This window comes from Heteronotia binoei, chromosome 16, assembly GCF_032191835.1.
Source record: "Heteronotia binoei isolate CCM8104 ecotype False Entrance Well chromosome 16, APGP_CSIRO_Hbin_v1, whole genome shotgun sequence".
NCBI lineage: Eukaryota > Metazoa > Chordata > Lepidosauria > Squamata > Gekkonidae > Heteronotia > Heteronotia binoei.
This window is the reverse complement of record NC_083238.1, coordinates 55085139-55140739: the sequence shown is the minus strand read 5'-3', so window position 1 is coordinate 55140739 and position 55601 is coordinate 55085139. Positions and strand designations below refer to the sequence as shown.

Genomic DNA, 55601 nt, shown 5'->3' with positions numbered 1-55601 from the left:
GCCAGCCCACTTCCTGGCTCACATGGTGCAGAGAGGGGGCAGCTCCAGCTGGTGGTCTGCGGAAGAATTTCCCTTGTCTGAACCGGCCTCATCCTCTGGAGCTGTTGATCCGCACGGAGCCCACATTCAGCATTAGATGTGGGATGCAATTTCTGTCTAGGAGGTCTGCCACTCTGTGTCACACAGTGGCCAAACCCAGGTGCTGTCAGGAGGTCCACCAGTCAAGAGGAGATGGAGCAGAGGTCCATCACTGGCTATTAGTCAAAAGGTATAGATGGTATACTCTGTCTGGGGCAAGTGATGCTCTGTATTCTTGGTGCTGGGGGGGGCAACAGTGTGAGCGCTTCTGTTCCCACTGGTGGACCTCCTGACGGCACCTGGGTTATGGCCTGATTCAATGTGGATTCTCTTATGTTCTTAGGTTTGGGGCAGGGATGCTCTGTATTCTTGGTGCTTGGGTGGCAACAGTGGGAGGGCTTCTGGAGTTCTGGTCCCACTGGTGAACCTCCTGATGGCACCTGGTTTTTTGGCCACTGTGTGACACAGAGTGTTGGACTGGATGGACCATTGGCCTGATCCAACATGGCTTCTCTTATGTTCTTATGTGACCCAGAGTGTTAGACTGGATGGGCTATTGACCTGATCCAACATGGCTTTTCTCATGTTCTTATGTCTGGGGCAGTGATGCTGAATCTTCTTGGTGTATGGGGGGGAACTGTGGGAGTTGTGGCCCCACAGGTGGACCTCCTGATGGCCCCTGGGTTTTGGCCACTGTGTGACACAGGGTGTTGGATTGGATGGGCCTGATCCAACATGGCTTCTGTTTCGTTCCCTCCTGGAGTGCCCATTGCTTGGCTTAAAGCTGCATCCCTTCGCAAAGAAATAATTTTTTTAAAAAAATCTGAAATGCAGATGACCGACCAGGATGTCAAATACCTGGAAGATTTGCAAGAGGAGTTTGACTTCCGCTACAAAACAATGCAGGGCATGGGTAAGCTTTTTCCCTAAAATATTTTTGAGGAAGAATGTTGAGGTGAGTAATGTGAAGCTGAAGCAAGTGTTTGCCAGACGGCTGTGGGCAACGAGTCAGGTGATCCATCCTTTTCCAGAGGGGGGGAATGCAAGTTCCTCCTTCTTCTGGCAAGAGATGTTTCAGAGGTGGCTTGCCATCGTCTGCCTCTGCAGAGCCTTCCTTGGTGGTCTCCCATTCAAGTACCAACTGTGCTTAGCTCCCAAGATCTGAGAAGCAGAGGTGGTTGGCTGTTGCCTTCCTCTGCACAGCCTACCTTGGTGGTCCCTCATCCAAGTGCCTAGCCTGTTTAGCTTCCAAGATCTGAGAATCAGAGGTGGTTGGCCACTGCCTTCCTCTGCAGAGTCTTCCTTGGTGGTCCCTCATCCAAGGACCTATCCTGCTTAGCTTCCATGATCTGAGAATCAGAGGTGGTTGGCCATTGCCTTCCTCTGCACAGTCTTCCTTGGTGGTCCCTCATCCAAGGACCTATCCTGTTTAGCTTCCAAGATCTGAGAAGCAGAGGTGGTTGGCCATTGCCTTCCTCTGCAGAGTCTTCCTTGGTGGTCCCTCATCCAAGGACCTATCCTGCTTAGCTCCCAAGATCTGAGAAGCAGAGGTGGTTGGCTGTTGCCTTCCTCTGCACAGCCTACCTTGGTGGTCCCTCATCCAAGTGCCTAGCCTGTTTAGCTTCCAAGATCTGAGAATCAGAGGTGGTTGGCCATTGCCTTCCTCTGCAGAGCCTTCCTTGGTGGTCTCCCATCCAAGGACCTATCCTGCTTAGCTTCCAAGATCTGAGAATCAGAGGTGGTTTTCCATTGCCTTCCTCTGCAGAGTCTTCCTTGGTGGTCCCTTATCCAGGCACCAGCCCTGCTTAGCTTGTGAGACATGTCAATATGCGGCTGTACCATTCCAGCTTCCCTCCCGCTGAAGGTTTTTGCTGAGGCCTAAAGAAATCTGCGCATTCAGCACAGTAGCCACAGAATGATCTTGCAGAATTTCCCTCCCAGATAAGTTACAGTGCAACAGTGTGCTTTTGATCCGTTTGGGTTTTCCCCCCACCTGCTTTATTGACGCAGGCTTGTTTTGCTCCTCTTTCTAGAACAGAATGACAAAAACAACGTTGCTGTAAAGCAGGAGATGCTGATGTTGCAGGAAATGCTCAATACCGTAGACTTCAGGAGAAAGGTGGGTTAAGATGCTTGCCGTTCCTCCCCCTGCTGTCTCCTGTGCTGAATTAGAGGGGCACCAAGAGGCCCGGTGCTAGGGGTGCCTGCACGCCCTGTGGTCATCCCACCCCCCCCACCCCACGCGCGCCGGTGACATCACAATGACGTCACTGTCAACACCCCCCCCAACTTTGCTGAGGACTGCAGGAGAGCCAGGCGAGAGAAGTTTTGGTTTAGCTGGAACAGGGTGGCCAGATTGTGGCTCGGGAACCACACGTGGCTCTTTCACTCCATCAGCCGGCTTAGTGAAGGCATTTGTCTCTCTAAATCACTTCTCCAAATGAAGCCAGCTGGCGGAGTGAAGAATGTTTTTAAAGTTAAAGTTGCTTTCTTTTCACTTCTCCCTCACCCGTCTATTTGCCTGCCTGCCTGCCTTCCTTCCTTCCATCTTGCAGCTCTTAACCATCTGACGTTTATTCTGTGTGGCTCTTACGTTAAGCAAGTTTGGCTACCCCTGAGCTGGAAGTTCCAAAGAGCTAATAATAGCTGCACCCTGCAAAGGGGTGAAAAAGGCCCCATATTCTCCTCCTCCTGCATATGTGTTACTCGAGGCTTCCAATTTTATTCTTTGAAGCTCGGAGCCGACGTACAGCTTCATCCCAGCCTTGTGCTGTGGGTCACTCCGAGCTTTGGTCTATAAAGATCAGTTCCTCTAGACCAGGGGTGGCCAAACTTGCATAGTGTAAGAGCCGCATAGAATAAATCTCAGATGTTTGAGAGCCACAAGGCATGAACATCAGATGCTGGAGAGCCACAAGAAGGAAGGAAGGAAGCTTAGGCTTAGGGGCCATCCTTCCTGAGCGAAGACAAAAATGTGTGAGCCGGAGGCAAAAAATCTGTGAGCTAGCTCACGCTAACTCAGCTTCAAGGGCACACTAGTCATAGGGCAGCTTCCTACGTGAGATGGAAAGAGACATCCCATTCGAGGAGAGAACACTTATATCCCCTTAACAGGGATGGAATTCTAGCAGGACCTCCTTTGCCTATTAGGCCATACCCCTCTGATGTAGCCAATCCTCCACCAGCTTTCAAGGCTCTTTTTTGTAAGCTCTCAGAGGATCGGCTACATCAGGGGTGTGTAGTCTAATATGCAAAGGAGCTCCTGCTAGAATTCCACCCCTGACCCTTAGAGCGATGTAGTGTCCTCTTTCTGCCCCAAGTCCAGGCCTGCTGAGTCGCTCATTCCAATACCTAGTTTCAGGAAGCTAAATCCAGTAATATATCTCCAGAGCAGTGTTCCCTCTAAGCTGAGTTGGTGTGAGCTAGCTCACAGTTTTTCAGCCTCCAGCTCACAAATTTTTGTCTCAGCTCAGGAGAAATGGCCCCAGAGCAAACTAATTGATGCAGGAGCTCATCGCTTTAATGCCAGGAGCTCACAAAGTAGAATTTTTGCTCACAAAACGGCAGCTTAGAAGGAGCATTGGATGGAACCAAGAGAATGCATTGATGGACTTCCTTCCTTGCTAAGGAGAGCCAGTTTGGTGTAGTGGTTAAGTGTGCAGACTCTTATCTGGGAGAACCGGGTTTGATTCCCCACTCCTCCACTTGCACCTGCTAGCATGGCCTTGGGTCAGCCATAGCTCTGGCAGAGGTTGTCCTTGAAAGGGCAGCTGCTGTGAGAGCCTTCTCCAGCCCCACCCACCTCACAGGGTGTCTGTTGTGGGGGAGGGAGGGAAAGGAGATTGTGAGCCGCTCTGAGACTCTTCGGAGTGGAGGGCGGGATATAAATCCAATATCTTCATCTACCTCACAGGGTGTCTGTTGTGGGGGAGGGAGGGAAAGGAGATTGTGAGCCGCTCTGAGACTCTTCGGAGTGGAGGGCGGGATATAAATCCAATATCTTCATCTACCTCACAGGGTGTCTGTTGTGGGGGAGGAAGGTAAAGGAGATTGTGAGCTGCTCTGAGACTCTTCGGAGTGGAGGGCGGGATATAAATCCAATATCTTCTTCTATCTTCTTCTTGTCAGGCAACATACGATCGCTGGTCTGTTGTGTGATATTTTTAGGGAGGTGGTGAGCAGTGTTTCCTCTAAGCTGAGTTAGCGTGAGCCAGCTCACAGTGTTTCAGCCTCCAGCTCACACATTTTTGTCTCAGCTCCGGAAAAATCGCCCTAGAGCAAACTCATTCATGCAGGCGCTTGCCGCTTTAATGCCAGGAGCTCACAAAAATAGAATTTTAGCTCACGAGACTCCACAACTTAGAGGGAACGTTGCTCCAGAGGGGGCAAAGAAAATTAGACCACCCGTATCTCAAAGTGTTTTCGTTTCTCTTACGCGCTTCTCTCTTTTGGGGGAGGCTAGGAAGTGCTCAGTAAACTGGCCCAGGTCATCAAGGAAATGGAAGATTTGATGAAGAACACACTGGTGGAGGAATTGCTGGAATGGAAGAGGCGCCAGCAGATCGCCTGCATCGGGGGTCCTCTCCATGGTGGGCTCGACCAGCTTCAAAACTGGTAAACATTTAAAATCCCAAATGTCTTTGTTCCCTCAGACTTTTTTTTTTTTTAAAAAAACACATGAACATATGAAGATGCCTTCTACTGAATGAGATCCTGGGTCCATCAATGTCAGTCTTGTCTACTCAGACAAGGTCCCAGGCAGAGGTCTTACCCCTCACCTCCAGTCTAATCCTTTGAACTGGAGATGCTGGGGATTGAACCTGGGACCTTCTGCATGCCAAGCAGAGGCTCTACCATTGAGTCATGGCCCCTCTAAAGGTTCTTCAGGGTCTCAGGTAGAGGTCTTTCCCATCACCTCCTTGCTGGACCTTTCAACTGAAAATGCCGGGGACTGAACCTGGGACCTTCTGCATACCAAGCAGAGGCTCTAACACTGTGCCACGACTCCTCTAAAGGTTCTTCAGGGTCTCAGGTAGAGGTCTTCCCCATCACCTCCTGCCTGGACCTTTCAACTGGAGATGCTGGGGATTGAACCTGGGACCTTCTGCATGCCAAGCAGAGGCTCTACCATTGAGTCATGGCCCCTCTGCTACTGAGCCACACTATTCTACTCTGAGTTGTATTCATGGAGGATAAGTCTATCAGTAGCCAAGAAGACTGAGGGGAACCTCCCCATCCAGAGGCACTAATTGTCCGAATCCCAGAGCCAGGAGGCAACGTCGGGGAAGGCGTTGGCCCCTATGCCTGTTGTTTGCCTACCAAAGGAACTGGTTGGCCACTGTGTGAGAGAAGATGTTGGGCTAGATGGACCACTGGTCTGATCCAGCAGGGCTTTCTTATGTTCTTAGGAAGGCTTCAGCCTCTATGCCCTGTATATTTTACCCTCCAGAAAAGCTGGTTGGCCACTGTGTGAGACCAGATGCTGGTCTGATCCAGCAGGGCCCTTCTGATGTTCTTAGGAAGGCCTTGACCTCTCTGCCCTGTTGTTGGCCGCCCAGAGGAACTGGTTGGCCACTGTGTGAGACAGGATGCTGGACTAGATGGATCCTCACTGGTCTGATCCAGCAGGGCTCTTCTGAGATTCTTCTCAGGGGAAGGTCTCAGCCTCTCTGCCCTGTTGTTGGCCCTCCAGAGGAACTGGTTGGCCACTCTGTGAGACAGGAGGCTGGACCAGATGGACCCTCCCTGGTCTGATCCAGCAGGGCTCTTCTGAGGTTCTTCTCAGGAGAAGGCCCTCACCCTTTGTGCCCTGTTGTTGGTCCTCCAGAGGAACTGGTTGGCCACTGTGTGAGGCAGGATGCTGGACTAGATGGATCCTCACTGGTCTGATCCAGCAGGTCTCTTCTGATGTTCTTAGGAAGGCCTCAGCTTTTATATCCTGTTGTTGGCCCCCCAGAGGAACTGGTTGGCCACTGTGAGGCAGGATGCTGGACTAGATGGATCCTCACTGGTCTGATCCAGCAGGTCTCTTCTGATGTTCTTAGGAAGGCCTCAGCTTTTATATCCTGTTGTTGGCCCCCCAGAGGAACTGGTTGGCCACTGTGAGGCAGGATGCTGGACTACATGGACCCTCCCTGGTCTGATCCAGCAGGGATCTTCTGAGGTTCTTCTCAGGAGAAGGCCTTGGCCTTTGTGCCCTGTTGTTGGCCCTCCAGAGGAACTGGTTGGCCACTCTGTGAGACAGGATGCTGGACTAGATGGACCACTGGTCTGATCCAACAGTTCTCTTTTGACTTTCTTATACTGCTCCTTTTAACCTTTCAGAGGTTTGTCTTCCTAGCCTTTCTTTTTGTACTGGACAGGGTTTTAAATGCTAGGTTTTAGTTGATAGTTTTTATTGGTAAGCATCTCAGGCAGGTTCCTGGAGAGACAGCTTAAAATTGTTCTAAGTAAATGCAGGTAGTGGCGGGCATTAACCAGTGCTGATGGTCGGCAGAGTGATATAACCACATCTGGTTTTCTTTCTGAATTGCGTGAAACAGAGAGCTAAGGCAGATTTCTTTCGCAGTGAGAGTCCAAAACAAATTGATTGATTGATTTTTTTTTTTGCCGTTTATCTTGCAACGCATGCGCTTCCGGATTTTTATTCCAGTCCGTACGTTTGTGAGTGCACGAGAGGGAGACAGAGACTCCTGTAACCTAATCTTTCCTTTTTTATTTTCTTAGTTTCACACTGTTGGCAGAGAGCCTCTTTCAAATCAGACGGCAGCTGGAAAAGCTCGATGAGTTCTTGGTCAAACTGACTTACGAGGGGGACTCCATCCCCTTGCAAAGGCCCCACTTGCTAGAAAGAGTCAACTTTTTGCTTTACAGCCTCTTCCAAAGGTACACGAGCTATCCTGTGACGTATAATCTGACTAAACATGGCCATTTCTATTGTTCCCATCCAATGAGCTACTTAATGCAGGGGTCCATGAACCTTTTTGAGCCTGCAGGCATCTTTGGTTGTTGGCACTGCCCCAAAATGGCTTCCATGGGAGGTGGAGCCAAATGAAATACCTCCCTCCAGGGAAGAAAGAAAAACTGAAAAGGGAATGGAACCAGGGAAGAAAGAAAAACTGAAAAGGGAATGGAACCACGTACAAACTAAAGAACACCCAGTTGTTTACTAGTCATTCTGAACCTCCAATGGAAAACCCTTTCATTTGAATGAGGCTGGCCAATAACAAACCTTGCTATACTGTGACCCCGCCCTTTTTCTGAAAAGCTGGTGGGCATCAAGTACTAGTGGGCGCCGTGGTGCCTTTGAGTGCCACGCTGGGGAACTGGCTTATATCTTTCCTGTCTGAAATTTGAATTGTATATATACTTTGCCGTGCCATGACCCAGAAATCTGTTTCAGTGAGACAGAAGCCCGCTGCATATCTATCAGTGTTCCACAAAGCTGGCTTGTAGTTGGTTTTAACAACGGTGTCAGTTTGGTGTAGTGGTTAAGTGAGCGGACTCTTATCTGGGAGAACCGGGTTCGATTCCCCACTCCTCCATTTGTACCTGCTGGAATGGCCTTGGGTTAACCATAGCTATCACAGGAGTTGTCCTTGAAAGGGCAGCTGCTGTGAGAGCCCTCTCAGCCCCGCCGACCTCACAGGGTGTCTGTTGTGGGGCAGGAAGGGAAAGGCGATTGTGAGCCGCTCTGAGACTCTTCGGAGTGGAGGGCGGGATATAAATCCAAAACCTTCTTCATCTTCTTCTTCTTTCCCCTTTCACGTCAGTTCCCTTGTCGTTGAGAAACAGCCATGCATGCCCACACATCCTCAGAGGCCTTTGGTCCTTAAAACCTTGATACAGTTCACTGTTAAGCTTAGGTGAGTAAAAGATCTCTCTTGCCGTTCATGTTACCAAATGTGAGTAGAATCCTAGAAGGTGTTTCCTCGGTCGGGGGAAGCCAACGTCTTCTGTGAAGCTGTTGGTGTCCCAACAAACGAAATGGGGAGAGGGAAAGACAACGACTTGCAGGAGGTGTCTAACTTTCCCCTGTATCCTCCTCTCCATGCTATTTCTTCTTTCCCTCTTCCTGACATACCCCGTATCCTCTGCCCTTTCCTTGCCTCTTTCACTCAGCCATCCACCCAATATTTATTGTTAAAGGAAGTCCTTATTCACCCAAAGGGTGATTAACACATGGAATTCACTGCCACAGGAGGTGGCCGCGGCTGCAAGCATAGACAGCTTCAAGAGGGGATTGGATCACCATATGGAGCAGAGGTCCATCAGTAGCTATTAGCCACAGCGTATCATTGGAACTCTCTGTCTGGGGCAGTGATGCTCTGTATTCTTGGTGCTTGGGGGGGCAACAAAGGGAGGGCTTCCAGTGTCCTGGCTCCACTGATGGATCTCCTGATGGCACCTGGGTATTTTTGGCCACTGTGTAACACAGAGTGTTGGACTGGCTGAGCCGTTGCCTGATTCAGCATGGCTTCTCTTATGTTCTTATGCCTGGGGCAGTGATGCTCTGTCTTCTTGATGCTTGGGGTGGGGAGCAGTGGGAGGGCTTCTAGTGTCCTGGCCCCGCTGGTGGACCTCCTGATGGCACTTGAGGGTTTTTTTGCCACTGTGTGACACAGAATGTTGGACTGGATGGGCCATTGGTGTGATCCAACATGGCTTCTCTTATGTATGGGGCAATGATGCTCTGTATTCTTGGTGCTTGTGGGGGGGCAGCAGTGGGAAGACTTCTAGTGTGCTGGCCCCACTGATGAACCTCCTGATGGCCCCTGGGTTTTTGGCCACTGTGTGACACAGAGTGTTGGACTGGATGGGCCATTGTCCTGATCCAACATGGCTTCTCTTATGGTCTTATGTTTGGGGCAGTGATGCTCTGTATTTTTGGTGCTTGGTGGGGGGAGCAGTGGGGGGACTTCTAGTGTCCTGGCCCCACTGATGGATCTCCTGATGGCGCCTGTGTATTTTTGGCCACTGTGTAACACAGAGTGTTGGACTGGCCTGATCCAACATGGCTTTTCTTATGTTCTTATTTATTTATTTTTTATTTATTCATTTGGTCGATGTATATTTTACGATCACAGTCATATTATGATCACAGTCGTAATAAAACAATCAAAACACAGTATAACTCAATAATATACCAATAATATACAAGAAATATACATAGGTGGGCAGGCACATATTTCAGATAAAACAGATATTCCGGCTCGTTGTAATTTCATAGCCCATTGTGGGGGAGGGTAACAGATGGTATAAGCAGTAGAATGAAGGGACGTCTGCCTGCCTCAACCGAAGGCCTGGCGAAACAGCACCGTCTTGCAGGCCCTACGAAATGGAAGTAAATCCGGTAGGGCCCGGATCTCCACAGGGAGCTGATTCTACCAGGCCGGGGCCAGGGCTGAAAAAGCCCTGTCCCTGGTTGAGGCAAGCCAGACGTCCCTAGGGCCGGGGATGGCCAGAAGGTATTGGTTGGCCGATCGCAACTAGTCTTCGGGGCTCGTATGGGGACAGGCAGTCCCACAAGTGTGTTGGCCCCAGGCTGCGTAAGGCTTTAAAGGTCAATACCAAAACCTTGAAGTGGATTTGGTACTCAGTCGGTAACCAGTGCAATGTGCACAGCATTGGCCAACTGCCTGCCCGTAAAGGCAGTCCAGTTACTAGCCGTGAAGCCGCATTTTGCACCAGTTGGAGTTTCCGAATCAGCCCCAAAGGCAAGCCTGCGTAAAGCGAGTTACAGTAGTCCAATCTGGAAGAGACCATTGCATGGATCGCTGTAGCTAAGTCATGGGGGATCAGATAGGACGCTAGCTGTTTGACCTGCTGAAGATGATGAAATGCAGATCACGCAACTGCTGTGACCTGGGCCTCCATGGAAAGGAAGACATCCAGTGTCATGCCCAGACTCCTCACTTTCTTGGATGGCACAAGAGGAGCACCATCCAGGGTGGGGAGACGAATGTACAGGACCTCCGTCTTAGCTGGATTAAGCTTCAGCCAGCTTAACTGCAACCATCCAGCCACAGCTTCTAGCGCCCTGGTCAGATGTTCCGGCTCAGGTACAGGACCTCTGTCTTAGCTGAATTAAGCTTCAGCCAGCTTAACTGCAACCATCCAGTCACAGCTTCTAACGCCCTGGTCAGATGTTCCGGGGTGGTGTCTGCTTGGCCGTCCATCAGCAGATGGAGCTGGGTGTTATCTGCATACTGGTGACAACCCAGCCCAAAACCTCGGGCAGTCTGGGCAAGGGGGCGCATATAGATGTTAAACATCATTGGCGAGAGAATAGCTCCCTGCGGCACACCACATTCGAGTGAGTGCCGCAGAGAGATCTGCTCACCAATTGCCACCCTTTGTCCCCGATCACGGAGAAAAGAGGAGAATCACTGTAAGGCTTCCCCCTGAACTCCTATATCGGCAAGGCAGTGGGTCATTAGATCGTAATCGACCGTGTCAAATGCTGCCGAAAGATCTAACAGTAATAACAGCGCTGACCCGCCTTGATCCAGATGCCTTCTTAGGTCATCAGTGAGGGCAACCAAAGCAGTCTCCGTCCCATGGCCAGGACGAAAGCCAGACTGGAAGGGATCAAGGGTAGAGGTATCCTCCAGGTAAGCTTAGAACTGCTCTGCCACCATTTTCTCAGTTACCTTACCTAGGAATGGTAGATTTGACACTGGGCGGTAATTGGCCAGGATCATCAGGCCCAAAGATGGCTTTTTAAAAAGCGGACGAACCACTGCCTCTTTAAGTTTAGCTGGAAAAGTCCCTTTTTTCAGAGATAAGTTAACAATGTCAGTTAAAGGACCTTGGATACCCTCGCCACCTGCTTTAAGAAGCCAGGATGGACAGGGCAAGTGGGCAAGTGGTCGGCTTCACTGCAGCCAAGATCCTGTCCACATCTTTCCAAGAAAGACGGATGAAGTGGTCCAACATGGGTCCAGAGGACGGACAACGGGCTTCCAGTTCCCGTACTGTATCAACTGTGGCTGGAAGAGCCTGGTGGAGAGTCAAGATCTTGTCAGCAAAGTAGGTCGCAAAAGCCTCACAGCCTATATCCAATTCCCTAGCTTTTAGATTGCCTGTAGGCGCTGTAGTTAATGAACGAATTATCCTAGATAATTGGCTGCGAACGAATTATCCTAGATAATTAATGAACGAATTATCCTAGATAATTGGCCACAAACGAATTATCCTAGATAATTAATGAATGAATTATCCTAGATAATTGGCCGCGAATTCGCTTACGCAATGGAAGCCACAAAGAATTCCTTCTTAGTGGATTTCACTGCCTTCTCATAGGTCTTCATAAATGCTCTATAAGAAGTTCTAGACCCTTTGTCATGAGACCTCCGCCACACTCGCTCTAGCCGTCTAAATTGCCGCTTCATCCTCTTCAGCTCCAGGGTATACCATGGAGCTGATTTAGTACGGCAACGAAGAGAGCGCTGGAGGGCAATGTCGTCAATGGCCGCAGAGAACCAGGAATACCAGTCCTCTACTAGCTTATCTAACGACCTACCAGGGGGCATCAGATCCCGCAGAGCCTCTTGAAGCCACTCTGGGTCCAATTGGCTCCACGGTGAGCATAAATCTGCTTGCCGCCCAGACAGGAGGAGGGCTGCAAGTCCAGTCGGACTTTCAGGGCATAATGATCTGACCATGGAACTGTGTCAACAGCTATCAGATCAGGTGTTATCCCAGCCCCAAAGATCAAGTCCAGCGTGTGACCAGCCTGGTGAGTGGAGGTCGATATAATCTGGCTGAGTCCCAGTGTCTCCATGGAGGACACTAGGTCCTGCGCCTGCAAAGACACTGCATCTTCAACATGGACATTGAAATCCCCCAGGACCGATAGCCTGGGGAAGTCCTGCGCCCAGGTCGACGCATCGTCCAGCAGGGCAGGCAGGCTCTCCGGGGATGTGCTAGGCAAACTCTCCTCAGCCTCCCACACCAGACCGACACATTCAATGCCGACTATGTTTGGGGCAGGGAGTGCCCTGAAAGAGAAAGATTCACGAATGAGCATTGCAACCCCCCCACCCTCCCACCCCACCTGGTCGTCCGAGACTGATGAAGGACCGATAACTCAGGTGGGGCAAGTTGATTCAGGGTGACAGTCTCGCCCTCCTACACCCAGGTCTCAATCACACATGCCAGGTCTATCCGTTGCTCCATGAAGTACTCTCGTAAAATATAGGTCTTGTTGTTGATAGACCTGGCATTAATCAACATCAATGTTGGAGCTGGGTAAATTGTCCTAGTCCCACAACTGACATACTGAGGGATGGGACATAGGTGGGAAGAGGTTCGAGCATTCCTGCATCTCTGGCCTCTTCCAAAACACTGAGACCTAGTCCCACCACCATATCTGTCCCGCCCCCACACGACCGGAATCCCCGACCAAGACATAACCCTCCCCACACAGTGCTATCGGGCCGAGATGGTCCAGCTAGCATGTGCTCGTTGTACAACACTCTACGCACTCTTAACAACTTGATTCCAATAGCCACTAATTAACTAACCTAATCTAACATTTCTATATTAAATTGACCCTACTACTGATTACAACCCTTAGCCGATTAATTCCAAATTTTAATCAATATCCACCCCTAAATCAACCCAAAACAAATCAATCCACCCCAATTTAATCTACCCAATGAACTAGCTAAAAAACTGATTCAAAATAGTAGCACTTATAAGATTCAATTTAAATAAATCTAATTTCACTAATTAATTATATCCCTCCCTCAATTTACCATAAAAGTTTAAAAGCTTACAAACAGGAATACAATCATTAGGGTTTGTAGAATCTTTCGGGCTCAAGTGCCGTGTTCTATTGGAGAAAGTTTTCCTTCCAGACGTTTCATTCTCATCTGCAGAGAACATCCTCAGTGGCGTTGCAGCCGGAGCAGGCGCTCTGACCTTCTTGGCTGCTGTGCATTGAGTGGGCCCACTCAATGCACAGTAGCCCACTCAATGCACAGCAGCCAAGAAGGTCAGAGCGCCTGCTCCGGCTGCAACGCCACTGAGGATGTTCTCTGCAGCTGAGAACGAAACGTCTGGAAGGAAAACTTTCTCCAGTAGAACACGGCACTTGAGCCTGAAAGATTCTACAAACCCTAATGATGTTACCAGCCGTAAAAACCTGAAATCTTTGAGGAATACAATCAATCAGTGTTAAAACAAAATTCCAATGGCTCTATAGGATCCAACCCAGAAAACATTAAAGTGCTAGAGGAAAGTGTCAGGTGCTAAAATAACCCACTTAAAGTGCAGCGAGTGCAGGATAAGTTCATCTCAAAGCAGCAGTTCTCTTCTGCTTCGGAACCTACCAGGCAGACAGCTGAGCCTCTACAGTTGCCCAGCGTGGATCTCACAGCTGATAACCACCATTTAGTTCCTAAGCCAGTCCAGGTAGATCTGGGGGCAGTAATTCCCTCAGCATCTCTTGGCTGTGCCGTCCGGAAATAACAAAAGGAGACCGAAAAGCAGCCTGTTAACATTGCAAGCAGCAGCTGCGGCTGGTGTCGCTTGGGCTCGTCCGGCAGATCACATGTAGTTCCTGAGCCACAGTTTGGCCATCCCTGGCCTAGACAATTACAAGCCCTCACCTGGATGACCCAGGCTAGCCTGATCTCTTCAGATCTCATAAGCTAAGTGGAGTCAACCCTGGTTAGTATCTGGATGGGAAACCACCGAGGAAGTCCAGGGTTGTAGCACAGAAGCAGGCAATGGGAAACCACCTCTGAAATTCTCTTGCCTTGAAAACTCCATGGGTTTGCTGGCATTTTCCACCACCAGGCAATTGCAGCAGCGGGGGGGGGGGGGGGGGGGGGGGGGTGGTTTGCTAGTAAAAGTATTTGCTTCTTTATACCGAGCCTGAACTTTTGCTCTGTGTTTCCTCCTAGGCTGCTGATTAAATTGCCGGAGCTGAATTATCAGATCAAAGTGAAAGCCACTGTGGACAAGTAGGTGCCGTTTCTTTGAGCAGTTGTAACAGTTCATGCAATCTTCTAGCATCATCTCGAGAATGTGTGACACCGGTAGCCAGGCCCGTTTTCAGTTCTACAAAAACAGGAAGAGCTGAGACTTATTTTATTGAGTCATCAGAGTGAGACACGGATAGCTCTCACTGTAATTCAGGTGGATAGATTCAGGCGGGCAGCGACGTTGGTCTGAAGCAGTAGAAAAAAGCAGGAGGCAAGTTGCACCTTTAAGACCAACCAAGTTTTATTCAGAATGTAAGCTTTTGTGTGCTTAAAAGCACACTTCATCGGACAATAGGATGGAATGGCAAGCAGTCCTAAATATTGGGTGTTTTTACACTGACAGTTTGTGACTCTCTATCACAGCATTGGAAATTCACCTTTTACATTACCTAACGTTCTTGCCCGAAGCATCTACATTTGTTTCGGTGAGATGAGTTGGCGCTGCTGCTGCTGCTGCAACATTTTTCTCGAAACTAGTTTTGATCCGGTCTTTTCTCTTCAGGCGTTTCAAACTTGTATTGTACAAGTTTTCATGCGTTTTAAAAGACTCCTCCAAAAGCCACAAGGTGCAATAATTTGCATGAGAACTGACAGCACTTGAAATTTTTACATATCATTGCTTGCCTCATCTTGTAATTTAAATGTGTATTGTTTTTGCAGTGTTGACACGATTTCCAAGCAATCGTATACATTTAACTAAGCACTGGTATTCCGGCTGCCCTCTGATCAGAGACCCCCCACCCCCCAAAAAAAATTGAAATGCTTTCGGCAGGAAATATAGAAGTTTGGCTATGCAAAATGAGCAGAGCAAATCCCCCAATGTAAAAGGAAAATAATTAAAGTGGAACGGTGGCCGGCGATTTGAAAACTCTAAAACTCTGGATCAAACTGAATGTAAAAACACCCATAGAGAAAGTGGGCAGTGAGTTAGTGTGCAGAGTCATGGAAATGTTTTTTAGCAGATTAAAAGAATCACAAATTGGGATCTGGCGATTTGTTAGTTAATGTTAACTGGGCTGAAACAACAACCATTAAGTTGGAATAGCAGATCGGTGTCCATGCACTAAACCCATTGCGTATCCTGGGTGTGAAGTGCAATAAATGAGAGTGTGTTGTGATGTTAGCTCTGCGTTAAAATGAGGGCATAGGTTTCTCAGAGGTTTGACTTACAAAAGAATACATAAAAATACAGTGGGATCTCATTACATATACTAACCCGTCTTCCATTATTTTTTAATGTATTCTTTTTTCTAATAGCAAACTAGAAATATGTTTATATGTGTGTTACATCTTTAAAAGCAGCCCGGTGGCGCAGAGTGGTAAAGCAGCAGTACTTGCAGTACTGTGGTCTGAACTCTCTGTTCATGACCTGAGTTCGATTCCGGCGGAAGCTGGATTCAGGTAGCCGGCCCAAGGTTGACTCAGCCTTCCCTCCTTCCAAGGCTGGTCAAAGGAGTCCCCAGCTTGCTGGGGGGAAAGCGTAGATGACTGGGGAAGGCAATGGCAAACCACCCCGTAAAAAAGTCTGCCGTGAAAACGCCGTGATGCGACGTCACCCCAGAGTCGGAAACGACTGGTGCTTGCACAGGGGACCTTTCCTTTCCTTTTCCCTACATGTTTGAATCAAACCTCTGAGAAATCCATCGGATTTCGGCGAGTTGCAGCCCTGGGGCAGATAGTGTGAAATTCAGTGGAAGCCCCACTGAGAAGAGGAGCATGAGAGTGGCGTACAGCTAGTGGGAAATTGGTCTGGATGTCTGGCTCAAGGTCACCCAGCAAACGTCCATGGCAGAGTGGGCCCCGGGGGTCTAGCCTGACACTCAGCTCAATCCTTTCACCACACTGGCCGTTCCCGCAGAAATCCGCGTCAACCGGTTCTGCCAACACCTCGTTGACGCCTCTCCATAAACCAGAAATACCCCCGTTGACGTGGGTTTTCTTTAATCTCTCGTTATTCTCCTGTTGAACGAGCAGTCTCTGAAATAGGGAGGCGTCGTTGCATTAGGCATTCCGCATTACAAAGAGTTAACGCGGTGCGTTTCTTGTGTTCTTTTCTTCTTTGACCCAGGAATGTTTCTACGATAAGGTAAGGAAATTTAAATGGGGGTGGGGAGGGGACAGCTTTAATTTAAATGTTGGGACGTCTTCCCCACGTTCCCGCACTCCTGCGACGTGTCTTGTCGTACCCTGTCTTCCAGCAGCCGTAGGTTCGTCCTTTGTGGCACCCACGTCAAAGCGATGGCCATGGACGAATCGGCAAACGGGAGTCTCTCTGTGGAATTCCGACATTTGGTAAGGCGGTGTCAGGGCCGGATTAACAATTAGGCCAAGTAGGCACTGGCTTAGGAGACCCGGGCTGGTTTTGTCCCCCTGGTTTTGTCCCTGATTGCAGCCCTCCCAGCCTGCACAAGCAGCCAGCAACTGAGCTGCTCTTTGCCCAACTTACCTGGTGCGGCTGCTGCTGGCGTCGCCTCCAAGTTTGCCTCTCTCTGCAGCTTTGGCAAAGGGGTTTTTGAGAAGAAGAAGATGATGATATTGGATTTATATCCCACCCTCCACTCCGAAGAGTCTCAGAGCGGCTCACAATCTCCTTTCCCTTCCTCCCCCACAACAGACACCCTGTGAGGTAGATGAAGATACTGGATTTATATCCCACCCTCCACTCTGAAGAGTCTCAGAGCGGCTCACAATCTCCTTTCCCTTTCTCCCCCACAACAGACACCCTGTGAGGTAGATGAAGATACTGGATTTATATCCCACCCTCCACTCCGAAGAGTCTCAGAGCGGCTCACAATCTCCTTTACCTTCCTCCCCCACAACAGACACCCTGTGAGGTAGATGAAGATACTGGATTTATATCCCACCCTCCACTCCGAAGAGTCTCAGAGCGGCTCACAATCTCCTTTACCTTCCTCTCCCACAACAGACACCCTGTGAGGTAGATGAAGATACTGGATTTATATCCCACTCTCCACTCTGAAGAGTCTCAGAGAGGCTCACAGTCTCCTTTCTCTTCCTCCTCCACAACAGACACTCTGTGAGGTGGGTGGGCTGAGAGGGCTCTCACAGCAGCTGCCCTTTCAAGGACAACCTCTGCCAGAGCTATGGCTGACCCAAGGCCATACTAGCAGGTGCAAGTGGAGGAGTGGGGAATCAAACCCGGTTCTCCCAGATAAGAGTCCGCACACTTAACCACTACACCAAACTGGCTCTCAAGAGAGCCGCAAGACACGAACGTCAGATGTTTGAGAGCCACAAGATGGGATGCAGGCTGGCCAATAGATGGCAGGAGGGAGGGAGAGAGAGAGGCGGAAAGAAAGCAACTTTCAATGCATTCTCTGCACCACCAGCTGGCTTGGCTTGGAGAAGTGATTTAAAGAGACAAATGCCTTCTCCCCAGCGGGCCAATGGAGTGGAAGGGGCTGCAAGAGTCACACAAGGTGCCTGCAGGATGCAGCAAGACGGTGGGGTGGCCACTCCAACTCTGAGATAATTTGCGAGGGGCATCCCGAGATTTTGACTGCCTAGGGGCCTCTGCAGGGTTTAATCCGGCCCTGGGCGGTGTTTTTATTAATTATGATGGTGCAGACCAGGGCTTTTTTTTGTAACAGGAACTCCTTTGCATATTAGGCCACACACCTCCTGACGTAGCCAGTCCTCCAAGAGCTTGCATTAGGCCCTGTAAGAAGAACCCTGTAAAGCTTTTGGAGGATTGGCTACATCAGGGGGGCGTGGCCTAATAAGCAAAGAAGTTCCTGTTGCAGAAAAAGCCCTGATGCCGACGATTTCAGAGGGAGCTGTGTTCTTGTTTGGTGTAGCGGTTAAATGCGTGGACTCTTATCTGGGAGAAGCTGTCTCAAACAGTGTCTCAAACAGTGGCCAACCAACAACGGGGCAGAGAAGCCGAGGCCGACCCTGATGTTGCCATCTGGCACTGGGATTCAGAGGATGAGTGCCTCAGAATGTGGAGGTTCCCCTCAGTCACCAGGGCTAGTAGCCATTGACAGACTTTATCCTCCATGAAACTATCTAACCCCCCTTTAAAGCTATCTATTCCTGTGGCCATCGCCACATCCTCTGGCTGCTAGTAGCCACTGACAGACTTTATCCTCCGCGAATCGATCAAATCCTCTTTTAGAGTTGCTTCTTCCTGGGCGATCACGACCTCCTCTAGCAGCAAATCCCGCATTTATCAGGGCTTTTTTTGTCGCAGGAACTCCTTTGCATATTAGGCCAGTCCGGACTGTCAAAAACTCCCGTCACCTAAGAGGACACAAGGTCTTTGTTTCGTTCCGCAATAAACACGAGGACTTTATGAAGTGTGGCTAGAGCAGGGGTGGGGGACCTTTTTTTTTTTTCCTGCCAAGGGCCATATGGATATTTATAACATCATTAGCGGGCCATAAAAATTATCAACTTAAAAAACAGGGCTCCACCGAGGGAGAACAATTCAGGCCAGCAAAATTAATGCAAATAATTGTTTTTTTCTATTTGAAGTCATGTGGGGAGAGCCTAATCTGGCACGCACACGCAAACACACACACACGGCCCACCGCCCTAGGCAAATGCAGAGGTCCAGGGCTTTATTGTAGAAAAAGCCCAGCAGGAATTCAGTAGCATATTAGACCACATTCCCTAATAGTAGCATATTAGGTCACACACTCATTAGCATATTAGGCCACACCCTCTGGGATAATCAAGTACAAACTGAACGGTGACAGTAACTTTTCCAGGCCCTGCAGCAATTCTGGCCGGCCAGCCAGGCCCCGGGGAGACTGCCGCACAGTACATCTGGGCCCTGTGATCCCTGCCTGGCCCTGGGGAGGCTGCTGCACAGCACAGCTGGGCCCCACGATCCTCGCTGGCCAGCCAGGCCCCAGGGGGGCTGCCACATGGCTCAGTTCGGCCCAGCAATCCCCGAGGGCCACACCAAGTGACCTCGAGGGCCGCATACGGCCCTCGGGACGGAGGTTCCCCACCCCTGGGCTAGAGCGCCACTCAGTCAGTGCGCCCTTTTCAACCTGCTAATCTTGGTTTTAATCTCCCATCTTCTCAGCAACCGAAAGAGATGAAGTCGTGTGCTGGAAACAAGGGATTTGAGGTAAGAAGAAACATCTCTGTGGATTGGGATTGCCGTTGTGGTATGCCACGCCTAATTAAAATTTCAGCATTTGGAATTATTTCCCTGTATGGATGAACTCCCAAACCTGGGTCAAAACATTTTAATTTTGTGGGTAAAATATAGGAAACTGAAACCCAGTTAAGGGCTTTTTTTGTAGCAGGAACTCCTTTGCCTATTAAGCCACACACCCCTGACATAGCCAATCCTCCTGGAGTTTATAGTAGGCCCTGTACGAAGAGCCCTGTAAGCTCTTGGAGGATTGGCTACTTCAGCGGGGGTGGGGCCTAATAGGCAAAGGAGCTCCTGCTTAAAAAAAAAAAGTCCTGGTTAGATAATCTGTTTCTTAAATAAACTAAAAGTAGCACAGGGTCTATACTCAAGAGTAATACTCGTAGGGTGTTTTTACATTGGCAGTTTTTGACTCTCTATCACCGCACTGGAAACTCACCTTTTACATTACCTAACGTTCTCACAACCGTTTGCATCGTTGCAGCCCAAAGCAACTACATTTGTTTCGGTGAGATGAGTTTCTGGCGCTGTTGTTGCAACATTTTTCTCCAAACTAGTTTTGATCCGGTCATTTCTCTACAGGCGTTTCAAACTCGTATTGTAGAAGTTTTCGTGCGTTTTAAAAGACTCCTCCAAAAGCCAACACAAGGTGCAGTCATTTGCATGAGAACTGACAGCACTTGAAATTTTTACATATCATTGCTTGCCTCATCTTGTAATTTGAATTAGCATTGTTTTTGCAGTGTTGACACTGCAATCGCATACATTTAACTAAGCACTGGTATTCCGGCTGCCCTCTGATCAGAGACACCCCCCCCCCCACCCAATTGAAATGCTTTCAGCAGGAAATATAGAAGTTTGGCTACGCAAAATGAGCAGAGCAAGTCCACCAATGTAAAAGGGAAATAATTCAAGGGGAACGGCGGCAGGCGATTTGAAGACTCTGAAACTCTGGATCAAACTGAATGTAAAAACACCGTGGTTTCCTTCCCACTGATAAAAACAAGATGGGCAGCCATGTTTGTCTGCACCGGTAGAAAAGAGCGAGAGTCCAGAAGCACCTTAAAAACTAACAAAACTTGTGGCAGGGCAGCAGCTTTTGGGAGTCCTCGCTCACTTCTTCAGATACCTGAAGATGTGTGTAGTGACTCACAAAAGCTCATCGTCAGGGTGCTCTTGGATGGTGACTCTTTTCTACTTCGCACTGATGTGAAAGTGAGAATTAGCTCTGGGACTCCCCCTTCTGGTTAAGTCATTTTATGGCACATGAAACCCGCAAGGCAAAAATGCATAGCAGTATCTGCGGGGTGGGGTGGGGGGGGTGCATCTGTATTTGAAATGAATGTGTAATGAAGCTGCCTTACACTGAATTAGACCCTCATTCCTTCAAGGTCAGTCTTGTCTAGTCAGGCTGGAAGCAGCTTTCCAGGGAGGGACGGTGGCTCAGTGGTAGAGCATCTGCTTGGTAAGCAGAAGGCCCCAGGTTCAATCCCTGGCATCTCCAACTAAAAAGGGTCCAGGCAAGTAGGCGTGAAAAACCTCAGCTTGAGACCCTGGAGAGCAGGGGAGGGATGGTGGCTCAGTGGTAGAGCATCTGCTTGGTAAGCAGAAGGTCCAGGTTCAATCCCCGGCATCTCCAACTAAAAAGGGCCCAGGTAAGTAGGCGTGAAAAACCTTAGCTTGAGACCCTGGAGAGCCGCTGCCAGTCTCAGTAGACAATGCTGACTTCAATGGACCGAGGGTCTGATTCACTATAAGGCAGCTTCATATGTTCATATGTTCAGGGTCTCAGATTGAGGTCTTTCCCATCACCTCCTGCCTGGTCCTTTGAACTGGAGATGGCGGGGATTGATCCTGGAACCTTCTGCATGCCAAGCAGGTGCTCTACCATTGAGCCACAGCCCCTCCCAGCGATTGGTCCATCAAGAATCAGTATTGCCTACTCTGACCGGCAGCAGGTCTCTAAGGTCTGAGGGAGAGGTCTTTCCCATCACCTGCTGCCTAGTCTTTTCAACTGGGGATTGAACCTGGGACCTTCTGCATGCTGAGCAGGTGCTCTATCATTGAACCACAGCCCCTCCCCACTGTTAGAATCATAGAATTGGAAGGGACCTCCAGGGTCATCTAGTCTAACCCCCTGCACAATGCAGGAAACCCACAAATACCTCCCCCTAAATTCACAGAATCTTCATCGCTGTCAGATGGCCATCTAGCCTCTGTTTAAAAACCTCCAAGGAAGGAGAGCCCACCACCTCCCAAGGAAGCCTGTTCCACTGAGGAACCGCTCTAATGGTCAGGAAGTTCTTCCTAATGTTGAGCCGGAAACTCTTCTGATTTAATTTCAACCCATTGGTTCTGGTCCTACCTTCCGGGGCCACAGAAAACAATTGCACCCCATCCTCTATGACAGCCCTTCAAGTACTTGAAGATGGTGATCGTATCACCCCTCAGCCGCCTCCTCTCCAGGCTAAACATGCCCAGCTCCTTCAACCTTTCCTCATAGGACTTGGTCTCCAGACCCCTCACCATCTTCGTCGCCCTCCTCTGGACCCATTCCAGCTTGTCTATATCCTTCTTAAAATGTGGTGCCCAAAACTGAACACAAGACTCCAGGTGAGGTCTTACCAGAGCAGAGTAGAACAATACTATCACATCACGTGATCTGGACACTAGACTTCTGTTGATACAGCCCAAAATTGCATTTTTTGATGGTCCATCAAAGTCAGTATTGTCTACTCAGGCCGGCAGCAGCTCTCCCGGGTCTCAGGCAAAGGTCTTTCCCATCACCTACTGCCTGGTCCTTTTGAATTGGAGATGTCGGGACGGGAATTGAACCTGGGACCTTCGCATGCCAAGCAGAGGCTCTTCCACTGCGCTATGGGCCCCTCAACTAAAGTGCCTCGAAGCCCACTATAAGTTACAAAGATTTTCTCTCGTGTTTCCCATAATAAGAAGAGCATTTCAAGATAGAAAGAGGATCGGAATCTATTATTTCTACTGGAATTCACCACTAGAAAGGATGGTTTGGGTAATTTTCAATCTTTAAAAAAAATAGGAAAAAAAGGACAAAAGAGTAATAAAACACTGCACAACTTTTAAAATCCTGGGTGGTTAATATAAATAAAATTGTGAAATGTAAAAGGATTCTGAATTGCCTAGGCAGAGTTATAATAATTAAGTGTTGTTAAGCTACAACTGACTCCTGGTGACGACGAGGGGTTTTCAAGGCAAGAGACAATCAGAGGTGGTTTTGCCATGGCCTTCCTCTGCAGAGTCTTCCTTGGTGGTCTCCAGTTCAAGTTCTAACCAGGGCCAATTCTGCTTAGCCTCTGAGCTCTGAAAAACGTGTGTGTGTGTAAAGTGCTTTCAAATTGGAACCAACTTGTGGCAACTCCCGGGGGTTTTCAAAGCAAGGGAGAAGCAGAGGTGGTTGGCCGTTGCCTTCCTCTGCAGAGCCTTCCTGGGTGGTTTCCCATCCAAATACCAACCCTGCTTAGCTTCTGAGATCAGAGAAGCAGAGGTGGTTGGCCGTTGCCTTCCTCTGTAGAGTCTTGCTTGGTGGTCTCCCATCCAAGTACTAACCAGGGCCTATACGGGCTGCTTAGCCTGTGAACTCTGATGCAGTTTTGTGTGTGTTTGTGTGTGTAACGTGCATTCAAATTGCAACCAACTTAAGGTGACCCCAGAGGGTTTTCAAAGCAAGGGAGAAGCAGAAGTGTTTTGCTCTTGCCTTCCTCTGCAGAGTCCTCTTTGGTGGTTTTCCATCCTAGTACTGACCCTGCTTAGCTTCTGAGATCTGAGAAGCAGAGGGGGTTGGCCATTGCCTTCCTCTGCAGAGCCTTCCTTGGTGGTCTCCCATCCAAGTACCCATCCTGCTTAGCTCCTAAGATCTGAGAAGCAGAGGGGGTTTGCCATTGCCTTCCTCTACATAGTCTTCCTTGGGGTCTCCCATCCAAGTACCCATCTTGGTTAGCTTCCAAGATCTGATGAGATCAGGTGATACTGTACCGCTTCACTTATCCCCTGATGAAGTTACACCTTCCTAAATCCACTGAAATCAGTAGGCTCTCAAGAGTGTAACGGCCTAGAATGGCACAGTTAGAAGCTTCAGTTGTTTTTATGCCCCCTCTTCTAACAGAAGAGTTACGATTCCACACTCTAGAATTCTTCACGTCCGTCCACAACCCTTTCATCCCCTTCTAAAAAGCTAATTTAATTATGGAAACTTTCGGAGCGCTGTAGAGTTGACTGTTCATAAAATGCTTTGTTGTATTTTATTATCTCATTATATGTTGTGCTCCACCCCGAGCCTTACAGGGAATGGGTGGAATAGAAATATACTAAAATAAAAAAAAAGAAATGAAATCATCTCTTGTTCTTCCCGCAGGGCCCTCAAATGGTAACGGAAGAGCTGCACTCCATCAGCTTTGAAACGCAGGTCTGCTTGTACGGGCTAACCATAGACTTGGAAGTAAGTCCTCTCAGAATATTGGGAGGGTGGACGGACCGCGTGAAAAGAAACCACATGCCCATGCGTGCATTTCCCAACAGTGCCGCACTGCAACTCTATTCTTCTCCTGTATTCCAAAGGACTCTTTCTTCACTGTCTCTGAACTTGGGCATTGTGGTTTGGTGAGGAAGGAGCTGCCGACTGTCCCTCAGAGGATGACCCAAGTGTGTGTGTGGGGGTGGGGGTGGGGGAAACTATCCGCAAGAGGGCTGAGACAAACCTTAGAAAGTACTTGTTTGTGCAACAGGACAAAGTCCAATAAAATATTTAAATGGGGGGTGGAGGGGGAAAGACCAACAAAGTTTTATTCAAGGGATGAGTTTCCGTGGGCATGTATCTGAGGAAGTATGCATGCACGCAAAAACTTATACCTTCAATAAAACTTTGCTGGTCTTTCCCCCTCCACCCCCCATTTAAATATTTTATTGGACTTTTCCCTTCAGTCATAGTCCTGTACCCAGTAAAATTTCCTACAGCCTCACCGTTCTTCTCTGTGCCCTGCACACACACGCACACACGCACACACAAAGTAAATAAAAGAAGAAAAAAGCCAAAAGATAAAAACCATAATCATGAAGCATGGCAATCTAGTTCTGTTCATCATCTTTCCCCTTATATGTCTGTAATGAAAAGGTGTGGAAACATACTTTAAAAAAAAAAGCTGGGAATTCATGGAACCTGATACAGTGATGGTTATAGTTGTATGATATTCAGTTGCCAGTTTTAAAAATGTACACATGCCACTGGATGGTGAGGGATGGCCACCACAGAAAAGGGAGGGAAATGTCCGCCGTGTGAGCAGGACTAGGAAAATCCAAAGTTTCCTGCTCACCTGACAACCGCAATTCAGCAAAGGAAACAGAGCTTTAGCAGTATGGCTACCTGCAGAAATTCTTCCTTCACGATTTTGTCCACTCATGGCTGGCATGTGGGCCATCTAGGTGGCTGCCTAGGGCGCTGCATGGCCTATGGGGCGCAGCTAGGTGCCCCCTCCCCCCACACCAGCTGGCCCGTGGCCTCTTTCACCCGCCTGAGACTCCGTCAGAGGAGCAGGAGCCCTCCGTGCAAACGGGGCCCAATTTGGGCCGGTGCTGTGGGCCCTCCCCCACTGGAGGGCGAGGGCGGGGCCTTGCCTGGGGTGGCGAAACCCCCAGCACCGATCCTGTGTCCACTGCACAGCCTGTTTCCATGCCATATTTTCCTGACATTCCAACAACAATGTGAATGCCTTCCTTTTAAAAATATTGTCTCCTCACCTCCTTTGTGTCTTCATTCCACCAGGTGAGTTCTCTACCTGTTGTGATGATTTCCAACGTCAGCCAGCTCCCTAACGCTTGGGCTTCCATTATTTGGTACAACCTGTCGACGAATGAACCTCAGGTAGATTTGGTGTATCCTTTTCTTTCTTTCTCTGGGGTCAGTTGTAATACATCTCATGATCAGAAAAGATAAGCATTGGTCCGATGGAGCTTGTCCGTGGGAACACAGCTCTTTCTCGCCTTCTCCCTGCAAACCCCCTCCACACACACACACACACACACACACATACACACAGAAGAAGAATTGCAGATTTATACCCCGCCCTTCTCTCTGAATCAGAGACTCAGAGCGGCTCACAATCTCCTTTCCCTTCCTCCCCCACAACAGACACCCTGTGAGGTGGGTGGGGCTGAGAGAGCTCTCCCAGAAGCTGCCCTTTCAAGGACAGAGACTCAGAGTGGCTCACAGTCTCCTATAACTTCTCCCCACACAACAGACACCCTGTGAGGTGGATGGGGCTGAGAGGGCTCTCACAGCAGCTGCCCTTTCGAGGACAACCTCTGCCAGAGCTGTGGCTGACCCAAGGCCATTCCATCAGGTGCAAGTGGAGGAATGGGGAATCAAACCCGGTTATTCCAGATAGGAGTCCGCGCACTTAACCGCTACACCAAACTGACTCACACCCCTTAAGAAAGGTAAAGGCAGTCCCCTGTGCAAGCAGCAGTTGTTTCCGACTCTGGGGTGACGTTTCATCATGAGTTTTTCACAGCAGACTTTTTACGGGGTGGTTTGCCATTGCCTTCCCCAGTCATCTACGCTATCCCCCCCAGCAAGCTGGGTCCTCCTTTTACCGACCTTGGAAAGATGGAAGGCTGAGTCAACCTTGAGCCGGCGACTTGAACCCAGCTTCCGCCGGGATCGAACTCAGGTTGTGAGCAGAGAACTCGGACTGCAGCACTGCAGCTTCACCACTCTGTGCCACGGGGCTCCTGAACACACACGATGCTGGAGATTTCAGGACTTGCCTGGACAAAATACCACTGGTGTAGTGGTTAAGAGTGACAAGCTCTAATCTAGAGAAGCGAGTTTGATTCCCTACTCCTCCACATGCTGTCAGCTGGGTGGCCTTGGGGCAGTCACAGCTCTCTCAGAGCTCCTCCTCCTCTTCTCTTCCTCCTGCATTCACACCTTTCTGTGAGTGCTTTCTCGTCTGTCTTCCAAGCTGGAGGTTCTGCCTAGTGTTGCCGGAAAAGCTCGTGGAGGTGGGTCACAAAACATCAGTGTCCTTGGCGACGTAGTGGATAGCTCAGTGAAAGCGTCAACCTGGTGTGCTGCAGCTGTAAAAAGTGCAAACGGTTAGGGATTTTTAGAAAAGGGATTGAGAATAAAACAAACCAATGGGGTAATGCTCCTCTCTATGGTGTTGCCTAATGGGGAATGCTGTTCTGGTCACCGTTATCTCCAAAAGGACACTGCAGAGCTGGGAAAAGTGGAGACGGCAACCAAGAGGATTACAGGGTCAGAACCAAGAGTGGAATTCTAGCAGGAGCTCCTTTGCATATTTGACCACACACCCCTGATGGAGCCAATCCTCCAAGAGCTTACAGAAAGGAGCCTTGTAAGCTCTTAAAGGATCGGCTACATCAAGGGTGTGTGGCCTAATATGCAAAGGAGCTCCTGCTAGAATTCCACCCTTGGTTGGAGCACCTTCCCTAGGAGGAAATGGTGAAGAATCCGGGACTTTTCCATTTAGAAAAGAGATGACTAAGGGGGAAGACATGATAGAGCTTGCTAAAATTAAGCACGGGGTGGAGAGAGTTGGCTCAAAAGACTAGAACTCAAGGGCATTTGATGAAGCTGATGGGCAGTAGGTTCAGGACGGACAAAAGGAAATGCTACTTGACACCGAGAGTGACTAAAATATGGAATTTGTTGCCAGAGGATGCGATGATGGCCACAGCTTTAAATAGGGATTTGATAGATTCAAGGAGGATAAATCTGCCAATGGGTACTAGCTGTGATGAATGAGGGGAACCTTCACATTCAGAGACACTAATCTTCTGAATCCCAGAGCCAGGAGGCAACACCAGGGGAAGCCCTCGGCTTCTCTGTCCTGTTGTTGGTCCTCCAGAGGAACTGGTTGGTCACTGCGTGAGACAGGAAGCTGAACTAGATGGACCACTGGTCTGATCCAGCAGGGCTCTTCTGATGTTCTTAGGAAGGCCTCAGCCTCTCTGCCCTGTTGTTAGCCCTCCAGAGGAACTGGTTGGCCACTATGTGAGATGGGAAGCTGGACCGGATAGACCTCTGGTCTGATCCAGCAGGGCTCTTTGGATGTTCTTAGGAAGACCTTGGCCTCTCTGTCCTGTTGTTGGTCCTCCAGAGGAACTGGTTGGTCACTGCGTGAGACAGGACGCTGAACTAGATGGACCACTGGTCTGATCCAGCAGGGCTCTTCTGATGTTCTTAGGAAGGCCGTGATCTCTCTGCCCTCTTGTTGGTCCTCCAGAGGAACTGGTTGGCCAGTGTGTGAGACAGGTTGCTGGACTAGATGGACCCTCACTGGTATGGTCCAGCAGGGCTCTTCTGATGTTCTTAGGAAGGCTTCAACCTCTCTGCCCTATTGCTAGCCACCCAGTGGAACTGGGTGGCCACTGTGTGAGACAGGATACTGGACTAGATAGACTATTGGTCTGACCCAGCCGTGCTCCTCTGATGTTCTTAGGAAGGCCTCAGCCCCTCTGCCCTGTTACTAGCCACCCAAAGGAACTGGGTGGCCACTGTGTGAGATAGGATACTGGACTAGATGGACTATTGGTCTGACCCAACCGTGCTCTTCTGACGTTCTTATGTCCTTATGGATATGAAGAATCTGAGGTAGCTGTAAAAACCTATTAGGTATTTCTGTTTAAATAATAATTTATCTTTCCTCAGTCCGGCTCCTTTTGACCTGTGCAGCTGTTGTACTGGAACAAAGTAGGAGTCAAATTCACCTTTAAGACCAACCAAGTTTTTTCAGAACATAAGCTTTCGTGTGCTCCAAGCACACTTCCTCATTCCTCGTCTTATGAAGTGTGCTTGGAGTACACGAAAGCTCATGTTCTGAATAAAACTTGGTTGGTCTTAAAGGTGAAACTTGATTCCTACTTTGTTCTACTGCAGGGGTGGCCAACAGTAGCTCTCCAGATGTTTTTTGCCTACAACTCCCATCAGCCCCAGCCAGCATGGCCAATGGCTGGGGCTGATGGGAGTTGTAGGCAAAAGACATCTGGAGAGCTACCGTTGGCTACCCCTGTTCTACTGCTTCAGACCAACACGCCTGCCCACTTGGATCTAGCTACTGGTTATAGAACCATCCTGTCCAGTAGGTGGAGCATTTGTGCCTTTGGGTGTCTGGGCTGGTTCTATACTGGTTCTGCTTGTAGAATGTCTACCGCCTTCCCTCCTGTAGGTGCCTTTTACCCTTATTGAATTCTCCAGGAAGTTTTTCATCGTGTGTAGGAGATCAAGATGGTTCCCAAAGTGGAAATGCGTTTACAGTGCTCCAGAATGGGTGTGTGGTGTGGGGGGGGGGGCAATGTTCCCTCTAAGCTGTGGAGTCTTGTGGGCAAAAATTCTGCCTCTTGAGCTGCTGGCATCAAAGTTGCGAGCTCCTGGATCAATTAGTGTGCTCTGGGGCCATTTTTCCCGAGCGAAGACAAAAATGTATGAGCTGGAGGCTAAAAAACTGAGCTAGCTCACACTAGCTCAGCTCAGATGAAACGTTGCTCCAGATGTGTGTTCGGATAGCTAATTGGATAGCCCAGGCTAGCCTGGTCTTGTCAAATCTCGGAAGCTAAGCAGGGTCGGCCTTGGCTGGTACTTGAATGGGAGGTCTTGGAGAAACATCGACTGTGGGGTGACAGGATATAAGTTGACAAGGTTATGCATGAGATAGAGAAGGCAGAGAAAGAAGGACTTTTCTCCCTTTCTCACAATACAAGAACTCGTTGGCACACCATGAAATTGCTGAGCAGTCACGTTAGAACTGGTAAAAGGAATTCCTTCACCCAAAGGGTGATTAACACATGGAATTCACTGTCACAGGAGGTGTTGGCGGCTACAAGCATAGACGACTTCAAGAAGGGAGCAGATGTCCATCAGTGGCTATTAGGCACAGTGCATTGTTGGAACTCTCTGTCTGGGGCAGTGATGCTCTATATTCTTGGTGCTTGGGGGGGGGGGCAGAGTGGGAGGACTTCTAGTGTCCTGGCCCTACTGATGGACCTCCTGATGGCACCTGGGTTTTTTTGGCCACCGTGTGACACAGAGTACTGGACTGGATGGGCCATTGGCCTGATCCAACATGGCTTCTCTTATGTTCTTATGTCTGGGGCAGTGATGCTCTGTATTCTTGGTGCTTGGGGGGGGCACAGTGGGAGGACTTCTAGTGTCCTGGCCCCACTGATGGACCTCCTGATGGCATCTGGGTTTTTTTGGCCACTGTGTGACACAGAGTGTTGGACTGGAGGGGCCATTGGTCTGATCCAACATGGCTTCTCTTATGTTCTTATGTGACACAGAGTGTTGGACTGGATGGGCCATTGGCCTGATCCAACATGGCTCCTCTTATGTTCTTATGTGACACAGAGTGTTGGACTGGATGGGCCATTGGCCTGATCCAACATGGCTCCTCTTATGTTCTTATGTGACACAGAGTGTTGGACTGGAGGGGCCATTGGCCTGATCCAACATGGCTCCTCTTATGTTCTTATGTGACACAGAGTGTTGGACTGGAGGGGCCATTGGCCTGATCCAACATGGCTCCTCTTGTGTTCTTATGTGACACAGAGTGTTGGACTGGAGGGGCCATTGGCCTGATCCAACAGGGCTTCTCTTATGTTCTTATGTGACTCAGAGTGTTGGACTGGAGGGGCCATTGGCCTGATCCAACATGGTTTCTCTTATGTTCTTATGTGACACAGAGTGTTGGACTGGATGGGCCACTGGCTTGATCCAACATGGCTTTTCTTCTGTTCTTATGGAGACCCCAAGGAAGTCCAGAGTTACGACGCAGAGACAGGCAATGGCAAACGACCTCTGAATGTCTCTTGCCTTGAAAACCCTACGGAGTTGTCATAATAAATATTTAACCCTTTCTTGGCTGCAGAACTTGGCTTTCTTTAATAACCCGCCCGCCATCCCTTTGAATCAACTCCTGGAAGTGTTGAGCTGGCAGTTCTCCTCCTACATCGGCCGCGGTCTCAACGCCGATCAACTCGGCATGCTGGCGGAAAAGCTTACAGGTAGGAACTGCAAGAAGATACCGCTGGCCCCCGGAAGCCAAGCTGTGCCCCGTCTCGAGCCCGGAATGATTTGTGTCCAATTAATGCCACCAGATTATTAGCGAATCGTTCATTCATAGTCATCAATGAGTCATTAACTGTCACTGAAACTGTCTTAATGGATCATAAACAAAAATCAGTTCCCCACTAGCCTTATGCCGCTCTCGTTCTCCTCTTCTCGGTGGGGCTTCTGTCGAATTTCACACTGCCTGCCTTGGGGCTGCAACTCGCTTAGAAGATCTTGTTTGCTGGGCGAAAGAGGCGGAGCGAGGTGCAGCCTCGGGGCAGACAACGTGAAATCCAACGGAAGCCCCACAGCGAAGAGAAGGAGAGCGGCGTAAGGCTTGTGGGAAATCGGTCAAAGTTTGATTCCAGTGGCACTTTTAAGACCAGCAGGGTTCTCTCCTAGGTATATGCTTTCGTGTACAGACACACTTCTTCTGATACAAGAGCTGTATCTGAAGATGTGCGCGTATGCATGAAGAAGAAGAAGAAATTGGATTTATATCCCGCCCTCCACTCCGAAGAGTCTCAGAGCGGCTCACAATCTCCTTTCCCTTCCTCCCCCACAACAGACACCCTGTAAGGTGGGTGGGGCTGGAGAGGGCTCTCCCAGCAGCTGCCCTTTCAAGGACAACCTCTGCGAGAGCTATGGCTGACCCAAGGCCATTCCAGCAGCTGCAAGTGGAGGAGTGGGGAATCAAACCCGGTTCTCCCAGATAAGAGTCCGCACACTTAACCACTACACCAAACTGGCTCTTATTGCCAGAATAAAACTTTCTTGGTCTTCAAGGTGCCACTGGAATCAAACGTTGTTCCGCTGCTTCAGCCCCTCGTGGTACCCCACCTGGAGCTGCCTTAATGAAGCATAGTGAGCCTTTTCCCGTTTTCTCTTTGCAATTCAACAACGTTGACATTTTAGTGTTTATGCTTTAGCTCCGGTTGAGAATTATTGCTGGGGTTTTTTAAATGATTCTTGGCTTTGCAATACTTTGTTTGGAAAGACTTTTGGCCTCACATCTGTTCCTTCTTAAATTTTAGGGCAGCAAGTGATCTACAGCGATTATCAGCTTTCCTGGTCCAAGTTCTGTAAGGTGCATCTTTATTGATCAATTTCAGGGCGCTAGTTTTCTTCTCGTTGGTTACCTACACACCTTTTTACCCGTGGCTCGTTTATGCCCTCAGGCACAGTTCAGCTTTTGTGTGCTGTTCTCACAAGCCCCCTTTCAGAGGTAAAAGTGCACGTATACGAACACCATTGTTTGAAGGTGGGCAGATTTCCCTCCTCCTATTCCCAAACAGACCAGAGCTGAAAAATGTCAAAGTTCATAACATTTCAGGAACATGCTGCAAGGAACGGGGCCCTCTTCTCAGCTTTTTGTTTGAAAAGGGGAGCTTCTACGCTTTATGCCAGGGGTGTCAAACATGCGGCCTGGGGGCAGAATCAGGCCCTCAGAATTCTCCTATCAGGCCCCTGAGCAACTGGCTGTCACCTGCTTCCTTCTCCCTCTCTCTCGTTTTCTTCTGCGTCTCAGCTTGCTTTGCAAGGCTTGCTCAATCGCACAGGAGCTACAGAGCAAAATCTCAGTTTTCTCCATTGGCTGAGGCTCCTCTTCCTCCTGGTCCCCGGGGGTGGGGGGCGGGGGAGGGAAAGAGCCAGAGCTTCCTTTGCCCAGTTCCCTGGATCCCATGGGAGAAATACAAAGGAAGCATCTTTAAAACCAACGAGTGCTAAGGTTGGCCTGATCCAACATGGCTTCTCTTATGTTCTTATGTTCTCTTATGTTCTTAACGTTTGTCAGAGTTCAGCAAAATTCTCACAGGGGGTTTTGAACAATGGAGCCCAGAAGCAAGTATTTTTTTTGGGGGGGGGGGGAGGTGTAAGTAAGAAAGAAAGAGCACAATAAAATTTAGAGATTCCAGAGCTCTGCTCCTGTGAGTTCCTGCCCAAAATGAGGCCTCTTGATATCATTATAACGTTTTAACAGCATGTTCTCTGAATTCCCAGCTTTCGTTCAAAAACAAAAAAGTAAGACCGATTTCCCACTAGCCGTACGCCGCTCTCAATAGCCTCTTCTCTGCGGGGCTCCCGTTGGATTTCACACTGTCTGCCCCGGGGGCTGCAACTTGCTCTGCCTCTTTCGCACAGCAAACGAGATCCTCTAAAAAACAGTTTCTGTTTGCCGTGCGAAAAAGGCGAAGCCGGGGCAGATAGTGTGAAATCTGATGGAAGCTCCGCAAAGAAGAGGAGCGTGAGAGCGGCATAAGGCTAGTGGTAAATCGGTCTAAGTCTCTAGTATTTTCCATTGAAATGCATACAGAGGGGCTGTGTAGTCTGTAGCCTGTGAATGAATGGCCAACAGGGTAGGACCACATGCATATAATGATTTAAAATACCAGGGCAGCACATGGTTAAATTTTTTTGGGAAGTGTCCAGGGGTGCGGTCAGACGGAACATTAACCGCGACTCACCCACGCCCCCCCTGCGGAGTTAAAGTGGACGTCCAGACATTCACATCTGTCAAACAATGTGGAGTTGTTATGATCCCGACTTGCTCCGCATGAATGGCGCATTAATTTGACAGTACATAAAGTCCGGCCCTTTTTCAAAACAGCGACACAAGATCGGCTTTTTGTTGTTTGGACAGCTCACGCGCGATACTGCCTCCCACCCAGCAGACATGCGCATTGCCAGATCATACGGGAATCTGAGATGACGCTTCTGCTTCTCCAGTCAACACAGGATCGGAGGGGGGGGAAACATTATCCCACTTTTCAGAACAGGAAAAAAACCTTTCTTTTTCAATGTGAGGATTTCAAGATATCATTGTCACTGCCAATTTCTAGGAAAATAATTCCTGCCAGTGCCTTGGTTTGGATCGGCAACGTTAATTCCGGAAACTTTCCCCCTTCCCCCACTGCCACTGAAGCAATGTTTGATTTCCCAGCTCCAAGCAGTTGGGCGCATGCTCAATGGACCCCCCCTCCTCCCAGAAATCACCATCACCGTGTGATCGATCAACTGCTTTTCACTAACGGGACCAACTCTTTATACGACCGTTCGTGTGAACGCCGCCACATCGGAATTTTCTGCCCCGGTCCAGAAAAAGGCTCTTCCTTCTCGCTTTAAGTGGTCCGTCTGGCCGCACCCCAGGAAAGGCAAAAGCCCAGGGAATGACACACTGGGATCTCAGATGACATCACTTTAATATGATAAAAAAAAATCATGTGTTCAAAATTACCAAAAGATCCGTAGGAGGAAGAACGGGAAAGAGGTTTTTCCCTGGGGGGGGGGAGGGATTGTGGGGGGAAGGAAAAAACAAATATTCTGGAACCGAATAGCTATTTGGTTCTGGATATTTAAAAATGGTATTTGTACAATGCTTAAGACCTAAAGGGCTGTCTTGTGATTTGTTTTATAAACAGGAACACTTGCCAGGGAAATCTTTTACATTTTGGGTGTGGCTGGAAGCAATCTTGGAATTAATCAAAAAACATATTCTTCCTCTCTGGATTGATGGGTAAGCTGTCCATAAATCAACGATGGAGAACACCGTTTGTTAATTTCTGCTTTATTCAGTCAGGAACACAGGCACTGGGCACAGCCCAGGTAGCATTAAGGGCATCAATTTCCTTGAATGAGGGAGGGGCCATGGCTGAATAGAAAAGCCTCTGCTTGGCATGCAGAAGGTCCCAGGTTCGATCCCTGCCATCCCCTGTGAAAAGATCCAGGCAGCAGGTGATGATGATGATATCGGATTTATATCCCGCCCTCCACTCCGAATCTCAGAGTCTCAGAGCAGTCACAATCTCCTTTATCTTCTCTCCCACAACAGACACCCTGTGAGGTGGTGGGACTGAGAGAGCTCACCCAGAAGCTCCCCTTTCAAGGACAGAGTCTCAGAGCGGCCTACAATCTCCTTTCCCTTCCTCCCCCACAACAGACACCCTGTGAGGTGGGTGGGGCTGAGAGGGCTCTTACAGCAGCTGCCCTTTCAAGGACAACCTCTGCCAGAGCTGTGGCTGACCCAAGGCCATTCCAGCAGCTGCAAGTGGAGGAAGAAGAATAAGACTGTAGATTTATACCCCACCCTTCTCTCTGAATCAGAGTCTCAGAGCGGCTCACAATCTCCTTTATCTTCTCCCCCCACAACAGACACCCTGTGAGGTGGGTGGGACTGAGAGAACTCACCCAGAAGCTGCCCTTTCAAGGACAGAGTCTCAGAGCGGCCTACAATCTCCTTTCCCTTCCTCCCCCACAACAGACACCCTGTGAGGTGGGAGGGGCTGAGAGTGCTCTCACAGCAGCTTCCCTTTCAAGGACAACCTCTGCCAGAGCTATGGCTGACCCAAGGCCATTCCAGCAGCTGCAAGTGGAGGAGTGGGGAATCGAACCCGGTACTCCCAGAAAGGAGTGATGTGAAAGACCTCAGCCTGAGACCCTGGAGAGCCGCTGCCAGTCTGAGTAGACAGTGCTGATTTTGATGAACCAAGGATCTGATTTTAGTATAAGGCAGCTTCGTATGTGTACATAGCTAGGGTGGGAGTGAGACCGATTTCACACTAGGCTTGTTCTGGGTGGAGAGCCCTTTTGCTCCCGGCGCTTCTCTCTGTTTCTGCACAAGCTGCCCCGGAGCTGTGAGTTGCCGTGCTGCTTTTCTGCAGCAAGCAAGATCCTCTTATGAGCAGTTCCTGCTAGCCACAGAAAAGCAGCGACGCAAAGAGTAACGCGGAAAGGAAAAGAGAAAACAAGCCCCAAGGCATCCACGAAAGACCAGCCTCAATTATGAAAATATACCATTTATCAAACAAAGTTAGACAAAGGTGCAATAAATCACCCGGAAACCCAATGTTCTTTCAATTCACAATAGAAGTTCATAGTCTTTATAGTAGAGGTCCGGGAGAAAAGTTGGCAAAGCCGTGAATGGAGAGTCTGATGCTCCAGAGGTTTCTTTCGACACATGCCGGCGTGAGGACAATTGGTAGCCCAGAACAAGAATGCAACGGGGTGGGGGGGGGCGTATTGCCCTGTTTCACCGAAGGCTTTTACAAGCTTCAAAATACATCCAGTCATTTACAAGAGGCACAAAGCTCAAATATTCTGCAGAGCACAGACGTGCCAGGGCAGCTTGTGCGAAAACTGAGAGGAGTGCTGGGGGCAAAAGGGCTCTCCGCCTGGAACAAGCCCTAGTGCAAAATCGGTCTAAGTTTTTACCCTTTCCTCACTTCCCATTCGGCCCCGTGGCACAGAGTGGTAAAGCAGCAGTACTGCAGTACTGTGGGTCTGAACGCTCTGCTCACAACCTCACAGAGTTTGATTCTGGCGGAAGCTGGATTCAAGTAGCCGGCCCAAGGTTGACTCAGCCTTCCATCCTTCCGAGGTCTGTAAAATGACTACCCAGCTTGCTGGGGGGAAAGCGTAAAAGACTGGGGAAGGCAGCGGCAAAACGACCCCATAAAAAGTCTGCCGTGAAAACGTTGTGAAAGCGTCACCCCAGAGTCGAACGACTGATGCTTGCACAGGGGACCTTTCCTTTCCTACATACACACAAGAGCCCCATGGCGCAGAGTTTTAAAGCTGCAGTACTGCAGTCCTAAGCTCTGCTCACAACCTGAGTTCAATCCCCGGCGGAAGCTGGGTTTTCAGGTAGCCGGCTCGAGGTTGACTCAGCCTTCCATTCTTCTGGGGTCGGTCAAATGAGTCCCCAGCTTGCTAGTGGGAAAGTGTAGATGACTGGGGAAGGCAATGGCAAACCACCCCGTAAAAAGTCTGCCGTGAAAACGTTGTGAAAGCAATGTCACCCCAGAGTCGGAAACGACTGGTGCTTGCACAGGGGACCTTTCCTTTCCACTTCCCATTGGGGTGTCAGGTACCTGGCAACTGGAGGGGGGGGGGAAGGGAGACTTATGAGCAGCAAACTGAGGCCTGGGTCTCAATTAATTAAAAACATTAATTAATTCATTAAAACATAAGGACAGCGCACAGTGGAAGTGACGTCACCACATCACCAGCACAAACTCTATGCTAGAAGCCGCTTTTCACCGTACAGTTTCTGCCCATCTACCAGAGCATCCACACATTGCCGGCGACCTGTTGACGTCACTTCTGGTGCACACAGGAAGTGACATCACCGTGATGCCGGCAACAGAGGCCTAGGCCTCAGTTTGCTGCTGGTAAGCCTCCCCTCTGGTCAGCTGATTGGGGCCAGGGGGAGCGGTCTCAGAGTGGGGGACTTGCCCCACCTCTAGCAGAGGTCTGAGAACCCTGCTTCTCGCTGTCAGCTCAGTAGCTGAATCCTGAGAGGGTTTGGACAGCAGAGTTGCAATAGTATTGCCTTGGATACAGTTAGAGTGCTGAGAGCCAGTGTGGCGCAGTGGACAGTGTCGGACTAGGATCTTGGGCAACCTGGGTTCAAATCCCTGCTATGAAAGTCAGGGCTTTTTTGTAGCAGGAACTACTTTGCATATTAGGCCACCCCCCTGATGTAGCCAATCTTCCAAGAGCTTACAGTAGGCCCTGTAAGAAGAGCCCTGTAAGCTCCTGGAGGATTGGCTACATTAGGGGGGGTGTGGCCTAACATGCAAAAGAGCTGCTGCTTCAAAAAAAAAACCAACCCTGACCAAAGTTCACCACATGACCCTGGTTCCACCCTAAACTCTCAGCTTGGCCTATCCTACAGGGTTGTTGAGAGAAAACAGAGGAAAGGAGAGCGGTGTTTGAAGCGGCTTTGAGTCCCAGCTGGGGAGAAAAGCAGGACATCAGTAAATAGATGCATGTTTGACTGCGCCATGATCCGTCAACTGGTCTACAACATTTGTGGCCATTTCCAGTGAGGTTTTTGCATTGCAGAAGAAACTTTTGGGTGGGCTTGTGAACAGTGCCGTCCCCTGCACATGTACGGTGTGGGGGTGGGAGAGCTGATTTGGTGTAGTGATTAGGTGCCCGGTCTCTTATCTGGGAGAACCAGGTTTGATTCCCCACTCCTCCACATCCAACTGCTGGAGTGACCTTGGGTCAGTCATAACTCTCTCGGAGCTGTTCCTCTCAAGAGCAGTTTCTGTCCGAGCTCTCTCAGCCCCACCCACCTCACAGGCAGTGTTCCCTCTAAGCTGAGCGTGAGCTGGCTCACTGATTTTTTAGCCTCCAGCTCACACGTTTTTGTTTTCGCTCAGGAAAAATGGCCCCAGAGCAAGCTAATTTATGCAGTGGCTCACAACTTTAATGCCAGTAGCTCACAAAGTAGAATTTTTGCTCGCAAGACTCTGCAGTTTAGAGGGAACATTGCTCACAGGGTGTCTGTTGTGGGGAGGGGAAGGCAAAGGAGATCTGTAAGCCACTCTGAGACTCCTTTGGCTAGTGAAGGGCGGGGTATAAATCAAATCTCCTTCTCCTGCTGCCCCTCCTCCTCTCCTCCTTCCTCTTCTTCCCCTTCCTCCTCTTCTCCTCCTCTTCTTCTCTTCTTCCTCCTCTTCCTCTTCCTGTTTCTCTTCTTCTTCCTCTTCTTCTTCTTCCTCTTCTTCCTCCTCCTCTTCTTCTTCCTTTTCTTCCCCTTCCTCTTCTTCCTCGTCTTCCTCTTCCTCTTTTTCAATACAAGTCCCACTTTACTCCCTGGGGGGAGGAACTGATGCTCAAATAAGTGTGCATAGGATTGCAGCCCTGACATTGCAGTGGTGCAGAGTTACACCCTTCTCAGCCCGCTGTAACTCTTTTTAGGGCTGCATTGTTAATTTGAGCGTTTTGAGAATTCATATCTCGAGCATCTGCCAGTTTGTATCTCGAATATCTGCGTAATAGTTTTGCCCCTGACATTTCTTATGGCCTTTCTTTCCTCTTGCCCTCGCAGATGTATCATGGGGTTTGTGAGCAAAGAGAAGCAGCGGGTTTTGCTGAAGGACAAGGCGCCAGGAACGTTTTTATTGAGGTTTAGCGAGAGCAATTTAGGAGGGATTACGTTCACCTGGGTGTACAGGTCAGAAAGCGGTAAGTGCTGGGTTTGCAAAGTGCCGGAAACGGTTGCGTTTGGCATCAGCTCCACTCTCCCCTCCCCAAGTTCAAGAAGTAGTTTGGAAATGAACTGCATATTTCAGAGGCATGCCTTTGAAGAATATCCATGCCAGATGTCTCTTGGAATGTGAAGAGCTCATCTTGTTATTGCTAGTAGGCAGGGGTGGAATTCTAGCAAGAGCTCCTTTGCATATTAGGACACACACCCCCTGATGTAGCCAATCCTCCAAGAGCTTGCAGGGCTCTTAGAACAGGGCCTATTGTAAGCTCCAGGAGGACTGGCTACATCAGGGAGCGTGGCCTAATATGCAGAGGAGCTCCTGCTAGAAAAAGTGCCCTGGTTGTCACTCAAATTTTATTTTTCCTTTCCCTGACCAACATTTGTCGATTTCCCTGACCACCATTCAGACATAACCACAAGTTAAAAAACAAATAGGTTGTGTTGCATTAATGCAAGAAAAAGAGCTCTGGTGGCAAACCTGAACTTTGTTGTCTCCGCAGGAGAAGAGATCTACCATTCTGTTGAGCCGTATAACAAGGGCCGTTTAACCGCCTTGCCGTTTGCCGACATTTTGCGAGATTACAAAGTGATCGTGGCCGATAACGTTCCGGAAAACCCCCTGAAATACCTTTATCCAGATATCCCCAAAGATAAAGCCTTTGGGAAACACTACAGCTCCCAGCCAAATGAAGGTAGAGTATGGGCTCAGCTGTCTTATTCGTATTAACAGCTGGCCTCAGATTCAGCAGGAGCTTCCAGGAGCGCAGTTCCTGAACCTTCCTGAGGGTTCCCTCTCTTCCTCCCCACCTTCCTTGTCCATTGAATAGTAGGTGCAGCTGCATGACAATTCCTGGATTAGGAGAGCAGGCAGCCAGCCAGCCCCCAGGGGCTTTGCCGCACCCCCAGCAGCCCTCATTAACCCCTGGAGAAGCCCACACCACTCTTTCCCAACTTCTTACGTGATTTTGGGCGGCGGGTGGCTTGCTGGCCTTTTGACTGGGAGGGGGGCGGCCAAGGAGAGCCCCAGGTGATCGAGGCCCACTTGGGTTGGCTGGATCTCTAGCCAACCCAAGCAGGCCTCGCTTGCCCGGGGCTCTCCTTTCTTGCATCAGATTGCTTTTGGCTGGGGGGGGCATACCCTAATGAGTTACGCTAATGAGCTCCACCACCTATTTTTCTACAAAATGACCCCTGATTAGCAGTATTCCTCACTCCTCACGGTTCTAAACAAAACTGGGAAATGTGAAAGCCACACACGGATTCATCCCGTATATGACATCGCTGTGCCGAAATTACATTATACTCAAAAAAAAGAAGAAAAAACATGGCTTCTCTTACATTTTCACATTTTGATGTACAGTCCTACCGCATGTAGAATAGTAGCCTAGGTTGATGGACATATATTTCCATACGCCCAGGGCAGATTGAGAGGGCAAAACAACCCCAGAAAGGGCGCTAAGGTTTTTGGTGCCCTAGGCAAGCTGCCCACTAGCGCACCCCCTTGCAAAATTAAAAAAACAGAGAATTGTAGGAGAAATGAAGACACTTGAAACTATTTACATTTTTAATTTACAGTTTTCTATTTTAAATTTTAATTTAAAAAAAATTTGTGAGATTAAGCAATAAAAATTGTGAGAACGCTCGATCTTTTTACGCTGGAGGTGCCAGGGACAAGACCTTCACATGCCCGTTTCTGCTTGACCCTTTTAGTTGGAGGCAGCGTTCCCTCTTAAGCTGAGTTAGTGTGAGTTAGCTCCCAGTTTTTTCGCCTCCAGCTCACACGTTTTTGTCTCTCCTCAGGACAAAAATGGCCCTTAGAGCAAACTAATGGATGCTGCAGCTCACAACTTTAACGCCAGGAGCTCACAAAGTAGAATTCTTGCTCACGACTCCACAGCTTAGAGGGAACATTGGTTGGAGGTGCCAGGGACGAGACCTTACGCATGCGAGAAAGATGCTCTGCCACTGAGCTAGGGCTCCCACCCCATGGCTCTGTTCAAGGAGAGTTGGAAAGATGAGCGGCCACATACAAGTTCAACAAGAGCAAATTTTTTTTTTTTGGTTTTAAACAATTTTATTAATAACATATGGTAACAATGTCTGTTTATATCATTACTATCCCTAACCCATATGATATTTTCTAATCCCCCCTCCCTCCGTTACTAGACTCCCACCAAAATTATATACTTGAGTTCACTTATAAAGGTACCCTTAACCAATCAAAATTCAATTTCTCCCTTTTCTCATAGTCATAATTTGTCTTTGCTGGGTAGGATTGCTGCAATCAAGATGAATATTTTGCCAAGAATAATGTATTTGTTCCAAACTATTCAGATTGTGAAAGATAGCAAACAATTCAATAAATGGCAAAGGAAGATCTCCGATTTTGTATGGGCTGGGAAGAAACCAAGGATTAAGATGAAAATTTTAACAGATGCAAAGGAGAGGGGAGGTTTTCAACTTCCAGACTTAAGACTGTACCATGATGCAGTTTGTTTGACATGGATAAAGGATTGGATAATGCTGTTAAACAGGAGCCAATTTTTAGAAACTGGAATTGACTCGTCTTTAGTTTTTATAATTGTTTAATCGATCCCTGCTGGGATCCCAGGAGCACAATGTGCAGGCTCCATCCGCTTTTGTCTGGGCAGCATCTGTGCTCCGTGGAGCCTCTTTTCCATTGGGAAAGGCAGGCTCCAAGGAGCACACTCGCTGTGCGTGGGGAGAGGGGGCACCTAGCGGCAACCCTAGGCCAGGTGGCACCCTAGGCGGCCACCTACTTGACCTACTCCCGCACTCCGGCCTTGGGAGGAAGGAAGGAGGATTCATAGTTAAAGCTTTACTTGCATCCTCTTCCTGCAAAGCAGTAGCCACTGGCTTCTGCTGACCTGCAGGGACCTATGGCAGTGGATACTCCTGAGAGCCCCACACCTGTGGAGAGCTGTTTTGGCTCACCTCCTTTGCAACAGGAGCTGCCAGTTCCTGGTGAGTCCCACTCACCTTGAGCAAGTGGCCCCCGGGACATTTTCTGGTGGCCCCTATGGTCAATCCATCCTTGTCTGCATGTATCTATCCAAGAGAAAAGAAAAGGTCGTCCCCTGTGCAAGCCCCAGTCGTTTCCGACTCTGGGGTGACGTCGCTTTCACGATGTTTTCAGGGCAGACTTTTTACGGGCTGGTTTGCCATTGCCTTCCTCAGTCATCTACACTTCCCCCCCCCCTCCCCAGCAAGCTGGGGACTCATTTGTCCGACCTCGGAAGGATGGAAGGCTGAGTCAACCTGGAGCTGGCTACTGAACCCAGCTCCCGCCGGGATCGAACGCAGGTTTTATTTATTCGAGATTTATTCGAGATTTATTTATTCGAGATTTATATCCCGCCCTTCCCACGAATGGCTCAGGGCGGCTCAGGTTGTGAGCAGAGAGCTTGGACTGCAGTACTGCAGCTTTACCACTCTGCGCCATGGTGCTCGTAATCTAGCCAAGAAGCAGCCCAGTAAAAGCTGAAAACCAAAGCATCTCCAGAAGCAGAGATGCATTCCCTACAGTTTATTTACCAATTTATTTTACTGCGTTTCTTTTAGTGTTAAGACCTACAGAAGGAGGAGATAAAGGTTACGTCCCCTCCGTATTTATCCCAGTCTCCAAAATGTAAGTACCAGTTATTTTAATGAGTCTTCCCCAGGCCTCCTCGCTTTAGAAATCTTGGAGACCAGCCCAATCGGAACGTTGTTCTCATCTGAGAAGTTAAGTTCCTTGAGCTGTGTTTTTTTCAGTTTTCATTCCTAGTACTTGGACAACTGATCATAAATCACAGCCAAAGGCCAGACTCTCCAGATTTATTACACAGTTCCCTGTGGGACAGACTTATCCATTTCAGGAAGGGGCATTGTCGAAGGCCTCAACCTCTATGGCCTCTTCTGGTGTTCTTATGAAGGCCTCGACCTCTATGCCCTGTTGTTGACCATCCAGAGGAACTGACTGGCCACTGCGTGAGACAGGATGCTGGACTAGATGGACCACTGGCCTGATTCAGCAAGGTTCTTCTGGTGTTCTTAGGAAGGCCTCGGCCTCTGTGCCCTGTTGTTGGCCTCCAGAGGAACTGCTTGGCCACTGTGTGAGACAGGATGCTGGACTAGATGGACCACTGGTCTGATCCAGCAGGGCTCTTCTGATGTTCTTAGGAAGGCCTTGGCCTCTCTGCTCTGTTGTTGGCTGTTCAGAGGAACTTATTGGCCAATTTATATTTATATCCCGCCCCACTTGCGGAGAGGGCAGGATATAAATATAAAATAAATAAGTATACTAAGGATGATGGGCTAGATGGACCACTGGTCTGATCCAGCAGGGCTCTTCTGATGTTCATAGGAAGGCCTCAGCCTCTCTGCCGTTTCGTTGGCTCTCCAGGAGAACTGGTTGTCCGCTGTGTGAGACAGGATGCTGGACTAGACGGACCACTGGTCTGATCCAGCAGGGCTCTTCTGATGTTCATAGGAAGGCCTCGGCCTCTGTACCCTGTTGTTGGCCTCCAGGGGAACTGCTTGGTCACTGTGTGAGACAGGATGCTGGACTAGATGGACCACTGGTCTGATCCAGCAGGGCTCTTCTGATGTTCTTAGGAAGGCCTCGGCGTCTGTGCCCTGTCGTTGGCTGTCCAGAGGAACTGGTTGGCCACTGTGTCATCAACAAACAATAGGAACCACATAGAGCACATTCAGTCAATGAAAAACAAAGAATTATTCAAGTCAAAGTTTCTGTTTCTTTATATCATATAATCTGTGCACAGCCTAAAAATACCTATAGGGAACAGACTCATTGCTGGTCCCAATACAACTTTCACAATGATACAAAGTTGATGTAAGGTGTATTGATGAGTATCAGCTGCAAACCTACTTGGAGTCTGGATTTAAAGGAAACATCCCTCTATATTCAGTAATTCATAAAAAGAAGAAGTAAATTCTAAAGACCAGTTGAACATATGAACATATGAAGCTGCCTTCTACTGAATCAGACCCTCGGTCCATCAAAGTCAGTATTGACTTCTCAGACTGGCAGCGGCTCTCCAGGGTCTCAAGCTGAGGTTTTTCACACCTATTTGCCTGGACCCTTTTAGTTGGAGATGCCAGGGATTGAACCTGGGACCGCCTGCTTACCAAGCAGATGCTCTACCACTGAGCCACCGTCCCTCCCCTGGTTAAGTCCTTGAGGTGCATATATACAATGCACCTCTTTGCACAAGAACACTTTGCAGTCATCCAAACGAACGAATGGGTGCGGCTCATGTTTTTCAAGCACCCATTTGTTAGTTTGGATGTCTGCAAAGCGCTATGGGATATATACGGGGGGGGGGGGGGTTTGGAGCAGGAGCTCCTTTGCATATTAGGCCCCAGCCCCTGATGTAGCCCTTCCTCCAAGAGCTTACAGGCTTGTAAACTCTTGGAGGACTGGCTCCATCAGGGGTGTGCGGCCTAACATGCAAAGAACCTCCTGCTAGAATTCCACCCCTGCATACGTTAAATGACAGCTAATTTTCCATCTTGTGCAACTTATGAAAAATGTCATTTTTCATTTTGTGTACGTTTCTTGAAGCCTGAGTGATTCCACAGACCCGCCTTCTCCCTCCGACCTCCTCCCCATGTCTCCAAGCGTCTATGCCGTTTTGCGAGAACACCTGAGTCCCACCGTGATGGAAACAGCGGTACGTGGGAAGGTTTTTTTACTCCCCCATTTCTTAGTTTACTTCATTTTTACGCCACCTTTCTCCCCAAGGGGAACCCAGTGCAGCTGACGTTGTTCGTCTCTGTTTTATCCTCACAACAACCCTGTGAAGTGGGTGAGCCTGGGAGAGGGAGAGAACTGGCCTAAATTCCCCCAAAAGATTTCAAGGCAGAGCAGAGATTTGAACTCAGGTCTCCTAGATCCTGTGCTCCAACTACTACACCATGCTGGTACTTTTTTTCTTCAGCGAATGAAAGGATGGTGCATAAAGTAGAACCAGACACACCGTATAGTTCTTATAGGAATAAAGAGTTTTCAAATTAGGTTAGATAGATTATTTATTTATTTAGTGGACTTATATCCCGCCCTTCTCACCGAAGTGTCTCAGGGCGGCTCACAACACAATAATTCACATAATTCAGTTTAAAACATTTACAAGTACAGTTAAAACCACAATTGATAAAACAAGATAAAATAAAACCAGCGGTCTATAAAAGCATTTTGTTCCATCCAAGATGTTCTCCTCTTCAGTTAGGTGTTGTAGGCCTGCCGGAAGAGGGCTGTCTTAGATCCATGGAAGAGAGGTCTATTAGCGACTGCTCACTATGTGGACTGAGAGGAATCACCTGAGGCACTAATCCTCTGAATCCCAGAGCCAGGAGGCAACATCAGGGGAAGGCCTCAGCCTCTATGCCTTGTTTTTGGCGCTTCAGAGGAACTGGTTGGCCACTGTGTGAGACAGGAGGCTGGACTGGATGGACCCCCACTGGTCTGATCCAGCAGGGCTCTCTGATGTTCTTCTCAGGGAAAGGCCTCAGCTTCTCTGCCCTGTTGTTGGCCCTCCAGAGGAACTCGTTGGCCACTGTGTGAGACAGGAGGCTGGACTGGATGGACCCTCACTGGTCTGATCCAGCAGGGCTCTTCTGATGTTCTTCTCAGGGAAAGGCCTTGGCCTCTCTGCCCTGTTGCTGGCCCTCCAGAGGAACTGGTTGGCTATTGTGTGAGGAAGGAGGCTGGACTAGATGGACCACTGGCCTGATTCAGCAGGGCTCTTCTGATGTTCTTGGAAGGCCTCAGCCTCTGTGCCCTGTTGTTGGCCCTTCAGAGGAACTGGTTGGTCACTGTGTGAGACAGAGGGCTGGACAAGATGGAACCTCACTGGTCTGATCCAGCAGGGCTCTTCTGATGTTCTTAGGAAGGCCTCAGCCTCTCTGCCCTGTTGTTGGCCCTCCAGAGGAACTGGTTGGCCACTGTGTGAGGCAGGATGCTGGACTAGATGGACCCTCACTGGTCTGATCCAGCAGGGCTCTTCTGATGTTCTTATATACAGTGCCATACAAATCAGAGTTACACCCTGCTAAGCACATTGACTTCAACGGACTTAGAAGGGTGTAACTCCTCTGCTCATGATGGGATTGTCAGTGATGTATGAAGCAAGACCTTCGCCTCTATTGGAAAGTGGTCTAAGAAGGACACAGAGCTTTCCAACCCTGCCCAGCTAGTTCCTGGTGTTGTTTTGGCCCCCATGAGGATGCGATTCATAAGACGCTCAAGGACTTCCTTGACAGATGAGGGACAGCACTTCCCTTACTAAGTTTAGCTGCTGCAGTACAAGTAAGGAGAAATTACTACTGTGAAACGGTTTACTCTGCCTGTCCGTGAACTGCTGAATCCCCAAATGGTACTCTTGGAGCTGCTCTGGAAGGTCCCTAGGGTTGGCAGCCTCCAGGTGGGGCCTGGAGAATCTCCCGCTTTTGCGACTAACCATCTACAGCTGGCTGAGATCAGCTCCCCTGGAGAAAATGGCTGCGTTGGAGGGTGGAGTCTAGGGAATTGTCCCCTGCTGAGGCCCCTCCTCTCCCCAAACCTCACCCTCTCCTGGCTCCGCCCCCCCCCCCCAAGTCTCCAGGAATTTTCCACCCCAGACCTGGCAACCTGACCTGGGAATCTCCTGGAATTACTCCTCCTCTCCAGACTACAGAGATCAGTCTGCCTGGAGAAAATGGCTGCTTGGAAGGGTGGACTCTGTAGCACTGTACCCTGCTGAAGCCCCTCCCCTCCCCAAACCCCACCCTCTCCTGGATGTGAGGGTGATCTGGCTGCGACATCTGTCACCCCATTGGTCGCCAGGGTTGATTCGGCTGATCTGGCTGGCTAGGCGGGTGTCCCCTACCTCCCTCACCGCTCCATGTGCGTCCCTCCCGAAGCTGCGCGCTCGGTGGAAGAGGACGACCATCCCAGATAGAAGGAGTGTACCGTTCTTCGGTCAAGGGTATACGATAGCTGCGCTCCCCTGCTAGAACCTCCAAACAAGCTCAAGATCTCCTGCTTTCACAGCTGTTCTCCAGCTGGCACAGATCAGCTCCCCTGGAGAAAACAGCTGCTCCGAAGGGTGGATTGTACGGCACTGTGCCAAGCTGAGGCCCAGGGGTGGAATTCTATCAGGAGCTCCTTTGCATATTAGGCCACACCCCCTGATGTAGCCAAGCCTCCAAGAGCTTACAGGGCCCTTTTTTATACGCTCTTGGAGGATTGGCTACATCAGGGGTGTGTGGCCTAATATGCAAAGGAGCCCCTGCTAGAATTCCACCCCTGCTGAGGCCTCTCCCCTCCTGAAACCCCGCCCTCTCCTGGCTCCACCCCCAAAGTCTCCAGGTATTTTCCAAACAGACCTGGCAATCCTAAAGGGCCCCATCCCTCCCTACACACACACACACACACACACACATGCTTAGTTATGTTTCTACTTTGCAGTTCCAGAAATTGCACATCTGATTCCCAAGGCTGCTTCCAGGTGGAGATCCCCTCTTCCCCCCACACACACACCAGGGCTGGCCCTGGCACTAGGCAAACTAGGCAACTGCCTAGGAAGCCAACCTTCTCGGGGTGCTGAATTGGGCACCCCCCCATGTGACTCCGTGACATTTTCAGTTCTGGGGAAGGGGGACCCAGAAGCTTGCCTTGCCTAGGGTGCCAGACAGACTAGGGCACGGGTGTCGAACTCATTTGTTATGAGGGCCGGATCTGACATAAATGAGACCTTGTCGGGTCGGGCCATGTCGGGTGGATGATGGTGATATTGATGATGATGATGATGATGATATTGGATTTATATCCCGCCCTCCACTCCAAAGAGTCTCAGAGCAGCTCACAATCTCCTATATCTTCTCCCCCCACAACAGACACCCTGTGAGGTGGGTGGGGCTGGAGAGGGCTCTCACAGCAGCTGCCCTTTCAAGGACAACCTCTGCCAGAGCTGTGGCTGACCCAAGGCCATTCCGGCAGCTGCAAGTGGAGGAGTGGGGAATCAAACCTGGTTCTCCCAGATAAGAGTCCGCACACTTAACCACTACACCAAACTGGCTCTCCTGAATATTGGATTTATACCCCTCCCTTCTCCCTGAATCAGAGTCTCAGAGCGGCTTACAATCTCCTATATCTTCTCCCCCCACAACAGACACCCTGTGAGGTGAGTGGGACTGAGAGGGCTCTCATAGAAGCTGCCCTTTCAAGGGCAACCTCTACCAGAGCTATGGCTGACCCAAGGCCATTCCAGGAGCTGCAAGTGGAGGAGTGGGGAATCAAACCCGGTTCTCCCAGATAAGAGTCCACGCACTTAACCACTACACCAAACTGGGTTGGGCCTGGTTATATCGGGCCAGGCCATATGTGTACCTGTTTAAGATTAGGTAGTGGAGATAAGAGCCCCATGGCGCAGAGTGGTTAAGCTGCAGTACTGCAGTCGGAGCCCTCTGCTCACGACCTGAGTTTGATCCCGGCGGAAGCTGGTTCAGGTTGCCGGCTCCAGGTTGACTCAGACTTCCATCCTTCCAAGGTGGGAAAAATGAGTCCCCAGCTTGCTGGGGGGAAAGTGTAGGTGACTGGGGAAGGCAATAGCAAACCACCCCGTAAAAAGTCAGCCGTGAAAACAACATCACCCCAGAGTCGAAAACGACTGGTGTTTGCACAGGGGACTACCTTACCTTAGCAGAGATATACATTTTATAAAGAACACAGACAAACAAATATTTTTTTTAAAAAAAAAACTTAAAACATTCTTAAAACGTTAGTTCAGATTGGTCTTAAAGATGCTTGCTTTTTATTTCCTGGGCAAAGGAACCTCTGGCTCTTTCCTTCCTTCCTCAGGGGACTGGGGGAGGGAGGAGCCTCAGCCAATAGAAGGAAGAGCGGCTTGGTTCAGTAGCTGTGGTGTGCAATTGAGAGAGCCTGGCAAAGCAAGCTCTGCCTCCCCCCCTTCCTCCCCAAGGGAGGAGCCTCAGCCAATGGACAAAATAGAGGTTTTGTCCTGTGCGATTGAGGAAGCCTTGCAAAGCAAGCTGTGATGCAGAAGGAAGCAAGAGAGAGGGAGAAGGAAGCAGACGACAGCCAGTTACTTGAGGTCCTGATAGGAGCCCTTTGGGGGCCTGATTCAGTCCCCAAACTGCATGTTTGACACCTTGGCCCCCTATGTACAGCAGTTCCCGCCCCCCAGTAAAGGGAATTGTTCTGTCTCAAATTAGGTCAGCCCTTAACTAGATTAGAGCGGCCCTGTAGTGTATCAGTAAATAATATGCGACCGGGCGCAGGGGCAACTGGGCCGTCCCAGAAGCCCCAGCGCAGGGCGCGAATTCCCCGCCAATCAATAGCTGTGGCGGGAAGTTCAACGGGTCAGGATTGGCCTGACCAGCCCCGTAGGCTGTACCGGGGATTGTATATAAGTGGGACCCGGCCCGCGTGTTCTCCCATCTTGCAACGTGCTCCTAATAAACAATGTTGCCCTACTCTCGTCTCCGCTTCGAGTACGTTACAGGCCCCATGGCGCAGAGTGGTAAAGCAGCAGTCCTGCAGTACTGTGCTCTGAACTCTCTGCTCACGACCTGAGTTCGATTCCGGCGGAAGCTGGATTCAGGTAGCCGGCCCAGGGTTGACTCAGCCTTCCATCCTTCCGAGGTCGGTCAAAGGAGTGCCCAGCTTGCGGGGGGGGGGGGGGGAGTGTAGAGGACTGGGGAAGGCAATGGCAAACCACCCCGTCAAAAGTCTGCCATGAAAACGTTGTGAAAGCAACGTCACCCCAGAGTTGGAAACGACTGGTGCTTGCACAGGGGACCTTTCCTTTCCTAACTAGATGAGTGGGGGGACATCAGCTCTAGCGTCTGCTTTTAGTTTCCACAGCGATTTTTGTGCTTTTGGCATTTTCTTTACTTTCAGCAACCTTTTTTGCATTGTTTGGGGGAGGGGGGCAGAGAGAACTTCAGTGGGTTTCTGAGAACTGACGTGTTCTTTCTTTTCCTTTAGCTGAGTTCTCCGTATTCAGAATCAGCAGACTGAAGTTCGGACTGTGAAAGTGCTACAGAGAAGAGGGTCTGTGTTTTTAAAAGCAGCATTCTAAGAAAACCTCATTCATCTTGTAAAGTCCTGTTTCCTGGAGACAAATGCATGACTTTCTTCTTTGTCCTTTCATAAATAGTTCAAGTTGATATTTAGACACCAAGGAGATATCAGTAGATTTCAGATCTTGGTAAACGAAACCGCAGGGAATAAAAGATAAGGAAATGAATGTGCTGCAAACAAATCCGTTCCAGCAGAACTTACAGACTGAACCTTTCACTCCCAGCAATCTGAAAATTTAACAGAGAATCCAAAGAGTGAAGGTATGGTAGTAAATAATTCCCCCCCCCCCCTGAAATTCAGTGTGCTTTCAGGGAATCTAATATATATGCATCAACAAATCAGTTCAGTTTTTTGCTAAGTCTTTATTACTTTGATGCTTTAATACTTTTGCAAGAAATCGTCATTTGCAAGTTTTATTTCTCAACATAGTAAAGCCCTTAGTAAAATGGGCATCTGCGAAAATTATGTTTTTTTGTTTCATTGTGAGAACAGCTATTGATGCCTGAAAACTACAAATCCCATAATGCATTGTGACTGTAAGCAAAACATGTTTTTGTGACAACACAGTATGCCAAGAGTCTCCAACATGGTGTCTGTGGGCAGTTCAGCACCTGCTGATGCCTTTCCTGGTGCAGACTAGGGGTGGAATTCTAGCAGGAGCTCCTTTGCATATTAGGCCACACACCCCTGATGTAGCCAATCCTCTAAGACCTTACAAAAAAGAGCCTTGTCAGCCCTCGGAGGATTGGTACATCAGGGGTGTGTGGCCTAATATGCAAAGGAGCTCCTGCTAGAATTCCACTTCTTACAAGGCTTTTTTGTAAGCTCTTGGAGGATTGGCTACATCAGAGGTGTGTGGCCTAATATGCAAAGGAGCTCCTGCTAGAATTCCATGCCTGGTGCAGACTAAGTGTTTTTAGAAAACGGCCAAATGGGGCTTTTCCCAACAAGGCTTCTAATTGGCCTTTGGAGATTTGACTGGCTGTGCGATTTTATTTTTAACACTGCTTTGGCGTAGCTGCCACCACAGCACAAGGATCGTCACTGCTTGACTGAAAACATCTTGTGGCAGCCATTTTGTGGCTGGCTCTGCCTCCTGCAGCCGCCATCTTGTGGCTGGTTCTGCCTCCTGCGGCCGCCATTTTGTGGCTGGCTCTGCCTCCTGCAGCCCCCATTTTGTGGCTAGTTCTGCCTCCTGCGGCTGCCATTTTGTGGCATGCCCAGCACGCTGTGCCAGAATTCTAGAGGTGCCTTCAGACTCAAAAGGATTGGGGACCCTTGCCCGATGCCTTAAACATATAAATAGTACTTGAGAATGAGCTCACACATCTAGAGCAAGCTGGAATTCAGATTAGTGATTAGACTCTCTAGTTACTCAGAAACTCACTGCTCAGGGCCAGGGGCGTTCCTGCAAAGTGTTGGCAAGTTTGTAATGTCTGAAAAGTTGTTGTATGGAACATTTATTTTTGAATAAAAGACACTTCGACCAACTGGTATGTTTCTGTAGTCTTAATTATAGGCAACGGCAGGGCCTTTATTGTAGAAGAAGCCCAGCGGTGACTCATTTGCATATTAGGCCACATCCCCTGGTGCCAAGCCAGCTGGAACTGCCTTCCTGTGTGTTCCTGGGGAGGGAAATGTCTGCTGGGCACTCATTTGTTCCTATGGAAACCAATTCCTATAGGAAATAATTGAGAATTGATCTGCTGGTATCTGGGGCTCGGTAGGGGGGCTGGTTTTTGAGGCAGAGGCACCAAATTGGCAGCATAGGATCCAGTGCCTCTCCTCAAAAGACCCTCCAAGTTTCAAAAAGATTGGACCGAGGGGTCCAATTCTATGAGCCCCCAAAGAAGGTGCCCCTATCCATTATTTCCAAGGGAGGGAAGGCATTTAAAAGGTGTGCGGTCCCTTGAAATGTAATGGCCAGAACTCCCTTTGGAGTTCAACGATGCTTGCCACCGCCTTTCTCCTGGCTCCACCCCCCAAGGTCCCCAGATATTTCTTGAATTGGACTTGGCAACCCTAGAGGTGCGTATTTGTATGCATGTGTTGCCCAGAGCCTGAAGTCCAGTGCCCGGAGCGTCTTCAGCTCTCGTAGCTGACCTCTAAGGAGAAATGATAGCCGAGTCTTTAGGTGGACAATTGGGGCACCTAGGTTTTTGTAGATCCAGGTGGGCAGCCGTGTTGGCCTGAAGAAGTAGAACAAATGTTGAGTCCAGCAGCACCTTGAAGACCAATGTAGTCTATTTAGGAGACGAGCTTCCGTGTGCGTGCTCTCTGTCTTGTTCCATTCTAACTTTTTATTTTTACTAACAAGGAAGGAAAGGTCCCCTGTGCAAGCACCAGTCGTTTCTGACGCTGGGGTGACATTGCTTTCACAACATTTTATGGGGTGGTTTGCCATTGCCTTCCCCAGTCTTTTACGCTTTCCCCCCAGCAAGCTGGGTCCTCATTTTACCGACCTTGGAAGGATGGAAGGCTGAGTCAACCTTGGGCCGACTACCTGAACCAGCTTTCGCTGGGCTGGAACTCAGGTCATGAGCAGAGTTCATATCACAGTACTGCTGCTTTATCACTCAGCGCCACGGGGCCGCTTTACCAACAAACCAACTTATATATACCTTACTACGTTACATATAAGAGCCCCGTGGTGCAGAGTGTTAAAGCTGCAGTCCTAAGCTCTGCTCACAACCTGAGTTTGATCCCAGCGGAAGTTGGGTTTTCAGGTAGCCGGCTCGAGGTTGACTCAGCCTTCCATCTTTCCGAGGTCAGTCAAAGTAGCACCCAGCTTGCTGGGGGGAAAGTGTAGATGACTGGGGAAGGCAATGGCAAACCACCCCATAAAAACTCTGCCGTGAAAACACTGTGAAAGCAACGTCACCCCAGAGTCGGAAATGACTGGTGCTTGCACAGGGGACTACCTTTACCTTTTTACATTACATACAAACAACCATATTTCATGAACCAAAAACATGAGCATGGATTAAAAAACAGACCATCACTCATGACCAACTATCTCGTCTATTATGACTACACTTTTTCTATCACTGTCGAACAGAACTTTTATTGAATAGAAATTGCTTCTCTCTCTCTCTAAATTTTCCCTTTTTAAATCTATATTCTAACCTTTTTCTCTTGCTTCATATCTAATTTCATCCGTACAAACATACCTCATTCTGACTGTTAGGCAAATAAGACGTTCATTTTGCAATGGCTGCACACTCGGTTAATTTGTTTTTTCTGCCTGCCAATTCTGGACATTTTCCATCTTTCCTTTCCACATAGACGCAAATGCCACTCTTGCTGCTCTTTCTCTGCTCTCTCTCTGTGGAGAGCCAGTTTGGTGTAGTGGTTAAGTGTGCGGACTCTTATCTGGGAGAACCGGGTTTGATTCCCCACTCCTCCACTTGCACATGCTGGAATGGCCTTGGGTCAGCCATAGCTCTGGCAGAGGTTATCCTTGAAAGGGCAGCTGCTGTAAGAGCCCTCTCCAGCCCCACCCACCTCACAGGGTGTCTGTTGCGGGGGAGGAAGGTAAAGGAGATTGTGAGCCGCTCTGAGACTCTTTGGAGTGGAAGGTGGGATATAAATCCAGTATCTTCTTCTTTTATCAATCTGACATTTATCCCATTCTTCCATAAAGGAGTTCCGAGGCCTGTCTTTAATTTTCCCTCCTGTATTTTGCTCCGGGGAAGTAAGTTAGGCTGAGAACTAGTGGTTGCCCCAAGATCACCTAGTGAACGTCCTGTCTGAATGATTAGAATCCAGGCTTTCAGAATCCAATTTAATCACATTCCCACCCCCACAGAGCTCTCTAGGGAAGGGGTGTCAAACATCTGTCCTCGTGTCACGTTCTGAGGGTGCAGGCAGGCAGGAGTCCGAAGCCAGTCCAAGGTCAGAGTCCAGGAAGTCAAGCAAGAGCCAAGTCACCAATGCAGAATCAAAAAACGGAATCAGAAGTCGGTGTCCAAAAGCCAAAAGGTCAGGGTGCCAAGGAAATCAAGCAGGTCAGGATCAGGAAGGAGCGTGGATGCAAGCCAGAGAATAGACTTGTTTCTTCCACAAGGTTACCAGGTCCTGGGTGGGAGCTATATAGGAGTCTCAATCAGCCTGCTCCCTGGGTGGCAGCGACTCTGCTAAAACTCAGGGCTGAGAGATCTGAAGCCTCGGCGTGCCTCATGTCTTCGCTCTGAAAGTTCGTCCCGGAGCCTGCTTCGAACTCTTGAGATGGGAGGAGGAGAGCTTGGAGGGGACTGATTGTCAACAGCTGACACTGGTGCCTGGAGAGTGATTGATGGGCCAGCTGCTGTTTGTTCAGCTGAGGAACTGGCTGGCAACTCTTCCAGGTCTGTTAACCCTTCCAGCTCCCCCTCATCAGGGCTCATGACACCTGGGGGCCGAATGAGGCCCCCGGAGGGCTCCTATCAGGCCCTCGAGCAACTGGCTGTCATCTGCTTCCTTCTCCCTCTCTCTTGCTTCCTTCCGTGTAACAGCCTGCATTGCAAGGCTTGTTCAATCACGCAGGAGCCACAGAGCAAAACCTCTATTTTCTCCATTGGCGGAGGCTCCTCGCTTGGGAAGGAAGGGGAGGGAGGAAGAGCTTGCTTTGCCAGGCTATCACAATTGCACCGCAGAGCTACTGAGCCAAGCCTCTCTTCCTTCTATTGGCTGAGGCTCCCCTACACCTGATCCCTTGGGGAAGGCAGGAAAGAGCTTCCTTTGCCCAGTTCCCAGGATCCCATGGGAGAGATACAAAGAAAGCACCTTTAAGACCAACGAGTGCTAATGTTTTAAGCATGTTTTAATCTTTTTGTTTTAAAAAAAATCTTTAGCTGTGTTTGTCTGTGTTCTTTATAAAGTTTATATCTCTGCTACCTAATCTTAAGTAGGTACACACATGGCTCGGTCCGACAAGGTCTCATTTATGTCAGATCCGGCCCTCATAACAAAGGAGTTCGACACCCCTGCTCTATAGTATGTGGGGACTCCTGCACTTTTCCCAGTGCCTGCCAAGTTGGGTTTTTTTTAAGAAAGTAGGTGGGGCCGAATGGGGCGTCACCCACTCAGACGTTCTCAGGTCATTCACATCACCTTTCCCCTGAGCCTTCTTAACCGGAGGTGCCAGGGACTGAATATAGGGCCTTCTGCATGCCACGCAGATGTTCTGACGCTGAGCCATAAGCTCCCACAGAACATCTGGCACGACTGAAGAATAACAAAAGGTTACCTTAATGTAGTTTTGCTCTTGATACGAAGTGCAGTGCAAACAATACCACTCCTTTCTCTAACCTGCCCCATTTCTTCGTCCTTCGGTTCCATGAAAGCGAAGCACGCAGGCATGTGCCGTCAAGTCACAGTCAACTTAGAATGACCCCAGCAAGGGGTTTTCAAGATGAGGGAGAAGCAGAGGTGGTTGGCCATTGCAACCTTCTGCAGAGTCTTCCTTGGTGGTCCCCCAGTCCAAATACCTACCCTGCTTAGCTTTTGAGATCTGAGAAGGTGAGGTTGTTGTCCATTGCCTTCCCCTGCAGAGACTTCCTTGGTGGTCCCTCATCCAAGGATCTATCCTGTTTAGCTTTCAAGATCAGAGAAGCAGAGGTGGTTTCCCATTGCCTTCCTCTGCAGAGTCTTCCTTGGTGGTCCCTCATCTAACTACCTATCCTGCTAAGCTTCCAAGAACTGAGAAGCAGAGGTGGTTGACCATTGCCTTCCTCTGCAGAGTCCTTCTTGGTGGTCTGCCATCCAAGTATCTATCCTGCTTAGCTTCTGAGATCTGAGAAGCAGAGCTGGTTGGCCGTTGCCTTCCTCTGCAGAGTCGTCCTTGATGGTCTCCCATCCGACCCTGCTTAACTTCCAAGATTGGAGAACCAGAGGTGGTTGGCTACTGCCTTCCTCTGCAGAGCCTTCCTTGGTGGTCTCCCATCCAAGTACCAACCCTGCTTAGCTCCTGAGATCTGATGCGAATGGGCCATGCCACACCATTCCACTCCCGCAAACATAAATGAAGGTTCCTAAAACTATTCTAGCACAGCCGGAACTAAGGACTTGCACAGATTTGAGAATGTTGATGTTTCTCACATAATGTTTATTCAGCCTTTCCTTGGATGAAGGGCAAAGAATGCCAAAATGACTCAGCCTGAGCCGGATTTTGAATCTGGAATTCCCCTATCCAAACACAACATCTTGCTATA

General features: G+C 49.3%; 1 protein-coding gene across 1 annotated transcript; it reads left to right on the top strand.

Annotated features, from left to right (window-relative positions):
* The first annotated feature begins 813 nt into the window (after window positions 1-813).
* On the top strand, window positions 814-49347 carry LOC132585257 (signal transducer and activator of transcription 4-like). The gene is made up of 19 exons (XM_060257060.1): window positions 814-991; window positions 2112-2197; window positions 4541-4692; window positions 6805-6963; window positions 7851-7943; window positions 13992-14051; window positions 16141-16158; window positions 16271-16364; window positions 19129-19173; window positions 23591-23674; window positions 24995-25093; window positions 30123-30258; window positions 31339-31391; window positions 33724-33818; window positions 38142-38278; window positions 38804-38995; window positions 41886-41952; window positions 43891-43999; window positions 49315-49347. The coding sequence occupies exons 1-19, from the start codon at window positions 814-816 to the stop codon at window positions 49345-49347; spliced, it is 1890 nt and encodes a 629-aa protein (XP_060113043.1).
* Window positions 49348-55601: the final 6254 nt, after the last annotated feature.

Bases quoted from the DNA above. Each gene is read 5' to 3' on its own strand.
- LOC132585257 (XM_060257060.1), top strand. From the start codon at position 814: ATGGCTTCTGTTTCGTTCCCTCCTGGAGTGCCCATTGCTTGGCTTAAA. The intron at 33,819-38,141 runs GTAAGCTGTCCA...TTGCCCTCGCAG, and splicing joins CTTCCTCTCTGGATTGATGG to ATGTATCATGGGGTTTGTGA. The intron at 38,996-41,885 runs GTAGAGTATGGG...CGTTTCTTTTAG, and splicing joins CAGCTCCCAGCCAAATGAAG to TGTTAAGACCTACAGAAGGA.